This window comes from Triticum urartu, chromosome 1A (genome assembly GCF_056163025.1).
Source record: "Triticum urartu cultivar PI428250 chromosome 1A, HENAU_Tu73, whole genome shotgun sequence".
Taxonomy (NCBI): domain Eukaryota; kingdom Viridiplantae; phylum Streptophyta; class Magnoliopsida; order Poales; family Poaceae; genus Triticum; species Triticum urartu.
In genome coordinates, this window is record NC_141873.1 from 291,737,344 (window position 1) to 291,809,432 (window position 72,089).

The following is a 72,089-nucleotide window of genomic DNA, read 5'->3' on the forward strand; positions in this document are numbered from 1 at the left end:
ACCCATTTATGGCTTGTTAGTCCATTGGGTCGTTTCATCCTGTCATGTATTCTCGCCCATTAACGGCCCTTATGCTTGCTGACAGTATCACTACTCTAAATGATGTGAGGTATTTGCATTAGAAAGATAATTTGATGTATCTTCTGGTAATGTACCTCGATGGCCCCATCCATCCACCATATGGGTGTGGCACAATGAAACATCAAAGGTAAAAACTGATAGCATCAGCTTCACTTGAAACTTGTTTTCTCCAAACTTGTTCCTCCAAATTGGTTGCTTCAAGAGCTCATTGGTTATTGGATTTCTTCCAAGTGATACCTAAGTTCAACCAACAACAATGGAGATGAAAGTGCAGCCATGAGTTCAAGATTGTGGTATGAACTTAAGTTAGCGTTCACTTGGCCATGTGTTTGCTTGATTCGGCTTAGTAATTCTTTCCAATTAAATTGTGCACTTTTCTGAAGTGTCATGTATGATGTACCCATGTGCTCATCACCTTCTTCGGTACTCTATCGGAGGGGGATTCAATCACGGAGGGGGCTCTACATCATCCTTGTTGCCCTCCGATGATGCGTGAGTAGTTTACCACGGACCTAGGGGTCCATAGTTAGTAGCTAGATGGCTTCTTCTCTCCTTTTGATCTTCAATACAATGTTATCCTCGGTGTTCTTGGAGATCTATTCGATGTAATGAATTTTAGCGGTGTGTTTGTTGGGATCCGATGAATTGTGAGTTTATGATCAGATATATCCATGAATATTATTTGAGTTTTCTCTGAACTCTTTTATGCATGATTACTATGGCCTCGTATTTATTCTCTGATTTATTGGTTTGGTTTGGCCAACTAGATTGATATATCTTTGTTGGGGAACATAGCATTCAATTTCAAAAAAAAACCATGATCACACAAGATCTATCTAGGAGATGCATAGAGAGGGGGAGAGTGTGTCTACGTACCCTCGTAGACCGAAAGCGGAAGCGTTATGTTAACACGGTTGAAGTAGAGGGTCCAGGGAGAGTTTCATCAGCACGACGGCGTGGTGACGGTGATGGTGATGTGATCCGCGCAGGGCTTCACCTAAGCACTACGACGCTGTAACCGGAGGAGTAAACTGTGGAGGGGGGCACCACACACGGCTAAGAGAAATCTTGGTGTACCTTTGGGGTGCCCCCCGCCCCCGTATATAAAGGGGGGAGGAGGAGGCCGGCGGCCAGGAGGGGCGCGCCAAGGGGGAGTCCTACTTGGACTCCTAGTCCAAATAGGATTCCCCCCTTCTTCCTTTCTCCACCGGAGGGAACAGGAAGGAGAGGGAAAGGGAAGGGGGGATGCGCCCCTCCTCCTTGTCCTATTCGGACTCCCTAGGAGGGGGTGCGCGCCACCCCTCGCGGGATTCCCTCTCTCTCCCTTTAGGCCCATGCAGGCCCAACACTTCCCCGGGGGGTTCCGGTAACCCCTCGGTACTCCGGAAAAATACTTGAATCACTCAGAACCATTCCGATGCCCGAATACTACCTTCCAATATATGAATCTTTACCTCCCGACCATTTCGAGACTCCTTGTCATGTCCGTGATCTCATCCGGGACTCTAGATAAATCCAAGTCAGCTAATTTGGAATGCAAGGTATTTTGTTTGTTTGTGCATTTGGGAAAGCGAGACTGGTAACGGGCAATGATGGTTGATAGATGCTAAGGGGAAAAGAAATCAACAGGGAGGCAAGGTATTTTGTTTGTTTGTGCATTTGGGAAAGCGAGACTGATAACGGGCAATGATGGTTGATAGATGCTAAGGGGAAAATAAATCAACAGGGTTGTTTGTGCATTTGGGAAAGCGAGACTGGTAACGGGCAATGATGGTTGATAGATGCTAAGGGGAAAATAAATCACCTTGCATTCCAAATTAGCTGACTTGGATTTATCTAGATATGGATGTATCTAACACCAAAACATGTCTAGATATATCCGTATCTAGACAAATCTGTCAACTAATTTGGAATGGAGGGAGTATATAATAAGAGTGCCTAGAAAAAAATTCATATGGATTCAACCCTCTGAATTTTCAATGAAAATATTCTGGATCAAAGATACCCTAAGGTGGAATAGAAAGACTACCATGGCCACAATTATTATCAAAAGTGGTTGATGTTTGTTATGAACTATTTTAAATACAAATAATAGGAAATAGGCCAAACATTTACTAGACTCGGAGATGATGTGGCGTGCAATGGTGTCTGATTTCTTAAATGGCTCGGTAAAAAAACTCTCTGAAAGAGAAATAAGATTCAAAATAGATGTTTTATTGCAGATTATAATGTGTGTGTTGCACGTGCATGCTTACTAGTGCAATAAAACAACGATTACGATACTCAACATCCGAACAACATCCCCCCTCCCCCCCTCATCGTAACGGTTGATGTGTCTCGAAGTTGTGACTCGAGTGAAAACCGACAAGCTGTAGCCCTTTATGCTGTTGTCAAGATAGCTAGGAGCGGAGAGTGTTGTAGTCGTGGTGAGGTAGCCGTGCCAGGGATGACGTGGTCATGTTGAGTTAATCACCATGGAGCCGCGGGCGCAAGAAGGCACCGTGTTAGTCAGGGGCGCAGCGTTGCCCCGGGAAGAAGACAGTGTTGACGAGGCATCGCGCTGGGTTTGCCAAGCCCAGGGACACTCGTGAACGAAGGCACGCTTCGGTGTTGCCAGCACCGGACATGCGTAGACGAGGAAGAAATCAGTGTTAACGAGGCGTCCCACTAAGTTTGGCAAGCCTGGAGACACGTCATGTACCCCAGGCGCGCGTCGGTGTTGCCAGCACCGAACATGTGTAGACGGGGACCCGCACAAGTCGTACATCATGTTGTAGGGACTAGCAGAGGAGGACTCGACGACGGTTGCGACACCAATCGGTGTGGGGTAGAAGGTGTCGACATCGTCTGCGATTGTCGGAGTGGATGAAGTGATCGCGGAAGATGATGACGACGTTGGTGATGAGTTTGTGCCAGATGAAGACGAAGAGGTGGACAACAATGTGGTCGGCGAAATCAGAGGTAGCTCGCGGGAAGCCACGTCGGTCGCATGTAGGAGCGCGGCGGCGGTGCTCGAAATGGGCACGAGAAAAACACTTATGTGATAATACGTGTTGGTCATAGCATGTCATGTTTTCTGTCACGCATGTACATCCGTGACGATTTTATGACAGAATCAAGATAGTCATATATGTGTTGTCATAAAAGTGTTTCATAACAATACTCAATTTTATTGTCACCGAAGTGTTTCACTTTCCGTGATGATAAATCGCGCATCATGAAAGTGATTTCGTTAAGGGAAACCTACACGTGACAGCCACTTTAACTGGTCGTTGTTAAGCTATTGGGTGCTAGTATTGGATCTGATACCGTTAATAGCCCAGACCAATGATGATTGTCCACGTGTTAATTTCTCATTCGCCAACGGAATCACGCGTCAGCTCTACGTTGCGGCAGATGTCATCCATTCAATGGACGAGATGCACTTATGAAATGTCGACACGTGGCATGGCCCAGAAGCGGCCCATTTAGGTAAAAATAAGGCCGTCCCACTAGACTTGGTCAAAACTTAGCTGGTCGGCCTACTTGACTTGGTCAAAAGTTAGCGGGCCGATCCACTTGACTTGGTTAAAAGTTAGCGGGCCGGCCCATTTAAGACTATTGATGGCATGTTTGCATATAGCTCATTTATGGCCCGAGCATGCACGCCCCGTTATGGCATTTCGGAATTCAGCCTATTAGGGTCATGTGGGTCGTCCAATATGATTTCAGGTCATTGACACTTTTGCCCCATGTATGGTCATGATGTCTTTTGCCCCATACGAGGCCTTTCATAGCTTTTGACCCTTTAACGATACGTGTTGATCCTGGCCATGAAGAACAGTAGATGGCTTTGGACCCATTAGCGGCCCATGCTTGAGTTGAGCCTTTTTCAGCTTGTGTTGTCTTTTGGGACTCATAAAATCTTGGGCTCATTTCCGACCCTGTATTACTTTCGATCCGTTATCGGCATGTTCTGTTACTGGGCCAAATTGAGCCCGGGTTTCATTCGACCCATTTATGGCTTGTTAGTCCATTGGGTCGTTTCATCCTGTCATGTATTCTCGCCCATTAACGGCCCGTTATGCTTGCCGACAGTATCACTACTCTAAATGATGTGAGGTATTTGCATTAGATAGATAATTTGATGTATCTTGTGGTAATGTACCTCGATGGCCCCATCCATCCACCATATGGGTGTGGCACAATGAAACATCAAAGGTAAAAACTGATAGCATCAGCTTCACTTGAAACTTGTTTTCTCCAAACTTGTTCCTCCAAATTGGTTGCTTCCAGAGCTCATTGGTTGTTGGATTTCTTCCAAGTGATACCTAAGTTCAACCAACAACAATGGAGATGAAAGTGCAACCATGAGTTCAAGATTGTGGTATGAACTTAAGTTAGCGTTCACTTGGCCATGTGTTTGCTTGATTCGGCTTAGTAATTCTTTCCAATTAAATTGTGCACTTTTCTGAAATGTCATGTATGATGTACCCATGTGCTCATCACCTTATTCGGTACTCTATCGGAGGGGGATTCGATCACGGAGGGGGCTCTACATCATCCTTGTTGCCCTCCGATGATGCGTGAGTAGTTTACCATGGACCTAGGGGTCCATAGTTAGTAGCTAGATGGCTTCTTCTCTCCTTTTGATCTTCAATACAATGTTATCCTCGGTGTTCTTGGAGATCTATTCGATGTAATGAATTTTAGCGGTGTGTTTGTTGGGATCCGATGAATTGTGAGTTTATGATCAGATATATCCATGAATATTATTTGAGTTTTCTCTGAACTCTTTTATGCATGATTACTATGGCCTCATATTTATTCTCTAATTTATTGGTTTGGTTTGGCCAACTAGATTGATATATCTTTGTTGGGGAATGTAGCATTCAATTTAAAAAAAACCATGATCACACAAGATCTATCTAGGAGATGCATAGAGAGGGGGAGAGTGTGTCCATGTACCCTCGTAGACCGAAAGCGGAAGCATTATGTTAACGCGGTTGAAGTAGAGGGTCCAGGGAGAGTTTCATCAGCACGACGGCGTGGTGACGATGATGGTGATGTGATCCGCGCAGGGCTTCACCTAAGCACTACGACGCTATGACCGGAGGAGTAAACTGTGGAGGGGGGCACCGCACATGGCTAAGAGAAATCTTGGTGTACCTTTGGGGTGCCCCCGCCCCCGTATATAAAGGGGGGAGGAGGAGGCCGGCGGCCAGGAGGGGCGCGCCAAGGTGGGAGTCCTACTTGGACTCCTAGTCCAAATAGGATTCCCCCCTTCTTCCTTTCTCCACCGGGGGGAACAGGAAGGAGAGGGAAAGGGAAGGGGGGGACGCACCTCTCCTCCTTGTCCTATTCGGACTCCCTAGGAGGGGGTGCGCGCCACCCCTCGCGGGATTCCCTCTCTCTCCCTTTAGGCCCATGCAGGCCCAACACTTCCGCGGGGGGTTCCGGTAACCCCTCGGTACTCTGGAAAAATACTTTAATCACTCGGAACCATTCCGATGTCCGAATACTACCTTCCAATATATGAATCTTTACCTCCCGACCATTTCGAGACTCCTTGTCATGTCCGTGATCTCATCCGGGACTCTGAACAAACTTCGGTCACCAAAACACATAACTCATAATACAAATCGTCATTGAACGTTAAGCGTGCGGACCCTACGGGTTCGAGAACTATGTAGACATGACCGGGACACATCTCCGATCAATAACCAATAGCGGAACCTGGATGCTCATATTGGTTCCTACATATTCTACGAAGATCTTTATCAGTCAAACCACATAACAACATACGTCATTCCCTTTGTCATCGGTATGTTACTTGTCTGAGATTCGATTGTTGATATCCTCATACCTAGTTCAATCTCATTACCGGAAAGTCTCTTTACTCGTTCCGTAATGCATCATCCCGTAACTAACTCATTAGTCACATTGCTTGCAAGGCTTATAGTGATGTGCATTACCGAGAGGGCCCATAGACACCTCTCCGATACATGGAGTGGCAAATCATAATCTTGATCTATCCCAACTCAACAAACACGTTCGGAGACACCTATAGAGCATCTTTATAATCACCCAGTTATGTTGTGACGTTTGATAGCACACAAGGTGTTCCTCCGGTATTCGGGAGTTGCATAATGTCATAGTTAGAGGAATATGTATAAGTCATGAAGAAAGCAATAGCAATAAAACTAAACGATCATAATGCTAAGCTAACGGATGGGTCTTGTCGATCACATCATTCTGTAATGATGTGATCCCATTCATCAAATGACAACACATGTCTATGGTCAGGAAACTTAACCATCTTTGATTAACGAGCTAGTCAAGTAGAGGCATACTAGGGACACTTAGTTTTGTCTATGTATTCACACATGTACTAAGTTTCTGGTTAATACAATTCTAGCATGAATAATAAACATTTATCATGATATAAGTAAATATAAATAACAACTTTATTATTGCCTCTAGGGCATATTTCCTCCAATCTTGCCATGGGAAGAGGTGCTTTGTAATGGGTTTGATCTTGCGGTGCTCAATCGCAGTGACAGCAAGGGACATGACACGTATGTATCATTGCTATTAAGGGTAAAAAGATGGGGTTTAATCATACGTGAGTTTATCTTGTCTACATCATGTCATCTTGCGTAAGACGTTACTTTGTTCTTGCATGAACTTAATACACTAGATGCATGTTGGATAGCGGTCGATGTGTGGAGTAATAGTAGTAGATGCAGAATCGTTTCGGTCTATTTGTCTTGGATGTGATGCCTATATATGATCATTGCCTTGGATATCATCATAATTATTTGCTTTTCTATCAATTGCCCCACAGTAATTTGTTTACCCATCATATGCTATTTTCAAGAGAGAAGACTCTACTGAAAACTATGGCCAGGGGGTCTATCTTTTATCATATATTAAAACCAAAAATACCTTTCTACAATTTTCTTTTATTTACTTTATTTTGTATTTTTGTTCGATCTATCTATCAAAAACTATACCGTTTAATCTTGCTCGTAACTGTTGAGGGATTGATAACCCCTCTAACGTTGGGTTGCAAGTATTTGTTGCTTGTGTGCAGGTACTGTTTACTAGTCATTGCTTGGTTCTCCTACTGGATGGCTTCATAACTGAGGGAAATACTTATCTCTATTATACTGCATCATCCTCTCCTCTTCGAGGAAATCCCAGCGCAGCTCACAAGTAGCCGGAATAATTTCTAGCGTCGTTGTCATGGAGACATCATCAACAACTATCAAGTACCTACGCATAAACTTTCATCTCCTTGCATTCACATTATTTGCCATTTGCCTCTCGTTTTCATCCCACCTGAAGGAAATATGCCCTGGAGGCAATAATAAAGTTGTTATTTTATATTTCCTTATATCATGATAAATGTTTATTATTCATGCTAGAATTGTATTAACTGGAAACTTGATACATGTGTGGATACATAGACAAAACATCGTGTCCCTAGTAAGCCTCTACTAGACTAGCTCGTTAATCAAAGATGGTTAAGTTTCCTAACCATAGACATGTGTTGTCATTTGATGAACGTGATCACATTATTAGGAGAATGATGTGATGGAAAAGACCCATCTGTTAGCTTAGCATATTGATCGTTCAGTTTCATTGCTATTGCTTTCTTCATGGCATATACATATTCCTATGAGATTATGCAACTCCCAGACACCGGAGGAATGCCTTGTGTGCTATCAAACGTCACCACGTAACTGGGTGATTATAAAGATGCTCTACAGGTATCTCTGAACGTGTTTGTTTGGTTGGCATAGATCGAGATTAGGATTTGTCACTCCGAGTATCGGAGAGGTGTCTCTGGGCACATCATAAGAAGCCTTGCGAGCAAAGTGACCAATGAGTTAGTTGTGGGATTATGTATTATAGAACGAGTAAAGAGACTTGCCAATAATGAGATTGAACTAGGTATGAAGATACCGATGATCGGATCTCGGGCAAGTAACATACCGATGGACAAAGGGAATAACGTATGTTGTCATAACGGTTCGACCGATAAAGATCTTCGTAAAATATGTAGGAGCCAATATGAGTATCCAGGTTCCACTATTGGTTATTGACCGGAGAGGTGTCTCGGTCATGTCTACATAGTTCTCGAACCCGTAGGGTTCGCACGCTTAACATTCGATAACGATTTTGTATTATATGAGTTATGTGATTTGGTGACCGAATGTTGTTCGTAGTCCCGGGTGAGATCACGAACATGATGAGGAGTCTCAAAATGGTCGAGAGGTAAAGATTGATATATAGGACGATAGTATTCTGACACCGGAAGTGTTCCGGAGGGTACCGGGTACATATCGGGTCACCGGAAGGGGTTCCGGACACCCCCGGCAAAAGATATGGACCTACTGGGCCAAGAGGGGAAATGCAGCAGCCAGCAGGGGCTGCCGTGCCCCCCACATGGTCCACACCAGGGGAGAAAGAAAAGACGGGAAGAGAGAAGGAAGGGGAGAGATTCGGCCTCCCCCTTCCTTCCCTCCTCCCTCCTCCTTCCTTTCCCCTCTGGAAAACATAGTAAGGGGGTGAATTGGACAAGGCCCCCAAGTAGGATTCCTCCTACTTGGGGCACCCCAAGGCTGTACCCTCCCCCTCCCACCTATATATACGTGGGGAGGCGGCGCCTAGAACACACACCAACAATTGTTAGCCGTGTGCGGCGCCCCCCTCCACAGTTTACGCCTCCGGTCATATCTTCGTGGTGCTTAGGCGAAGCCCTACGCGGATCACTTCACCATCACCGTCACCACGCCGTCGTGCTGATGGAACTCATCTACTTCCTCGACACTTTGTTGGATCAAGAATTTGAGGGGCGTCATCGAGCTGAACATGTGCAGAACTCGGAGGTACCGTACATTCGGTACTTGATCGGTCGGAACGAGAAGAAGTTCGACTACATCAACCGCATTGTCAAACGCTCCCGCTTTCGGTCTACGAGGGTACATAGACACACTCTCCCCTCTCGTTGCTATGTATCTCCTAGATAGATCTTGTGTGAGCGTAGGATTTTTTTTGAAATTCCATGCTACGTTCCCCAATAGTGGTATCCGAGCCAGGTCTATGCGTAGATGATATGCATGAGTAGAACACAAAGAGTTGTGGGCGGTGATCGTCACACTACTTACCACCAATGTCTTATTTTGATTCGGCGGTATTGTTGGATGAAGCGGCCCAGACTAACCTTACATGACCACGTTCATGAGACCGGTTCCACTGACAGACATGCAACTAGTTTTGCATAAAGGTGGCTGGCGGGTGTCTGTTTCTCCTACTTTAGTTGAATTGAATTTGATTGCGGCCGGTCCTTGTTGAAGGTTAAAACAGAAAACTTGATAAATCACCGTTGTGGTTTTGATGCGTAGGTAAGAATGGTTCTTGCTAGAAGCCCGTAGCAGCCACGTAAAACTTGCAATAACAAAGTAGAGGATGTCTAACTTGTTTTTGTAGGGCATGTTGTGATGTGATATGGTCAAGACATGATGTGATATACATTATTGTGTGAGATGATCATGTTTTGTAAAAGTTACTGGCAACGACATGAGCCTTATGGTTGTCTCTTTATTGTATGAAGTGCAAACACCATGTAATTGCTTTACTTTATCACTATGCGTTAGCGATAGTTGTAGAAGCAATAGTTGGCGAGACGACCACGACACTATGATGGAGATCAAGGTGTCAAAGATAGTGACGATGGAGATCATAACGATGCTTTGGAGATGCAGATCAAAAGCACAAGATGATGATGGCCATATCATGTCACATATTTTGATTGCATGTGATGTTTATCTTTTATGCATCTTATTTTGCTTAGCACAGCGGTAGCATTATAAGATGATCCCTCGCTAAAATTCAAGGTATAAGTGTTCTCCCCGAGTATGCACCGTTGCGACAGTTCATCGTGTTGAGACACCACGTGATGATCGGGTGTGATAGACTCTGCGTTCACATACAACGGGTGCAAGATAGTTTTGCACATGCGGAATACTCGGGTTAAACTTGATGAGCCTGGCATGTACAGACATGGCCTCGGAACACTGGAGACCGAAAGGTCGAACATGAATCATATAGTAGATATGATCAACATAGAGATGTTCACCATTGATGACTACTCCATCTCACATGATGATCATACATGGTTTAGGCGATGTTTTATAGCAAAGTATTAAAAAACCAAAGTATAAAAAACTACAATAATATAGCATTGTTGGATTTCGGGTTCCGCAGACCCTTGAGAGGTTCGAACTCTGGGGTGCGTGCAAAGAATTCGTCCTCCCCAGTCTGCCTGCTCACTAATCTCACGGCTTAGCTCGACGAACTGAATGAACAAGAAACACAACATTTTACCTAGGTTCGGGCCACCTTGCGGTGTAAAACCCTACTCTTGCTTTGTGGTGGATTGGCCTCGAGGGGCTGAGGATGAACTAGTACAATGGAGAACAACCTCAGAAGGAGAGGTGTCCTTGAGCTCGATTAGCTGGTGGGTGTGTGGATGATCCAAATGATTCGTCCCCTCTATGGGGGTGGGTAGGTCCTATTTATAGTGGCCTTGGTCCTCTTCCCAAATGAAGGCGGGAAGGGACCCCACAACGGCCAAATTTGAAGGGAGACAACTAGTACATGCTATCCTGACAAAAGTAGTCTTCGCCTGCAAAAGCCTCTGGTCGTGACGTTGTGATGGGCTCGGCAATGACCTCCGTCCTGCCGTCCTGGCGGTCTTGGTCTTGTTGCACCGGAATGGAAACATTTGCTTGATTCCTTGGGACTTCGCGCCTGCGCTTGCCTTCTTAGCACCAAAGAGGAAACTGGTACACTACACCCGCTGGCGCCCGCCTGGCCTTAGTCGTCATGGCTCACATCATCTAAACCTCGCCAGGCGCACCTTGCATAGATATCTCTGCTCCTCGGGAGCCAGTCTGGGAAGGCCGACCCACGTGGAGGTCTCGGTGTCGTCCGCCTCGCGAGGCTTGGCCCCTCGCAAGGGTCTTGAGCTGTCGATGTTGAAGCTGGACCATACTAGGCCGTTGATGGAGCCACACCATGGGCCTGTAACGCCCGGATAATTATGCTATAGTAATCTCATGCTAATGATGCCATGTCACCGCGATTGTTATTGTTAACCTCACGATGGTTCAATCACGTTCGAATTCGAAATTCAAAATTAAGTCAAAATACAAAAGTAATAAAAGAAAAAGAGAGACAAAAAACAAAGAAAGCCCCTGCTCCCCTGGGCCTAGCCACCTGGGTCGCCCAGCTGGCCCAACCGCCCCCACTCCCCTCAATAACCCCTTCCCGATCCACACCGAACCCTAGCCCTATCCCCTCGTCCACCCCACAACCCCCCACGACCCCCTACTCTCTCCCTCGCTCCTTCCCCACTCCCTCGCCCTCCTCTGCCCCCCGATTGGATCAGGGGGGATCGAGCCGCGCCCCACCGCCTAGACGTCGCTGCCCCCTGGCGCCGCCCCAACGACCGCACCCATTCCCGGTGCCACCGTGCCGCCGCTGCGGCTCACGGCCTTGACACGCCAGCCTCGTCATCGTTGCCTCCCCGACCTCCTCCTTAACCGGCCCCCGAGCCTCGCCGGCGTACCCCTGCATCGGGGGTGAGCGCCTTCCCTCCTATCCTCTATGTCCGGTCGTAGGACGTCGTTCGTCGCGTTCCCTTGCTTGCTGACCGCACGCGCCCGCACCTGCAACCCCTCCATGGCCGTGCCCGGGGCCTACGCCATCGTCCTGGCTACTCCGGCCTCGCTCCCGCAACCCCCGCTGCCCGCACCATCGCACCCACTCCACGCCGCTACTCGCCGCTCGCGGCCACCGTCGCCGCTGTCGCGAAACCTCCGGCCTCTCCCCTCCCACTCGTTCGACCGACCGCGTGTGGCCTCTGTGCCCGCCGGCGCTCGCCGTGCACCTGTGCACGAGCACAGACGCGGCCACGGCTGGTGCCAATGACAGTCGTGGCCCAGCCCCTAAAAACGAAAATAAAGGGGTTTTAAAAAAGAATTAAAATTAATAATTAAAATTAATTAATTAACTTAACTAATCCTGTTAATTAACCTAATTAACTTATTAACTAATTAAACTGTTAATTAGTGTTAGTCAATGACAACCGAGACCCACGTGCTAGTTTGACCAGTCAAACAAACTGTTGACTAATGACATCATGCTGGTGTCATGCTGACACATTGATGGCTTTTATCTATTTAAATTAATTCTGTTAATTCTGAAAATCAATTAAAACATTGAAAATTAATAGAAAATAATCCGTTGCTCGGATGAAAAAGTTTTATACATGAAAGTTGCTCAGAACGACGAGACGAATCCGGGTACGCCCTCCGTTCGTCTGCCACACACCCCTAGCATAGCGAACACGCAACTTCCCTCCTCCGTTTCATCTGTCCGAAAAATGGCAAACTTTGGGAAAACTTTCCACGGATGTTTCCCCCTTCGCCGGTATCGTGTAACACTATGTTGGAACACCCCTAGCTCTGCTTGTATACTTGCCATGCATCGGTTTGCTCTGTATTTACTGTTTCTTCCCCCTCTTCTCTCCGGTAGACCTCGAGACCGCTGTTGATGTCACTGTGATCGGCTACATCGACGATGATCCTTCTTCCCCTCTCATTGGAGCTTCCAGGCAAGCCCCCCCTTTGATCATTCCGACATCGCCCTTTCCATTCTCTCATGCTTGCATTAGATTTTGCTACTGTAATTGATTGCTCCTATTCTGATGCATAGCCTGCTTTTGTACTTGCTGTTGTACCTTACCTGCTTATCCTAAACTTCTTAGTATAGGCTGGTTAGTGATCCCTTAGTGACCCCACCTTGTCCTTGTTTCCCCTGCTTCATCATCGACGACTCGATCAACGTGATCGATGACCAGAGCCCGACACCTCACATCACATCACACCCCTTTTTGTTGCTCGACTCTGTAGAGTTACCATCGAGTGCCGAGGGTGGAACCTCATACATCACTCTTGATGAGATCTCTGTAGTGTAGCTATTCGGTCGTGGTCAACGAGGGTGGTTCCCCCTTCACCATTCTCGATACGACTCTGTCGTGCAACCCCTCAAGTGTGAACCTCGAGGGTGGTTCCTCTTACGTTCACCTTGATGATTACATCGAGTGGAATCCTCCGAGGGTGGTTCCTCGGGTTTTCCCCTTGATGTTTGGACACACGGTTGCCTTGACTTTACTTGAGACGATTGTTGAAGTCGGGTCAACCCTGAGGGGTACCCGCGAGTTGATGTGAAAGTCGGGCGGGCCCGGAGAGCACCCACAAGTTAATTACGTGGCGTGGCCGGGCATTCTGGGCCCTTGCCGTAAGTCCACGAGACGGGGCAACGGGGTCACATCGATCGTGAGTCTCTGCTCGTCTCCGCAAGCTAATAATACACTATGGTTTGGGTATTTGTTCTGAGTTGGCCTTTGGCCTTTACCCACTAACCACCATGCGAGAATAGTTATGGGCCTCGGCGTCGCAGTATCAGCCGAAGCTTTGTGAGATGTTCAGTTCAGCATTGTGGGCCTGTCGGGCCAGTGCCATCCAGTATGAGGTGGTGCTCGTCCCGGCTCGTCGCACAACGACCCGGAGTGCAACAGACGATAGACCCAGACCCCGAAGTGCTTAGGATGTAGACCGGCGGGGACCTCTCTGCTGAGCCTAGGTAGGGCTACGACGTGTTGATCTTCCGAGGCCGGGCATTGACCCCAAAAAGTGTGTCCGGACATAGTAATCAAGCATGTTGTAAAACGTGGTGCACCCCTACAGGGAAGATTATCTATTAATAGTCATGTCCACGGTAACAGACGTTCAGACTTAGATCCTGATCTTTTACAACTAGAAATGGATACTTAAGACATGTGGCCCTGAGATTGCTTACTCGCAGGGAGTCGAGGAAGGATCTCTGGGCATTAATGCTACAACATGTTTGTTAAATATAAACTGCTACTATTTACTTTTCTACATGTTGCAAGATGCTTGGAGCTGCTTGAAGATGCTAGTCTTCGATAGGCTAGGCCTTCCCCTCTATTCTAGCATTCTGCAGTTCAGTCCACAAATACAAACCTTCCTTTGATACCAATGCATACTTAATATAGATCTGATGCTTGCGAGTACTTTAGATGAGTACTCACGGTTGCTTTGCTACCCCCTTTTCCCCCTTCTTTCTTATTTCCGGTTGTTGCAACCAGATGGTGGATCCCTGGAGCCAGATGCCACCGCCGACGGATAGTACTACATGGAGGCCGCTGAAGACCAGGAGTAGTTAGGAGGTCCCATGCAGGAGGCCTTGCCTCTTCGATCGTTGTTGCTTTTGTGCTGGCCTTCTTAAGGCAGTCTTGTTTAGCTTATGTCTATACTCAGATATTGTTGCTTCCGCTGACTCTTGTGTATCGAGCTTGTATTATTTTACTTGTGTCCAGAGTTGTGTTGTGATACCTTCCCGTGAGTCCCTGATCTTGATCGTACACATTTGCGTGTATGATTAGTGTACGGTCGAATCGGGGGCGTCATAGGGCCGCAGGCAGGCAAGTCTGGGTACCACCATTCCCAGAACGCCGACAGTAGCCCCCGGGCCCAAGGCGCTCGAACTTGGCTTTGAGGCGAAGCCAAAGGGCAAGTGCGGAGTGCCGTGGGCCCTAATCGCCCACGGCCTTGGTCGACGCGTGGTGATTGATAGGACGTGGGCGCCTCCACTTCCCCACGCTGCCTCGGCAACCGTTCGACTTGACGAGACCCTGCTGCATGCAGAGAGACCATTATTGCGTGCGATCGTGGAGGCCGGTGGCTGGCCTCCCTCCGGCTATAAATGAGGAGAGGGGCGGAGCCCCCCTTGCTCATCTCCGTCTTCTCGCCGCCTGCTTCTTCTTCTTCCTCCTCTCTACCTTGTCGTCTTGTTGTATCTCCCATGGTGGCGATGAGGAAGTTTTCCGCAGCCGATAAGGGGAAGGCCCCCAAGGAGGGACCCGGCTCGCCGCCGCCCAAGAGGGGGCGAGGTCGCCCCCACAAGCATGCTGTGACCCCTGCGGTGGCTCCTCGGGGGCGCGGGCGCACTCCTTCGGGGGCCGGCGTCGCCTTGGGCGGCCATGGACGTGCTTCTTCCCGCGGTGGAACCTGCCAAGGGCGAGGTAGCCCCTGTGACGAGGGAAGGTGTGCCATAGTCGCCCGGCCTCCTCGGCCGCGCTTCCACTCGGCGGAGGTGCTCCCGGAGTTCGTCGTGTGGTCAGAGAGGCCGGCTGGCACCTGGCTCCCGCTCCCCCGCTTCTTTGTGGGCGAGCTATCGGCCGTGGGGCTCGATGGCCTCTGGCTGCAGGCTGACGGCAGCAGCAAGGCTTCGTGGGTTGGGGTCGAGATCACCGCCAGAGGTAGCGTAACCTTGACCCGCGGTTGGCAGGCGTTCGTCCGTGCACGAGGCCTGAGCGGGAGGTGCTCCCTCCACTTCAGGTACGATGGCGTCGCGGCCTTTTATGTGTGGGTGTTCAGGATGGACGGCCGCCACGCGGGGTGCTGCCCCAAGGATGGTAGCAGCGATGACGAGCTTGGCCTTGGCGATGGCCATGACAACAATGAGGGCGATGTCGCCCTTGGTGACGGCCACGCCTCTCCCAGTGGCGGGGGCTCCTCCGACGACGAGACACCAGCAGCGGCGACTATGATCAGCCGCCCCGTCGCCGGGCTCGAATCGGGGAAGGCGACGGGTCGTCCCACTGCCGTGCTCCGGTGAAGCGGGAGGAGGGCTCTGGCTGAGCACGCGGCTGACGGAGCCTAGCTCAGGAGTTGCTACAGCCGCGTGGGCCACTTTTGTTTAACCTTTCCTTTTCCCTGCATTTTGAAAAAAAGTAGATGGCCCCGCTGGGGCGTGTAATGAATTGCGGTGTTTATGCCACTATGTTATGCTTGTTATCTTTATGTTATACCGTGTTTTGTGTGTTCCGAATAGACACGGTTTGGGTAACTTAGCTTGGCATGCTCGCGGTAGCTTAGTTTTCCGTCTCGTGAGGGCGCACCCTTTGGCATCTGGCGAAGATCCCTTCCTGACGACTCAGGAGCCATTGGCCTCAGGAACGTTGTAGAGCTGCAGAGATGTTAGAAAATCTGGCGGGGTGCCTTGTTCTTCCTTGCGCGAGCCCCCAGGAGCCCCCAGGCGTGAGTTAGCTGTGGCTTAGCGCATCGCATCATGCTACCCAAGGGACACGGACTTAGAGTGTGCTCACGCCCACAAGCTCATTTGAGAGCGCCTCACAAGGATCAAGGAAGCCGAAGCTTTGGAAGCCGAGGCTCTGGGGTGACAGGGCTTCAGTGAAGTATGTTTGCGGCACGGGTGAACCCAGCGCACACACACACCTGCCCAGCCCCTATGCGCGAGGCGCACGAGGAGGAGCGACGGGCAACTGCCGCTCCCTTGAGCCAAGACTGAAAGGCAAGAGAGGTAAAAGGGGAGAATCCAACTTGCCAAGAACACAGGCGAAAAAACGCGAGAACTCCAAATTCCATTAAGAAGTTGCAAACTAGCTATAGAAAGCAAGCAAATGAACAGCCGCATCCGGCACATAGTCTAGTCTTCTCACCAGCGCGAGGCTAAGTGCTGCCACTAGGACGTGGGAGGGAGCCCCCGAGGCCCGAGAGCGGCACTCCGGAGACTCCGGGGCGTGTACAACCCCACTCATTATTACATGAGAGTGTCACGAGTGGAGACCTTCACATGCACGGACCTTGCTCCATGGGTAGAACTTCCGGAGGTGCTAGATGTTCTAGGCGTTCTGGATGGGGATCCCATCCTGCGTCTCTAGGCGTGCGGCGCCAGGCCTGGAGACACGCGAGATCCTGAACGGGCCCTCCCACATGGGTGAAAGCTTATGCAACCCTGATACGTCTCCGTTGTATCTACTTTTCCAAACACTTTTGCCCTTGTTTTGGACACTAACTTGCATGATTTGAATGGAACTAACCCGGACTGACGCAGTTTTCAGTAGAATTACCATGGTGTTATTTATGTGCAGAAACAAACATTCTCGGAATGACCTAAAACTTCACGGAGCAACTTTTTGGAAAATATAAAAAATACCTGCAAAAGATGAAGGCCAGGGGGCCCACCACCTGTAGCGACCCGACCCGTATGGGTCACGTCTCTGTGCTTACGTGTCATCCCTGGATCGGTATGCTGACACACACAGTACTCGAAGGATTTATAACAGAGGTAAATCACATGTATAAAGTAACGTAAATACTATTACCTCAATCCATATAGCGGAAGCAACAAGGTTGTGGATTCCCATAAACACCAACGACAAAGTTGAGTGTAGAAACCGTAACCCTAATGTAACACTTACTCGTCGTAAGAAACCTGCAACATGAGACGTTGCAGCCCGAAACGGGTCAGTACATTGAATGTACTGGCAAATTCACACCATAGAGAAAATGATGAACAATGGCTATCACTATATGCATATATGGCTGGTGGAAAAGCTCTATGGTTATAAGGTTTTTGCGTAAAGCCAATTTTTCCCTACTACAAAGGAATAAATTTATTTAACTATCATGGTGGTTGTGAAACATTGAAAATGGTTGACAGCATTCTCAATCCCAATTAAAAATAATTAAAACCCAACAACATTAATTAGAAGTAACATGTTGAGATTCACAATGATATTCAAGTACTAGATACTCAAGTTGTCCATAACCGGGGACACGGCTAATCATGATTAGTTTGTACACTCTGCAGAGGTTTGCGCACTTTTCCCCACAAGACTCGATTGCCTCCGTTTGGTTTCTCGCACTACATGGTGTTTGAGAAGACGGATGATCGTGACACAGTCTTTCAGAAGCGCTAGCACCTTACATGTGGGGTAGACCGTACCACCTACAACCCCTACATCTGCTAGTCCACCCCGTAAGAGTTCGCACTACTTAGTCAACTATGCCAGAGCCCATAATGGCTTGTGGCTGCACACAGAAGTTTCTAGCATGAAAGATCTTATGATCCCTTTGAGCCTGGGTGGCGGTCCGAAAAAAACAGGCAAGTCCTGATAGACATCAGGTGCCTCAATCCACCCAGATGTGTGTTTAAGTTGCCACCTTAGATAAACCATTAAAATTATCAACTCACATCTGTCATGGATATCACTCACCCAATCCACGTCTACTAGCATAGCATGGCATAATAAGCAAACGTAGAAGTAGCTCCCAAGGGTTTGATAATAAACAGGTAATAGGTACTACCTCATCTACTTCCCATCCCACAATTTAATTAGATCCTAATCATGCAATGTGTGAGGATTGATCTAATGCAATAAAACTGGGTTGTAGAAAAGGTATGATCAAAGTGTGAACTTGCCTGCAATGTTGATGAAGATGATTCGCACTCAAAACTCGTGATAGATCTACTCGTCACACTCCGGTCAATCTATCGTAAGCAAACAATAGTAACCACACAATAAGTACTCATCTAATGCACAAGTAAAACTCAAACAAGAGAACGAACCAGATAGTTCAACTTAAGAACTCCGGTTACAAAGAAAGAACGAACCGAACAAAGAAACGGAAAACAAACGGCGGCAGAAAACAACTCGGTTCTAGCAAGTTAAAACTAGGTCAAATTTTACTGTAGCAAAAACTTGTTCAAGTTGATTAGACGGAACGGCGGTTTCGAGGCGAAACTCCAGGCGCTTGAATCACCTGATTCCGATAAACGGGCGAGAAGATAAACTAGAACCAAGATCGGATCTGAGATCGCGATCGCGGAATAAATCCGATGAGAAGAAAAAGAAGAACGGTTAAACAAACGGGCGTTCGTTAACCTAGAAGAATTGGTGATCACGTTCGTTGAAACGAACGGTCCGAAAGAAGAACGAAAACCGATCTAGAAAACCGGAACGGTTTGGCGAAGAATCGGAGAGAAAACGAATCGGTTGAGAAGAAAAGAATCGGAACGGTTTATAAGAAAACCGAACCGAGGGAAAGAAGAGACGCGGCGCGGTACCTCCGGCAAACGGCGGCGACGGCGGCGTTGGGCGGCGGCGGCGGTGCACAAGGCGGCGGCGGCGGTGACGCAGGGCGGTGGCGGCGGCGCGGCAAGGTGCGGCGGCGGCGGTGACGCAGGGCGGCGGCGGCGCGGCAAGGTGCGGCGGCGGCGGTGACGTAGGGCGGCGGTGGCGCGGCAAGGTGCGGCGGCGGCGGTGACGCAGGGCGGCGGCGGCGCGGCAAGGTGCGGTGGCGGCGGTGACGCAGGGCGGCGGCGGGTGAGGCGCGGCGCGGGTGAGAGGCGCGGGGTGGGGCGCGGCTTGGAGAGGAGAGAGGGGCTTGGAATTTTGTGTGGGAAGAGGGGGGGGTGTTGGGGTATTTATATTGGGGAGGGGTGAGAAGACTTGGGGTAGGGGACAAGAAATAAGAATAGGAGTAGGAAAGATCTAGAAAAAGAAACGGAATAAACGGAAGTAGGACAAAAGTCCTACTAGGACTTCCAAAAGACAACGGCGGCGGCTCCTGGAGCCTGGGCACGCGCGCGGCGCGGCGATGGCCTTGGCCTTGGCTGGCCGGCCGGCGGCTTGGGCCTTTGGCCCAAGGCGCTGAGTTTTTTTTCTTTTTTTTAAACGGTTCCGTGCTCGGAAAAACACAGAAAAACAAAGTCTACTGGACTCCAAAACTAATAAAGTAAATTTTCCTCGACTCCTAAAAATGAGCCGAACAAAATGAACTTTTCTCCGGGCCTAAAATAAAATTTTCAAAAACGCGCATTTTTCCCTATCCAAAGAAAAACAAACAAACACCGGAAACGAAATTTGATCTATTTATTAAATCTTCATTTTTCCTATATTTTGGGAAAGTCATATTATTCCCTCTCTTATATTTTTGATAACGGAAAAATTATTGAAGAGGAAATAAATAAATCAAATGATCCTTTCAAATTCGAGAAAACTCTCAAATATGAAAATAACGAAATCTCCAACTCTCTCCGAAGGTCCTTGAGTTGCGTGAAATTTCTAGGATCGACCAAAATGCAAGAAAATAGGATATGCATGATGATCTAATGTATTCCAATTTGAAAAATAAATTCAAAAGAATTTTGAATTTAATTCTTTGAAACTCCCAACTCATACTTCATATAATTTGAAGAAGTCATTTTATCTTCTCTCGTGAAAATCATTGAGTCGCAGAAAGTTTCAGAATTGGAATATTTTCAAATGAAATTCAAATATTTGCAACAACCCTTTTCATTTTTAAATGGAAGAAGTCATGTCATCTTCTCTCTAGGGTTTTGTGTTTGAAAATCATTTGAATTCATGGAGATCAGAAAACAAATATGAAAGTTTGGGAAAGTCCTTTTATCCCCTCTCATTTAACTTTCAAAAAGAATTCGAATTTCACTCAATTCACGCAATCAATCAAACAATCAATCAATCTATCTATGTGTTTATAACATTCCAAAATTTAGAATTTTGGGATGTTACAAACCTACCACCCTTAAAATGAATCTCGTCCTCGAGATTCGGAGAGGCTAGAAAGAAATAGGTTAGGGTTTGGGGGTCTTCTCAAAATCCATCGATCATCACACGGGGTCTGGGGTGCTACCACCCTTAGAAGCATGGTTACGGTTCCATCAAAACTCATACTTCATCCATATTGTTAACAGTGTCGGTCTTCTCAGATCCTCGAGAAAATTCCTTCTCTGAGTTCTTCCGGTAGTGGCATAACCTTTTCCTCAATTCTTCTGTCCTTTCATCTTGGTAAGGTTATTCCGCGACTGGGTATTCGTAGCTGACGGGTCTGGCGCCAAAACTAAACAACTATCGATATCTCATGGTGGTCAACAATTTATGGTTTCTCCTGCAGGAAAAGGGTTTGGGTTGATCCTCACCGTATAACCTACGGTTGGCAAAAAGCTGCCGTGTACAAGGGAAAAATTCTTATACCATTCTAAGGTTTAACAAGGTTTAATATCGTCGTCTCTCTACTATAGGCAAGTCACTCAGATTTACCATCCCATATAGCAAGGCGAATAATAAGAGTAAGTCGGTATGGTGATCAATCCATCCCGCACCCAAATCATTACCTTGTATACGGTTTAGCGAATCTCGCATTCTAACACTCGGTCATCCTCACCAGCATTGCAGAATTTCTCTTGTCGATGAACCAAGTTCGGAATAATCCATAGATTCTGCAAGCCAAACAACCATCTATCGTTCCTTCACAACTCTCAGGTTTTGCGTTACTCCTATAAGATCGTCTATCGATAAAGTCGTAACTTCCTCCAGGGTTTTTCCTTCAGCAAGAATGTGCTTGCTTCTTCGCAGGTCCTGGGCCTGTGGGTTATGGCCCATCTCATCACTTGTAGTCCTTGAACTTATCATCGGGCAACCGATCATTATTCCAACTTCCAACTTCCTAGTATTCTTAAATCCATCCAATTGTATCATCTTCCTTCCTTCTATTGGCACCAACATTAGGACATGATTACTCTAACTCATCATGGAGTTTCCATTGATCCATATTTCCGACATCATACCTCCTTTATATCCAATAGTAATTTATTTCTTCATCCTCGGGGTATCCCTCATACCGAGATAAAAACTTATACTTATGGAGTCCATATTCCACATCATTATCCTTTCCAGGGTCAAGCGTCCTTACAGGGGAATATTGGCCATCTCTGCATGGCACTTCTTCAACTGGGAAACGTGAAACACATCTTGAACTCCTAACAGTCCTTCGGGTGACTCCAACTTGTAGGCCACTTCTCTCATACGCTCCAAAACTCGGTATGGTCCTACAAATCTCGGGGCTATCTTTACCTTAACTCCAAATCGTTTAACTCCTCGCAGAGGAAACACATGAAGACATGCTTTGTCTCCAATATCATAGACTACCTCCTTGAGTTTGTGAGTCTACATAACTCTTCTGCCTAGACTGAGCTACCTTCAGTCTATCTCGAATCAACTTAACATTCTCTTCTGACTCCTTTGATCACCTTTGGTCCAAACAACTGTCGGTCTCCAACTTCATCCCACATACTCTTGGGGTATCACACATATCGAGACAAAACTCGTATTCATTTTGTCTGAAATCCACTCAGTGGAGTATCCTTATCTTTTCCAGGGGTTAACGGTTCTTACAGGGTACTACCACCCTTAAAAAAGCTCCAATATTTTTATAGACCATATTTCTCATATCCTTAAAAATGGTCAACATCTTTCCTCATGGAGTAACAGCTCATAAAATCCATATCAGTACCAACGATGCTACTTTATTCATTCTCAAATGTTTACAATCTCTCGCTTCTCCATTACATGTCTCAACTCAACACCTTAATATAAAAGAAAATGTTCTCACTTCTACTACTCCATTTCTTTTGTTGTAAACTCAACTATCTAGCGCAAGTTTCCTTCTCCTTGGGGCATTCTCTGGCAAAGTGCCCTGCTCCATTACAACTAAAACATATTACTTCTGACAAGTATCGAGGTTTCCTTTTTGGGCAACTGTTGAGGTAGTGCCCTGACTCCTTGCACCTGTAACAGGTGATATGACTCAGGTCCTTCCTGGAATCCAATCGGTTTCTCTTCCTGGACTTTTCCATTCCAATCAGGGCTTCTATTTCCTGTGGGTCATACTCTACTTCCTCAGTCGGGAATTCTACTAGATTCCCATTCATACAATTCTGGGAGATGTGTCCTTCTTCTCCACATGAATATCAAGACTTGGTGCAGGGTTTACTTAGTTCTTCTTTGGGTGTGTCCTCCACCTCTTTCTTCATCACAGGTTCTTCTAAACTTTCCATAAGAGCTCCTTTCATTGCTTCTTCCTTCTGCTGGATGGTTCTTTGTACCAAGGGGTAACTGTGACACTGAGCAGGATAGTGGGTAGTCCCTTCACACAAGAAACAAGTAATTTGCCTAGTTGGGCATTCTTCAACGGGGTGACTTCCTTCACAGTTAGGGCATTCATCCTTGTGTTCTTTATGGTTGTGCCCTATTTCTCCACAAAGTTTGCATGCATAAGTTTTCTTCATATCCTTTCCATAAGGCTTCAACTTCTGGGACACAAACCAAGACTTTAGCAAAGTCAACTTAAATTCTTTCCAAGTGGTTACTCCTTGCCATCCATTGATGGTTTGGTACATCCTCCACCAAGTAGCAGCACCTCTTTCAAAGCATTGAAGAGCATGCTGGGCCATATCCTTTCCGACTATAGGGTTGTTCTCCATATGATCCTCCATGTTCTGAATCCATCGGTCTGTCTCCAATTGACTCATCGGTCCAGAAAATACAAGCTCATCTCCATTCATCCTCTATTGGGTCCATGGGTTTGGGGTGAGATAAGAGAGATGGGGAGGGATGCACACAATACAAACAACAGTTTTGAAAAGACAGATTTTTGTTGTGGCTGTCGAAAAAACAACAAACAAATGACTGCTCACAAGCATCGCATCTAACGTAGGTATAAAATAGGGGTTTGGTCTGCTAAGGTCATCGTCGCCAAACTCTTCAAGTCTATCTTCGGTGGCTTCTTCCTGATCATGCTTGTCTTTCTCAAGTTCTTTTGCCAGCTCATCTTTGCTGTAACAAAGTCTCTCGTGACGTCCTTTAATATTCTGGAGTTGCGTTCCAAACTTCTGGTTTCAACATCCTTGGCATGATCCGTGGTCATACTGTCCTTCAGTTCCTGACAAATCTCTGGTATCTCGAGGTTGTAGCTCCTCCAGCTTGGCTACTTTCGCGTCTAAGTTCTTCACGAAATTCTCCTTGTCAAAATACGGCTTCGTGTAGCTCCATCTTAACTTCTTGATGTAACACTCCAGATCCTGGTGATACACCGGCTAAGGTTAGAACTTCCTCTTGCTGATAGGTGCTCCATCAGCCTTCTACCATTTAATCCTTCCATGCATATGCATGCTTAGCTCAGCTCGGTGACCACAGTATCAATGGTGATGACATCACGGATAACCGGGTTTCTGCCCTTGTCATTGTCATGAGCTATCTTCCATAGTTGATATCCCCTGCCTTAGGATTTTCTTTGAGTTCTCGTACTCCTTGTTTCAGTCTTTCTCCGATACACCTTGATCTCGGGTATTGACAACTTCCATAGTCTGCCAAGTTCCATAAGGGTAGCATCCCTAGGTCATACAAATCTGGGGATTCTTCAGAGCCTTCAAATTCTACTTGTCTTCGGTCTTCAACCGTTGTAGTTTCCATTATCATAATGTATGGTAAAATCCTCTTCATTCCGAATGGTCTCGGTTGTCCGATATCTTGTACATCTTGGAGTGGTCTCATCAGTCAAATCTTCGTGTGGTCAAAAGGGGAGAGGGGTATGGTCTCACTAAAGGGTATTTTGAATAAGCTCAGAAGAGAAGAGAGGTAAAAGATCTTTTTGAAAGGAAAAGTTGTAGAGAAAAATCTTTGCTATGGGCTTGCCAGTTTTTAGGGTCACGTCCTACAGTCAACATGTGCTCTGATACCATCTTGTAGCGACCCGACCCATATGGGTCAAGTCTCTGTGCTTACGTGTCATCCCTGGATCAGTATGCTGACACACACAGTACTCGAAGGATTTATAACAGAGGTAAATCACATGTATAAAGTAACATAAATACTATTACCTCAATCCATATAGCGGAAGCAACAAGGTTGTGGATTCCCATAAACACCAACGGCAAAGTTGAGTGTAGAAACCGTAACCCTAACCTAACACTTACTCGTCGTAAGAAACCTGCAACATGAGACGTTGCAGCCCGAAACGGGTCAGTACATTGAATGTACTGGCAAATTCACACCATATAGAAAATGATGAACAATGGCTATCACTATATGCATATATGGCTGGTGGAAAAGCTCTATGGTTATAAGGTTTTTGCGTAAAGCCAATTTTTCCCTACTACAAAGGAATAAATTTATTTAACTATCATGGTGGTTGTGAAACATTGAGAATGGTTGACAGCATTCTCAATCCCAATTAAAAATAATTAAAACCCAACAACATTAATTAGAAGTAACATGTTGAGATTCACAATGATATTCAAGTACTAGATACTCAAGTTGTCCATAACCGGGGACACGACTAATCATGATTAGTTTGTACACTCTGCAGAGGTTTGCGCACTTTTCCCCACAAGACTCGATCGCCTACGTTTGGTTTCTCGCACTACATGGTGTTTGAGAAGATGGATGATCGTGACACAGTCTTTCAGAAGCGCTAGCACCTTACATGTGGGGTAGACCGTACCACCTACAACCCCTACATCTGCTAGTCCACCCCGTAAGAGTTCGCACTACTTAGTCAACTATGCCAGAGCCCATAATGGCTTGTGGCTGCACACAGAAGTTTCTAGCATGAAAGATCTTATGATCCCTTTGAGCCTGGGTGGCGGTCCGAAAAAAACAGGCAAGTCCTGATAGACATCAGGTGCCTCAATCCACCCAGATGTGTGTTTAAGTTGCCACCTTAGATAAACCATTAAAATTATCAACTCACATCTGTCATGGATATCACTCACCCAATCCACGTCTACTAGCATAGCATGGCATAATAAGCAAACGTAGAAGTAGCTCCCAAGGGTTTGATAATAAACAGGTAATAGGTACTACCTCATCTACTTCCCATCCCATAGTTTAATTAGATCCTAATCATGCAATGTGTGAGGATTGATCTAATGCAATAAAACTGGGTTGTAGAAAAGGTATGATCAAAGTGTGAACTTGCCTGCAATGTTGATGAAGATGATTCGCACTCAAAACTCGTGATAGATCTACTCGTCACACTCCGGTCAATCTATCATAAGCAAACAATAGTAACCACACAATAAGTACTCATCTAATGCACAAGTAAAACTCGAACAAGAGAACGAACCAGATAGTTCAACTTAAAAACTCCGGTTACAAAGAAAGAACGAACCGAACAAAGAAACGGAAAACAAACGGCGGCAGAAAACAACTCGGTTCTAGCAAGTTGAAACTAGGTCAAATTTTACTGTAGCAAAAACTTGTTCAAGTTGATTAGACGGAACGGCTGTTTCGAGGCGAAACTCCAGGCGCTTGAATCACCTGATTCCGATAAACGGGCGAGAAGATAAACTAGAACCAAGATCGGATCTGAGATCGCGATCGCGGAACAAAACCAACGAGAAGAAAAAGAAGAATGGTTAAACGAACGGGCGTTCATTAACCTAGAAGAATTGGTGATCACGTTCGTTGAAACGAACGGTCCGAAAGAAGAACGAAAACCGATCTAGAAAACCGGAACGGTTTGGCGAAGAATCGGAGAGAAAACGAATCGGTAGAGAAGAAAAGAATCGGAATGGTTTATAAGAAAACCGAACCGAGGGAAAGAAGAGACGCGGCGCGGTACCTCCGGCGAACGGCGGCGACGGCGGCGTTGGGCGGCGGCGGCGGTGACGCAGGGCGGCGGCGGGTGAGGCGCGGCGCGGGTGAGAGGCGCGGGGTGGGGCGCGGCTTGGAGAGGAGAGAGGGGCTTGGAATTTTGTCTGGGGAGAGGAGGGGTGTTGGGGTATTTATATTGGGGAGGGGTGAGGAGACTTGGGGTAGGGAACAAGAAATAAGAATAGGAGTAGGAAAGATCTAGAAAAAGAAACGGAATAAACGGAAGTAGGACAAAAGTCCTACTAGGACTTCCAAAAGACAACGGCGGCGGCTCCTGGAGCCTGGGCACGCGCGCGGCGCGGCGATGGCCTTGGCCTTGGCTGGCCGGCCGGCGGCTTGGCCCTTTGGCCCAAGGCGCTGAGTTTTTTGTTTAAATGGTTCCGCGCTCGGAAAAACACAAAAAAACAAAATCTACTGGACTCCAAAACTAATAAAGTAAATTTTCCCCGACTCCTAAAAATGAGCCGAACAAAATGAACTTTTCTCCGGGCCTAAAATAAAATTTTCAAAAACGCGCATTTTTCCCTATCCAAAGAAAAACAAACAAACACCGGAAACGAAATTTGATCTATTTATTAAATCTTTATTTTTCCTATATTTTGGAAAAGTCATATTATTCCCTCTCTTATATTTTTGATAACAGAAAAATTATTGAAGAGGAAATAAATAAATCAAATGATCCTTTCAAATTCGAGAAAACTCTCAAATATGAAAATAACGAAATCTCCAACTCTCTCCGAAGGTCCTTGAGTTGCGTGAAATTTCTAGGATCGACCAAAATGCAAGAAAATAGGATATGCATGATGATCTAATGTATTCCAATTTGAAAAATAAATTCAAAAGAACTTTGAATTTAATTCTTTGAAACTCCCAACTCATATTTCATATAATTTGAAGAAGTCATTTTATCTTCTCTCGTGAAAATCATTGAGTCGCATAAAGTTTCAGAATTGGAATATTTTCAAATGAAATTCAAATATTTTCAACAACCCTTTTCATTTTTAAATGGAAGAAGTCATGTCATCTTCTCTCTAGGGTTTTGTGTTTGAAAAGCATTTGAATTCATGGAGATCAGAAAACAAATATGAAAGTTTGGGAAAGTCCTTTTATTCCCTCTCATTTAACTTTCAAAAAGAATTCGAATTTCACTCAATTCACGCAATCAATCAAACAATCAATCAATCTATCTTTGTGTTTATAACATTCCAAAATTTAGAATTTTGGGATGTTACACCACCTCTCCACAAGGGTGGGGGGCGCGCCTGCCACCTAGGGCATGCCCCCTACCTCATGGGCCCCCTGATGCCTCTCCGACTCCAACTCCAACTCCATATAATGTGTTTCGGGGAGAAAAAACCAGAGAGAAGAATTCATCACGTTTTACGATACGGAGCCGCCGCCAAGCCCTAAAACCTCTTGGGAGGGCTGATCTAGAGTCCGTTCGGGGCCCCGGAGAGGGGAATCCGTCACCATCGTCATCATCAAAACCATCCTCCATCACCAATTTCATGATGCTCACCGCCGTGCATCAGTAATTCCATCGTAGGCTTGCTGGACGGTGATGGGTTGGATGGGATCTATCATGTAATCGAGTTAGTTTTGTTAGGGTTTGATCCCTAGTATCCACTATGTTCTGAGATTGATGTTGCTATGACTTTGCTATGCTTAATGCTTGTCACTAGGGCCCGAGTGCCATGATTTCAGATATGAACCTATTATGTTTTCATCAATATATGAGTGTTCTTGATCCTATCTTGCAAGTCTATAGTCACCTATTATGTGTTATGATTCATTAATCCTGAAGTGACAATATTTGGGATACTTACTGGTGATGACCGTAGTTTGAGGAGTTCATGTATTCACGTGTTAATGCTTTGTTCCGGTACTCTATTAAAAGGAGGCCTTAATATCCCTTAGTTTCCGTAAGGACCCCGCTGCCACGGGAGGGTAGGATAAAAGATGTCATGCAAGTTCTTTTCCATAAGCACGTATGACTATATTCGGAATACATGCCTACATTACATTGATGAACTGGAGCTAGTTCTGTGTCACCCTAGGTTATGACTGTTACATGATGAACCGCATCCGGCATAATTCTCCATCATGGATCCATTGCCTACGAGCTTTCCATATATTGTTCTTCGCTTATTTACTTTTCCGTTGCTATAGCTATCATCACTACAAAATACCAAAAACATTACTTTTACTACTGTTACCTTTTGCTATCGTTACCACTACTATCATATTACTTTGCTATTAAATACGTTGCTGCAGATACTAAGTTTCCAGGTGTGGTTGAATTGACAACTCAGCTGCTAATACTTGAGAATATTCTTTGGCTCCCCTTGTGTCGAATCAATAAATTTTGATTGAATACTTTACCCTCGAAAACTGTTGCGATCCCCTATACTTGTGGGTTATCAAACCCCTCCCTGGAGAGCACCCGCCTCAGGATGAGATCATCTACCTTGAGCGTCCTGGACCGGATGTTACGGCAGTGGTACCGCCGCGGCGCCTGCTTGTACGTTGCTGCTCAGAGCATGACTTGACGGTGATGTTCCTCCCCCAGCACGAGGTCCACCCCCTGCGAGGCGTCCTGGCGTGCCTCGTCGAATGCCAGACCCGCGTGAAGCGATTCCTAACCGCGTGAGCGAGAACCACTTTTGCTCCGTAGACGAGGAAGAATGGAGTCTCGCCTGTCGGATTGGTCGAGGTGGTGCGGATGGACCATAGCACTGACTGGAGCTCATCCAACCAGCCGTAGACCTCGAGATTTTTCCTGAAGGTTCTTGCCTTGAGGCCTCTCAGGACTTCCGCATTTGCGTGTTCGGCCTGGCCGTTTCTCCTGGGGGTGTGCCACTGAGGTGTAGCATATCTGCGTTCCAAGGTTAGCGCAATATGTTTTAAAAAGGTTACTAGTGAACTGCGAGCCGTTGTCGGTGATGATGTGATTCGGGACCCCGAACCGGCTCACGAGGCCCTTGGTGAACTTGACTGCCGAGCCGGCTGGGATAGTGCGGACAGCCTCCACCTCCGCCCACTTGGTGAATTTGTCGATGGCGACATAGAGGTAGTGGTAGCCCCCGGGCGCCCGGGGGAACGACCCCAAGATGTCCAGCCCCCAGACTGCAAACGACCATGAGAGTGGGATGGTCTGGAGGCCCTGAGCGGGCTGGTGGATCCGCTTCACATGGAATTGGCATGCTTCACAAGATCTCACCAGCTCGGCGGCATCATTGAGCGCTGTGGGCCAGTAGAACCCGCTGCGGAATGCCTTGCCCACGAGGGTGCGTGATGACGAGTGATGCCCGCAGTCCCCGCCGTGTATGTCGGCTAACATCTCATGTCCCTGCTCCCTGGAGACGCATCGTAAAGAAACATCATTTGGCCGCTTCCTATAGAGCTCACCGTCCCGGATGCAGTAGGCACTGGCCTGTCGAGCCACACGCTGCGCGTCCTCCTCCTTCTCCGGCAGGGTCCCCTGAAACAGGTACTGTCGATGTCAAAACCCGCGGATCTCGGGTAGGGGGTCCCAAACTGTGCGTCTAGGATCGATGGTAACAGGAGACAAGGGACACGATGTTTACCTAGGTTCGGGCCCTCTCTATGGAGGTAATACCCTACTTCCTGCTTGATTGATCTTGATGAATATGAGTATTACAAGAGTTGATCTACCACGACATCGTAATGACTAAACCCTAGAAGTCTAGCCTATGCATATGGTAATGAGTATATGTGGTGTCCTTTCCGGACTACCCCCTTCGGTTTATATAGACACCAAGGGGATCTAGGGTTTACATGGAGTCGGTTACATAAGAAGGAGTCTTCGATCACTAAGCTTGCGTTCCACGCCAAGTAGAGTCCAATCCAGACACGGTGCAGTCTTCGGCCTTCATGTCTTCACAGCCCATCAGTCCGGCCCATCGATAACAGGCCGGACGACCAAGGACCCCTTAGTCTAGGACTCCCTCGGTAGCCCCTGAACCTGGCTTTCAAATGACGAGGAGTACGACACGCTGATTGTCTTCGGCATTGTAAGGCAGGTTCCCCTTTCTCCGAACTCCAAGATAGTCTTCGGATGCAATGATAGTATCCTGACCTGTTACGTACACCATACACAACCGCAGAGAGAATATAATATTTGCACAAATCTAATATGTTGACAGCTTTTTTCCAACATGACATCACGTCTGTCCGGTTATAATTTCAAACCATTTTCTTCTGCCATCCCACACATCAAGACGCGGTTGCTATTGGCACGTCTTGTCGAAATAGAGATCGTGCCCCCTTATTGTGGGATTCTCATCAATGCGGGCATGGGTAACTCAACCGTGTCGTTTATACAGTCCTAGGGAACAGGCGAATCCTAAGGCGAGTCGGGAGGCGTTTAATATTTGCTGCCTTTATAAGGGGATAAGGATTGCCCCTTCCTCTCCTCGTGCTCTCTCTGTCTCCGCCTTTCCGATCTCAAGCTCCAACGCCCAAGTTCTCATCTCCTCTCCACTCAAGCAACCATGTCTGGATCTGGTGGTCAGGGCAAGTGGATGGTCTCCTCCGTCAAGGAGGAGGACATTACTAAGCTCCGGGCGGCCGGATATTTGGCGAAGGAGATCGCCCATCGTCTGCCAGCCGAGGGACAAGTCATCCCCACGCCGGAGCCCACAGAGAGGGTAGTATTCATCCCCCATTTCCTCCGCGGGCTAGGGTTTCCACTCCACCCTTTCGTCCGCGGGCTGATGTACTACTACGGGATAGATTTCCATGATCTGTCCCCGAATTCTTTCCTCAACATCTTGGCATTTATCGTCGTGTGTGAGGCCTTCCTGCGCATCCATCCCCACTTCGGGTTGTGGCTCAAAGTCTTCAATGTGAAGCCGAAGGTGGTGGATGGCCAGCACGCGGAGTGCGGAGGGGCCATGGTGAGCAAGCGATCCAACGTCTCCTGGACCAAAGGCACCTTTGTGGAGACAATAAAGGAATGGCAGAAGCAATGGTTCTACATCTTAGAACCTCGCGGCGCCACTTGGGCCGCAGCTGCCGAATTCCGCTCCAGTGCTCCCATGCAACTCACCTCCTGGGTCGAGAAGAGTCCGGACTAGTGTTCACCTGACGAGCTGATAGCGCTGCAGACGCGCATTCAAAGCATGGTGACCAAGGACGTCAAGCTCGTTGACGTTATCCAGGTGATGCTAATCCGCCGGATTCTTCCGTGCCAGCGCTGAAGCCGCCCTTTATGGGAGTTTAATTCGAAGAAGCACCAGACCCCGAAAAGGCTCTTCGACACTTCTCATGAAGGGGCCTGGAAGTTGCTCTTTAAGGGCAACGAGAAGCCACCGTCCACGGACTCAGACCGTGGTCACAATTGTAACCGCCCCGCCAACGAGGTATGTTACTTTTGACATATTCCCAACTTAAATGTTTTGAGGATGATGTCCGAGATCTTAGTATTGCTCTCTCAGGACTGGGTGGAGAGGGCAAAGTGGATCCAGTGTCCGGCTCCGTTGCCCGAAGAACCAGTCATCCCGCGCTTAGCGAGGATGCTGGTACCGGCGCCATATACGGCACTAGAGAAGAAGGCTAAGAAGAAAGCCAAGGGGGCCAAGAGTGGCCCCCGTCGCAAGGGCACTTCGGACGCGGCGTCCGAAGACGACGAGGCCCATTCCTCTGTCCCTGAGGACAACGACGAGGAAGAGGAGGAGGAAAACAACCCTCCTACCGAGGAGAAGAAGAAGAGGGTGGCCTCGACACATCTAGAGGCGCAAAGCGCCCAAAAAGGGTAAGGGTGCCCCAGCGGTTGACACCGCGTGGGACGTCGACAGTAGTCCGGAATTTCGCCCCCGTACTAGGCCCCAGGCCGCATCGTAAGTGACATGGCTTATTTATGCGCACATCCAACCCTTTCTTTTTATTATTCTAACATGGTTAATCCACACTATTGCAGTCCGACCCGTGACCTTATCCAGCGATCCTCATCTGGAGGTTCGTTGGCTCCATCGGAGATGGCGAGCATGTCGCCACTGCCTGCTTACTCCCCCGGGGTCAGGGACGACACCGAAGTGTTATACCCGAGGACCGCTCCGAAGGGAGGATCCCAGGACGTTGTTCGGGAGGCGCCACAAGGTGGGACCTCCACTGTCGGACGCATGGGAGAGTCAATCCCCATGGAGACTGGCGAAGAGGGCCGTATCCAGTTCGGCCCTCAGCCGAATAAGATTCCGGAGACCCATGTGGCTCTGGAATCGGGTGAGCAGCCCCCTTTGAAGGAGGGGGGAGGGTGCTTCACTTCCACCGTGGCTCCTGTCCATCCAGGAGCGCCAGATGACCTGATGGGGGCGCTACGAAGTGCCTCCATCGTGGACGAGCACCGTATCCTCATGGGTGCGGTGATCGAGAAGGTTCAGTCCGCCAAGAGCGGACTGAATGAAGCCTGCAGCAGCCTGTTAACAGGTTTCGAGGTAAGAAAAGAGAAAAACCCGTATAGTCCGTAGCCCCTGAGACGCCGTCCGGTGTTCGGCGAGGAGAACCGGACAGGGGATCGATCCTTTATTATAAGAGGCTGACTGAATATGTATCAATAAGCAGGCATCCTTGTTGGCCACGACCTCGCATGCCGTCGAGGTCTCCGAGCTGAAGCGGAGGCTGGAGCGGACCGAGAACGAGCTCGGCGAGGTTAAGGTTCGGCTCCAGGAGAAGCAAGCTGAGGAATAACTTGCTATATGTTCGGGAAAGGATAAGCGATGTATATTGACAACGGTATTGTGATATGTGCAGAAGTTGCGACCGAGGAGCAAGCTGTCCAGCAGCAAGCCGCCCATAAGAAGCTAAAGGCCCAGGTAAAAGAAGTCCACTAGGAGCTCCAGGATGCGGTGAAAAAATGCGAGGCCTTGGGGCGTGATGCGTCGGTTTGAGGGACCGAACTCGCCAAGGCTCGGCAGAGCATGGAGACCGCACGGAATGAGGCCCAGGCCGCTCGCCAGGAGATCCAGGAGGCCAAGAAGATCACAGCGGGTAAGGCATTTAAGATGCAAAGCAAGTATGCGGAGAAGCAGTACCTTTTACTAACCCGGGTTCGGAGTTCCCCGGGGGCTTTTGCGGATTTTCCATGCAGTGTATCAGACGCTGTGGAGTTCTATCGAGCCGAAGGAGGGGGTTCTTCGGAGAGGTTCTTCTAGTCGCAGTATGCGGCACTAGAGCATCCCGTGTCCTTCACCGACCAGCTGAAACAGCTGGTGGAGCTGCATAGGGTGGCCGAACTAGCCATTAAGGATGTGATAATCCGGTTGTGGCCAGCCGAAGCTATGCCTAGTAGCTACTTCGGACTCATGAGGCGGATGGTGAACGCCTGCCCTCGGCTGGAAGTTATCAAGCGCTCCGTCTGTGTTGAAGGTGCCCGTATGGACTTCGCTCGCTGCAAGATGTGGTGGGCGAAGATGAACGCTGTTGAAGTCGCCAGCGGGCTGTCGGAGGGCAAGGAGCACCGCACACCCGAGCGATATTTCGAGGATGTTGTAGAAGGGTCTCGACTTGTAGCGGCGCAATGTTCGCCGGACATTGTATTTGAATAAATGTATTCATGTTGCCTTTGTCTTGTATTATGGGAACAGAGCCAGTTTTTGTAAAGTATTTTTATTATGCTTTGAAATGTTTCCTCGTGTGCGGCCGTGTTGTGTGTAATCTGAGGGTTGGCCAGTCGTCGGCTTCTGCCCTCACGTAGATAGTACGGAGGTGTTCGGGATGGAATCTAAACAATCTTGATCCAATTACATGGTCCTTGAAGGAGTTGTTTAGCGCAATGAACAAGGCAATCAGACTTTATGGCTTTAACGCCCTCACTTAGCCATAGGAGTTTTATAATAAAGCATGGGCGCAGCCCCTGGTTTAATCCAGAGTATTGTCAGCATATGATCGGGAAGTGCCGATCTCTCGCGTAACGCGGAAAAAATCTCCAACGATTTGTAACCCTCGAGTAGCTGACCGGCTCTCGCCATATCATGACAGTCAGTTTTCGGCTTTCTCTACTGAGGTGATTGTCTAGTCAAAGCCAGGGCACAATCGCAGTAGTTCTCCCTTTACTACCCTAGCCGATGGAGCAGAACGTAGGGTAGCAAGCACAGGAGCCGGGCAACCCAACTATTGACCAAAGACATGATTCGGAGCCAATGCATATAATGCTAAATTCGGGGTGCCGAACATATATAAGAAGTGTTCGGACTCTGCTGCCGTATTGTGGGGCGACAGGTAGCCCCTGGCGAATATTAAACGTAAAAGAGTGTCGATGCAGCAAATAAGCAAATCGAAATAAAGACGAAGTAAGAAGAAAAAACCACAGGAACTGGGCCATGAACCATTTTTATTATAACTGGATGGGTACGTCAAGGCGTATCTTGTACAGATGATGCGAGAAGTATCCGGCCATTTAACATGCCGGCATCAATAGGGTGCAGCGTGCGGCCCCTGAGAAATAAGTAAGAATACCGTCAAGAAGAATGTATAAAGGTTACCCTACACACCTGTGTTGCTTGCCTCCGTTGTATTTCAGTCCTTCTAAAGGACTTGACATCAGGCCCGCGGAAAAAGGTGCCTAAAACAAGAAGAAGAAGTAAAAGTATGTATGTACGGGATTGGTCCGGCCGAACTGTAGACCCCGGGTTATCTCGTGCCTCCGTCGATATCCATGGAATTTTGAGTGCGTAATTGTGTACGCGTGGTACGAATGCCACTACCTCATTGGGGTTGGGACGGAGGACGAATTGCTAGTCGAGCTCTTGACGAGCTGCGCTGTCCTATTGCAGTGTAGTCCGGACCCTCTTGATGGTGTCCCGGGGCTCGACAGCTGGATTATAATGCTGCTTGAGAAGGCCGCTCTGTGCTTCAGCTACTAGGGCGGCGGTCTGCTCCTCTATTCGGAGGGAGCGTTTTGTATTGCCATTGACTGTTATGACGCCGCGTGGACCGGGCATCTTGAGCTTGAGATAAGCATAGTGTGGCACTGCGTTGAATCTAGCAAACGCGGTTCATCCGAGCAGTGCGTGGTAGCCACTGCAGAAGGGGACAATATCGAAGATTAACTCTTCGCTTCAAAAGTTGTCCGGAGAACCAAAGACCACCTCCAGCGTGATTGAGCCCGTGCAGCGGGCCTCTACACCTGGTATGACTCCTTTAAAGGTAGTCTTTGTGGGTTTGATTCGTGAGGGATTAATGCCCATCTTCCGTACTTTATCCTGGTACAGCAGGTTGAGGTTGCTTCCACCATCCATCAGGACTCTTGTTAGGTGGAATTCATCAATGATTGGGTCAAGAACCAGTGCGACCGAACCTCCATGGCTGATACTGGTCGGATGATCTCGTCGATCGAAGGTGATCGGAAATGACGACCATGGGTTGAACTTTGCGGCAACTGGCTCTACCGCGTAGACGTCCCTAAGTGCTTGTTTGCGCTCCTTTCTAGGGATGTGCGTGGCGTATATCATGTTCACCATTTTGACTTGGGGGGGGGGGTTCTTCTGTCCCCCGATGTTCGTCTGCCGGGGCTCTTCATCCTCGTCCTCACTTTGTGATCCCTTTTCTTTGTTTTCGGCATTTAACTTGCCAGCCTGCTTGAAGACCCAACAATCCCTGTTGGTATGATTGGCTTGCTTATCTGGGGTGCCGTGAATTTGGCACGGACGGTCGAGTATGCGGTCCAGGCTGGAAGGTCGTTTGTTGTTTCTTTTATAGGGTTTCTTCCGTTGGCTGGACTTGGAGCCACTGAATCCGGCGTTGACTGTGGTGTCCTTGGTGTTTTCGCCATTGCTTCTGCGTTTGTGTCTATTGCGCCGGAGCTTGCCGGTGCTGTTCTTGGCTTCTGTAGGGCCTGCCTCGCTGGCTGTGTTTTTGCTACGAGCCAGCCAGCTGTCCTCGCCTGCGCAAAAGCGGGTCATGAGTGCCGTAAGGGCTGCCATTGACTTTGGCTTTTCTTGTCCGAGATGGCGTGCTAGCCATTCATCACGGATGCTGTGTTTGAAGGCTGCTAGGGCCTCGGCGTCCGGATAGTCGATGATCTGGTTCTTTTTGGTTAGGAACCTAGTCCAGAATTTTCTGGCCGATTCTCCGGGTTGTTGAACTAAGTGTCTTAGGTCATCGGCATCTGGCGGCCGGACATATGTTCCTTGGAAGTTGTCGAGGAAAGCCTCTTCCAAGTCCTCCCAGCTGTCGATTGAGTTCTCAGGCAGGCTATTTAACCAGTGCCGAGCTGGTCCTTTGAGTTTTAATGGGAGGTATTTGATGGCGTGGAGGTCGTCTCCTCGGGCCATGTGGATGTGGAGAATGAAATCCTCGATCTATACCGCAGGATCGGTTGTGCCGTCGTATGATTTGATATTGACGGGCTTGAACCCCTCGGGGAATTCATGATCCAGTACTTCATCTATGAAGCAGAGCGGGTGTGCGACACCTCTATATCGGGCCGCATCGTGGCAGAGCTTTGAAGGACTCTGTCTGCGGCATTCGGCTCGAGCGTGGTTAGGTTTGTCACGTCCGAATAAGTAGCCGTCGTCGTGCCTCGAGGCACGTCCTCGTGATCAGTAGATCGATCTTGTGTGTCTTGCTCTACTATCCAGGGTCTGTCAGATGTCGTACGTATGACTCCGAACTCTTCCGTCCTTATTTTGATGGGGTGGTGGGCGGTCTGCTGTTCGGCCTAAGTTGCCGCTTTATCTCGACCGTGAGGTGGCCGTTCCGCTGCCCTGTCCCGACCATGTGGTGGTCGATCCGCATTACGCGAGGGAGATATATGCTTCGGCGCCTCCTCATCAAATTGAGGTAGCAATCTGTGTTTCGGGTAGCTCTTGGCTGGGCGATTGAGGCCGTATTCCTCGGCTGTCAGGACATCAGTCCATCTGTCGATGAGCAGGTCTTGTTCAGCTTGAAGCTGCTGTTGTTTCTTTTTCAGGCTCCTTGCAGTGGCTATGAGCTGAAGCTTGAAGCGCTCCTGCTCGAGAGGGTCATCAGGCACGATGAAGTCTTCGTTGCCAAGGTTTGTCTCCTCCTCGGAGGGCGGACGGTAACTATCATCCTCCGGGTCATCTTCTATGGCCTGTTCGTCAGGGTTGTCTTGCCTGCTGTTGTGTTCCTGTTCGGATGTAGCCCCGGCGGGGTCTTCACTATTTTTGGCGTTGCCCGGAGTACTATTTTCTCCGGTGCCAGTGTTGCCGTCCTTTGAGCAGCGGGGCTTGGGGCGGTGTTTGGGCTGCCGGCGCTTGGACTGTGTCTCGGAGGTTTTGTTCGCATCCGGCTCTTCTTTGTCGTCGCCAGATCCTTTAGGTGTATCAACCATGTACACGTCGTATGAGGAGGTGGCCGTCCAACGTCCAGTAAATGGCGGGTCTTGGCCTTGCTCCTTGTCGGCATCGTCGTCCATACAGTCGATGTCTTCGGAGCCATAGTCGAGCACGTCGGTTAAATCATCGACGGTGGCTATGAAGTGGGTGGCGGGTGGGAAGCGAAATTCCTCATCATCCGTCTCTAGCTCGAACCGGACATAGTTCGGCTATGAGTCCTTTTCCAAGGACAATTTCTTTAAAGATTTTAGCATGTCTCCCAAAGGCGAGTGCTGGACCACGTTAGCGGCGCTGAATTCGAAGATCGATAACCGATCTAGTTCGGTGTCCGCGGGTGTACACAGTCCGAAACTTATAGCCGGAGACGAGTCCGAAGTTCCGTTAAAGTGAATATCGCAGGGCGTAGAGTCCATGTGCGGCTCCAACGCCGCGGACTCTGAGGCCTCGGATGGCTCGATCTGCTTTGGCTCTAAGGTCGTTGCAGCTGCAGGAACCATCTCCTGGGTGTGATCCGATGACAGATTTAAGTCACGTTCATCGGGATAAGGGGGAGCTATCGCCGCGGGCTCAAGTCCCTCGAAGATCAAGTCTCCACGGATATCTGCGGCGTAGTTTAAGCTTCCGAATCCGACCTGATGGCCAGGGGCGTAGCTGTCGATCTACTCCAGATGGCCAAGCGAGTTGGCCCGCAGTACGAAGCCGCCAAATACAAGGATATGTCCGGGGAGGAAGATTCCTCCTCGGGCAGTGTCGTTATTGACGATTAAGGGGGGCCATCGAACCTTTTGTCGACGACACAGTGGAACTCTCAATGAAAGCACCAATGTCGGTGTCAAAACCGGCGGGTCTCGGGTAGGGGGTCCCGAACTGTGCGTCTAGGATCGATGGTAACAGGAGGCAGGGGACACGATGTTTACCCAGGTTCGGGCCCTCTCTATGGAGGTAATACCTACTTCCTTCTTGATCGATCTTGATGAATATGAGTATTACAAGAGTTGATCTACCACAAGATCGTAATGACTAAACCCTAGAACTCTAGCCTATGCATATGGTAATGAGTATATGTGGTGTCCTTTCCGGACTATCCCCTTCGGTTTATATAGACACCGAGGGGATCTAGGGTTTACATGGAGTCGGTTACATAAGAAGGAATCTTCGGTCGCCAAGCTTGCCTTCCATGCTAAGTAGAGTCCAATCCGGACACGGTGCAGTCTTCGGTCTTCATGTCTTCACAGCTCATCAGTCCAGCCCATGGATAACAGGCCGGACGCCCGAGGACCCCTTAGTCCAGGACTCCCTCAGGTACGCCTTGAACTCTTCGGTCCAGCACCCCTCCTGAGGCTCGAGCTCAAGGAGTAGGCGTGCTCCCGAGGTCGGGCCGCAAGCGGGGGCTCCCGAGAGGGGTGCCGGTGGGAGCTCCTCCTGAGGCGGTTTTGGTTCCGCGGTAGGAGGGGCCGCTGATGGTTTGAAGAGCAGCTCCTCGAAGACGCTAGGCTCCTAGGGCAAGTGAGGGAGTCCCGGATTAGGGGGTCCTTAGATGGTCGGGCTATGCGACATGGGCCGGACTGGTGGGCCATGAAGATAGAAGATAGAAGGCCTTCCCCCGTGTCCGGGTGTGACTCTCCTTAGCGTGGATGGCAAGCTTGGCGTTGGGATGTGAAGATTCCTTTCTCTGTAAACCGACTCTGTACAACCCTAGGCTCCTCCAGTAACTATATAAACTGGAGGGTTTAGTCCACAGGGGCAATCGTAATCATATAGGCTAGATATCTAGGGTTTAGCCATTACGATCTCGAGGTAGATCAATCTTGTAACCCCTATACTCATCAAAGTCAATCAAGTAGGAAGTAGGGTATTACCTCCATCAAGAGGGCCTGAACCTGGGTAAACAACACGTCTCCTGCCTCCTGTTACCTTCAATCCTCAGACGCATAGTTCGGAATCCCCCACCTGAGATCGGCCGGTTTTGACACCGACATTGGTGCTTTCATTGGGAGTTCCTTTGTGTTGTCAATAGAAGGATCGATGGCTCGCCTTGTCGTCAATGACGAAATCACCTCTAGAAGGGCCCTAGCTCCTAGGAAGATCCTCCAGCTCGGCAGTTTCACTATGGGTGCCCGCACGGGCATTAAGCACAAGGCGGTCTCTCAGATCACCAAAAACCATCTCCGCATCGTCCCCGAAAATGTCGATAGGATGGATCCGACAGATATCTCGTCTTTAAATGAACTGCTAGATCGCACCGCCGCCCTAGGGGTCGCGACAGACTATGATCTGAGTGGGCTTAAACCTAATTAGAGGGAAATCAGATCCCCACCTGTCACCCACATGGTGAAAATTGTGGAAGAGCAAGTTGAGGATACATCTCCTCCTATGCTAAGAACAAACTATGTTCGGATCTCCGAGCCCTGCGATCCGGATACCCATCTTCGGGAAGAGATCTTTCATCCTCCGAACATAGAGCCGGGTGTTGAGCCTAAAAGTATGGCACCACGGCTCAGAGCAACTGGTTTACCCTGCATTGCCAGCCCAGAGATCAAGTCTTCTGGCAATACACAACAACATGGTACAGAAACAACCGCTTTATTGATGCTAGCGGATTACATAAGTCTGATATTACATCGAGATACGAGGCCAAGCGGCACACTCGGTGCGGCTGAATAGTATGTACATTATTTAATGAACATGACGAGGGCCTCTATTCACACGAGCGGCAGCGGAAGAACGACGAAATGGGAACTCCATAGCACATGAACACCGATGTGGACACGGCCTAGACGTGAGATGCGCTCCGATGCGAACCGACTTGCCTGAAAGCTGGCATGACACGCCAGGTTAGTACATTGAATGTACTTGCAAGCTCACAACAAACATAAGCACGATGACAAACAATATCATGACAATTAATCAGGTTAATGCCATACAAGAAATACTAGTAATGTGGTGAAATCAACATGTGCACCGAGTCTCGCGGACTCGCTTACCAAACGAGTTACCTCGTAACCAAACGGTGACCATACCTGGGTCACAACTGAAACCAATCACTCATGATGCAACTCATGAGTTCATGAATCATCACGAAACCAGTGCCAACAACAATTATTTAGGGTGCAAGATTAAAGATAAAAGTTTATCCATGGTGTGACTTACTTCCGAGCTGTGCCCATAACCGAGGACGCGTCTATCGATAGATTAAATACACTCTGCAGAGGTAGCGCACTTTACCCACACCACGGAACCCATGGCCTCGCACTCCCATTCGGGTGGACCAACGACGTTCCGACGAAACCCTCTCCTTGTCATGACACTCTCCCAGCCACTCCGACCAACTCCCTCTCAGGGCTAGGTCTTGGGTGGCCCCGTGCCTACCAAAGGCACCAACGGCCACCGTCGTGGCAAAAATGGTCCCAAACGGGGACAAGGTACCATAAAAACAAAACGAGCACACAAGGTTATGTCTGCTTATAGGGCCAGGGTATGCATGCCCATAACCTTCCCTCGCGGGAGGTGATACATCTCCGTCGTATCTACTTTTCCAAACACTTTTGCCCTTGTTTTGGACTCTAACTTGCATGATTTGAATGCAACTAACCCGGACTGACGCTGTCTTTAGCAGAATTGCCATGGTATTATTTATGTGCAGAAACAAAAGTTCTCGGAATGACCTGAAACTCCGCGGAGCGTCTTTTTGGAAATAATAAAAAATACTGGCAAAAGATCAACACCAGGGGCCCACACCCTAGCCACGAGGGTGGGGGGCGCGCCCCTACCTCGTGCCCCCTGGAGCTCCTCCGACCTCAACTCCAACTCTATATATTCACTTTCGGGGAGAAAAAATAGAGGAGAAGGATTCATCGCGTTTTACGATACGGAGCCGCCGCTAAGCCCAAAAACCTCTTGGGAGGGCTGATCCGGAGTCCGTTCGGGGCTCCAGAGAGGGGAATCCATCGCCATCGTCATCATCAACCATCCTCCATCACCAATTTCATGATGCTCACCGCCGTGCGTGAGTAATTCCATCATAGGCTTGCTAGACGGTGATGGGCTGGATGAGATTTATCATGTAATCGAGTTAGTTTTGTTAGGGTTTGATCCCTAGTATCCACTATGTTCTGAGATTGATGTTGCTATGACTTTGCTATGCTTAATGCTTGTCACTAGGGCCCGAGTGCCATGATTTCAGATCTGAACCTATTATGTTTTCATGAATATATGCGAGTTCTCGATCCTATATTGCAAGCCTATAGTCACCTACTATGTGTTATGATCCGGCAACCCCGAAGTGACAATAATCGGGACCACTCCCGGTGATGACCGTAGTTTGAGGAGTTCATGTATTCACTATGTGTTAATGCTTTGGTCTGGTACTCTATTAAAAGGAGGCCTTAATATCCCTTAGTTTCCGCTAGGACCCCGCTGCCACGGGAGGGTAGGACAAAAGATGTCATGCAAGTTCTTTCCCATAAGCACGTATGACTATATTCGGAATACATGCCTACATTACATTGATGAATTGGAGCTAGTTCTGTGTCACCCTAGGTTATGACTGTTACACGATGAACCGCATCCAGCATAATTCTCTATCACCGATCCTACGAGCTTTCCATATATTGTTCTTTGCTTATTTACTTTTTCGTTGCTATTGTTACACTACAAAATACCAAAAACATTACTTTTGTTATGATTACCTTTTGCTACCGTTACCACTACTATCATATTACTTTGCTACTAAATACTTTGCAGCCGATATTAAGTTTCCAGGTGTGGTTGAATTGACAACTTAGCTGCTAATACTTGAGAATATTCTTCGGCTCCCCTTGTGTCGAATCAATAAATTTGGGTTGAATACTCTACCCTCAAAAACTGTTGCGATCCCCTATACTTGTGGGTTATCAAGACTATTTTCTGGCGTCGTTGCCGGGGAGCATAGCTCTATTCTTTGAGTCACTTGGGATTTATATCTGCTTATCATTATGAAGAACTTGAAAGATCCAAGAACCAAGATTTATCCCTCAACTACGAGGGGAGGTAAGGAACTGCCATCTAGCTCTGCACTTGATTCACCTTCTGTTTTGAGTAAGCTTGCGACACCTAAACATGCTTCTGCTATTCATTCTGATATGTCGCATGTTATTGATGATGCCATTTTTGCTATGCATGATACTTATGATGAAACTACTTCTATGCTTGATACTACTATGCCACTTGGTGAATTTCTTGATGAACAACTTGCTAGGGTTAGAGAGAATGAAATTATTGAAACTGATAATATTGATGAAAGTGATGATGAATACTCTCCCCCTAATAAATATGAATTGCCTGTTGTTCCTGAGGGTTATGTTATGGATGAAGAAGCTACTAGAGCTATTTTAGCTTGCAATGATAGATATGATCTAAAGAGGTTATTAGCTAAATGGAAGCAGCAGTCCCTTAATGCTAGAATGAAACCTGACCCTGCTTTTGCTGCTTCACCTATCTATGTCACTGATAAGGATTATGAATTCTCTGTTGATCCTGATATAATTACTTTGGTTGAATCTGATCCTTTTTATGGCTTTGGATCTGAAACTGTTGTGGCACATCTTACTAAATTAAATGATATAGCCATCCTGTTCACTAACGATGAGAGAACTCGCTACTTTTATATCCTCAAAATATTTCCGTTCTCATTAAATGGTGATGCTAAGATATGGTTTAATTCTCTTGATCCTGGTTGTGTGTGTAGTCCCAGGATATGATTTATTACTTCGCTGCTAAATATTTCCCTGCTCATAAGAAACAAGCTGCCTTAAGGGATATATATAATTTTGTGCAAATTGAAGAAGAGAGTCTCCCACAAGCTTGGGGGAGGCTTCTCCAATTACTTAATGCTTTGCCTGATCATCCTCTTAAGAAAAATGAAATACTTGATATCTTTTATAATGGACTAACCGATGCTTCCAGAGATTACCTGGATAGTTGTGCTGGTTCTGTTTTCAGGGAAAGAACACCGGATGAAGCTGAAATTCTATTAAACAATATGTTGACAAATGAAAATAGTTGGATACTTCCTGAGCCAACTCCTGAGCCTATTCCTAAACCAACTCCGAAGAAAACAGGTGTTCTATTTCTCAGTCCTGAAGATATGCAAGAGGCAAAGAAATCCATGAAAGAAAAGGGTATTAAAGCTGAAGATGTTAAGAATTTACCTCCTATTGAAGAAATACATGGTCTTAATTTACCGCCTGTCGAAGAAATGCATAATTTTAATTCATCTCCTATTGAAGAAATACATGGTCTTGATAACCCGACACAGGTAGTAAAGGTAAATTCTCTCTATAGATATGATAAAGTTGAAATCCCATTTACTAAGTTTGCTAGCCCATGCTTAAATGAGTTTGATAAATTTATGGTTAAGCAAGAAGACTTCAATGCTTATTTTGGTAGAGAATTAAAGCGCAGTGCTGATATGCTTGAACACTTGGGTGATTATATGGCTAATGTCAAAGGTGAACTTAAACTTATTAGTAAACATGCTTCTATGGTTACCACTCAAGTAGAACAAGTACTTAAAGCTCAAAATGATTTGCTCAATGAATTGAATAGTAAGAATAATGATTTTGCTGTTAGAGTGGCTACTAGAACTGGTAAAATGACTCAGGAACCTTTGTATCCTGAAGGCCACCCTAAGAGAATTGAGCAAGATTCTCAGAGAAATAATATAGATGCACCTAGTCCTTCTAAAAGGAAGAAAAAGAAGAATGATAGGACTTTGCATGCTTCTAGTGAACCTATTGCTGAAACACCTGAGAATCCAAATGATATTTCTATTTCTCATGCTGAAACACAATCTGGTAATGAACATGAAACTAGTGATAATGTTAATGATAATGTTCATGTTGATGCTCAACCTAGCAATGATAATGATATATAAATTGAACCTGTTGTTGATCTTGATAACCCACAATCAAAGAATCAACGTTATGATAAGAGAGACTTTATTGCTAGGAAACATGGTAAAGAAAGAGAACCATGGGTTCAGAAATCCATGCCTTTTCCCCCCAAACCATCCAAGAAAAAGGATGATGAGGATTTTGAGCGCTTTGTTGAAATGATTAGACCTATCTTTTTGCGTATGCGTTTGACTGATATGCTTAAAACGAATCCTTATGCTAAGTACATGAAAGATATTGTTACTAATAAAAGAAAGATACCAAAAGTTGTAATTTCCACCATGCTTGCTAATTACAATTTTAAAGGTGGAATACCAAAGAAACATGGAGATCCAGGAGTACCCACTATACCATGCTCCATTAAAAGAAACTATGTTAAAACTGCTTTATGTGATCTTGGAGCCGGTGTTAGTGTTATGCATGTCTCTTTATATCGTAGACTTGATTTGAATAAGTTGACACCTACTGAAATATCTTTGCAAATGGCTGATAAATCAACTGCTATACCTGTCGGTATTTGTGAGGATGTGCCTGTTGTGGTTGCAAATGTTACTATTTTAACGGACTTTGTTATTCTTGATATTCCCGAGGACGATAGTATGTCTATTATTCTTGGAAGACCCTTTTTGAATACTGCAGGGGCTGTTATTGATTGCAACAAAGGCAATGTCACTTTTCATCTTAATGGTAATGAGCACACGATACACTTTCCGAGGAAACAACCTCAAGTCCACAGTATCAATTCTATTGGAAAAATTCCATCGATTATTTTTGGAGGTTTTGAATTTCCTCTTCCTACTGTCAAGAAGAAATATGATATTTTTATTGTTGGGGATGTGCATATCCCCGTTGAGGTAACCTAGTGTTATTTGAAAATTCTCCGGTTCCATGTTATTCGGAATGAGTTTGTTAACAAGACTTGATCAACCTTGTTAATGGATTCCTTTTGATGATCATGAGATGGATGAATTTAGAAAACACAACTCTCTGTACCCTCCTTATACTTTTTGTTATTTATATTAAATAAAATAAAAATAGTATTTTCTGTCTGTTATCTGAATTATCCGTGCAATATAAAAATACCCCGAAAATAAAAGTTCTCCAAATGCCCTGAAATTTAAATATGATTTTTCTGGAATATTTGAGAATATTTGGCACTGAGAACACAGCAGGGGGGCATCCACCTGGCCACAAGGGTGGAGGGCGCGCCCCCTGCCTCGTGGGCCCACGGTGGCCCTCCTCCACTTATTCCTGCACCCACACACTCCTTCTTCCTCCCACAAACACCATTATCCAGCTCAAGCACAAGTTCTAGCTCATTTTACTGCGATTTTCGATCTCCTTTCTCAAAGCACCTCTCACAAAACTGCTCTGGGGGATTGTTCCTTGGTATGTGACTCCTCCATTGGTCCAATTAGTTTTTGTTCTAGTGCTTTATTCATTGCATATTTTTGCTGCTTAGGTGACCCTGTTCTTGAGCTTGCATGTCAAATTTATATGGTTCCAAGTAGTTTTGATGCATGATATAGGCTCTAGGCACTTGTAGGAGTAGTTGCTATCAATTTTGTTGAGTTTGGTTCACTTTTATTTTGAAGTTACTAAAAATTTCAGAATTTTTCAGAAAATAATGAAGAGATTTTTTAGGGGCTCATCGAGCCGAAGCTTGAAGGAAAAGCAAAAGGAAGAAGCAAAGAAGCCCAAATATAATCTGCCTCGCATCGCGGAGGTTCGGCCGTGTGAATGGCCTTGTGATGATTTCTTGAGAGCAGCCGGGATTTATGATGATTTCTATGAATTGGCCGAGAATGCAGGACTCACCGCCTTCCTCCACAACCAGCGCGAACAGTATCTCTTACTCACCAATATCTTTGTGCAAAACTTTCATTTCCATGCTAGGAGCTCACCACCTATGGTGGAGTTTTATTTATATGATGAGCATAAGGAGATGTCACTTCATGATTTTTGTCGGGTTTGTTTGATCCCTTTCGAGGGCATCATAGAAGAACCACATTGCGGCGATGTGGATGGGTTTATTGACACCATCACTATAGGGGAAACGAGGAAGGTTTCCGATGCACGAACTACTAGCATACACTTTCCTGTTCTATGTTACTTTGCTATATTTGCTAGTAGATGCTTGATTGGGTGCGAAAACTGTGGAAACCTGAGTGCCCCTGATATTGTTATTTTGTGCCATGCCTTATTTCATGATGATACATTCAACATGGGTGCTATTATTGCAAAGCGGTTAAATCTTAACCGTACTAAGGGCCCCGTCTTTGGAGGCATCTTCGCCTCGCGCCTAGCTGCACATTTTAACATGCCTATTAGGCATTATGAGAAGGAAGAAAAATTGCTGCCTCTTGTTTATTTAGATTATAAGAGTATGGTAGCACATGATTTTATTATTAAGAATAGGGGAAATGAGCTCAAATATAAATTGTTCTTTGATAAACATCATCCTGAGACTATTACCCTGCCTGCTCCTTCCTTGTTTGATTTATCTGCAGGCAAGTACCTTGTTCCGTTGGAGGCTATTCACGCCTACCGGAACCCTACATCAGCCACAGAGCCAGAGTCGGAACCACAAGTTGATCCTCCACGACAGTCTAATTACCAGTGGGATCCGGAGATGATTGCCAACCAGTGGCAATCAGAGTCTTCTTCTTCGCAGTATGACCCCAACTATTACTATGGATATCCGCCAGGCCAACCATGGCCATCGACCAACTTAGGCCAAAAGCCTAAGCTTGGGGGAGTACGTATTTCTCACCGACATTACATTTATGTTCACACACTCATTGCTAGATGTCGGTGCTCATACTTTTTCGTTGTATCATCCATACTAGTTTATTTTCTCTTTTTATGCTTTCTTCTTGTGTGTTTGATAAACCTTAAGAAAAACCAAAAAACTTAGCTGTAGCTTTTAATTAGTTTACCTTCCATGCTTGTAGTAGTAATTAAAAAGAAAACCCAAAAAGATTTCCTGTTCTTCTTTTGCTTGTTGGGAGCTTACCCGTGTAAATAGTTTTATTTCTTTTCTTTTCTTTGGGGGTCGATAGGAGAAGACCGTAACTAAATTGTTGAAGTGGCTCTTATATGCATTATTGTTGATCTGACAAAAGAGCCCATATTGCCTTGTCTTCTCCTGTTTATTGAATGCTTGCAGATTCCAGCTTAGTCCAACACATGTGCACTATTATTATTATCCACATCGTTCGGTCGTGCAAGTGAAAGGCAATTATGACGATATATGATGGACTGACTGAGATGAGAAAAGCTGGTATGAACTCGACCTATTTTTTTGTAAATATGATTAGTTCCTCTTTCCTAATTCAGCCTATTATGAATAAACATGTTTGCAATGACAACTAGAGACCATAGTTTCTTGTGCCATGCTTAATTAGCTAGGAGCTTATAATGGTTTACCTTGCGTGCCAACATGCTATTAAAATGGTTGTGATGTGGTATGATAGGGTGGTATCCTCTTTTGAACGATTCGAGTGGCTTGACTTGGCACATGTTCACGCAGGTAGTTGAAACAAAATCAACATAGCCTCTATGATATTTATGTTCATGGTGCATTATATCCTACTCATGCTTGCATTCGGTGTTGATTAATTTTAATGCATGTTCATGACTGTTGTCGCTCTCTAGCTGGTCGTTTCCCAGCCTTTTTCTAGCCTTCACCTGTACTAAGTGGGAATACTGCTTGTGCATCCAATCCCATAAACCCCAAAGTTATGCCATATGAGTCCACCATACCTACCTATATACGGTATCTAGCTGCCGTTCCAAGTAAATTTGCATGTGCCAAACTCTAAACCTTCAAATAAATATCCTGTTTTGTATGCTCGAATAGCTCATGTATCAACTAGGGCTGTCCGTATCTTCCATGTTAAGCGGGTTATTCTCAAGAGGAGTGGACTCCGCTCATCACTCACCAGAAAATGGCTGGTCACCGGGATGCCCAGTCCCATGCTTTATGCAAACCAAATCAAAATAATTGCAAACAAAACTCCCCCTGGGACTCTTGTTAGTTGGAGGCACTCGTTGTTTCGAGCAAGCCATGGATTGATGCTTGTTGGTGGAGGGGGAGTATAAACTTTACCATTTTGTTTGGGAACCGCCTATAATGTGTGTAGCATGGAAGATATCGCCATTTCTTGGTTGTTATGTTGACAATGAAAGTATACCGCTCAAAATATTATTCACCTCTATTTCAAAACCGAGCTCTGGCACCTCTACAAATCCCTGCTCCCTCTGCGAAGGGCCTATCTATTTAATTTTATGTTGAGTCATCATCCTCTTATTAAAAAGCACTAGTTGGAGAGCACCACTGTCATTTGCATTCATTACTGTTAGTTTACATTGAGTATGACTTGACTGGATCTCTTTTACCATGAATTACAATGTCTAGTCAGTCCTTGATCTTTAAAGGTGCTCTGCATTTATGTTTTGCGGTCTCAGAAAGGGCTAGTGAGATACCATCCTATTATATCATATTATGATTGTTTTGAGAAAGTGTTGTCATCCGAGATTTATTATTATTGCTCGCTAGTTGATTATGCCATTGATATGAGTAAACGTGAGACCTAAGCGTTATTGTGAATATGGTTAGTTTATAATCTTTGCTGAAAACTTGAATGCTGGCTTTACATATTTACAACAACAAGAGCAAACCGAGTTTGTAAAAGTTTTTCTTTATCACATTTAATTTTATCAACTGAATTGCTTGAGGACAAGCAAAGGTTTAAGCTTGAGGGAGTTGATACGTCTCCATCGTATCTACTTTTCCAAACACTTTTGCCCTTGTTTTGGACTCTAACTTGCATGATTTGAATGGAACTAACCCGGACTAACACTGTTTTCAGCAGAATTGCCATGGTGTTATTTACGTGCAAAAACAAAAGTTCTCGGAATGACCTGAAACTCTATGGAGTGTCTTTTTGGAAATAATAAAAAATACTGGCAAAAGATCAAGACCAGGGGCCCACACCCTAGCCACGAGGGTGGGGGCGCGCCTGCCCCCCTGGGCGCGCCCCCTACCTCATGGGCCCCTTGGAGCTCCTTCGACCTCAACTCCAACTCTATATATTCACTTTCAGGGAGAAAAAATAGAGGAGAAGGATTCATCGCGTTTTACGATACGGAGCCGCCACCAAGCCCTAAAACCTCTCGGGAGGGCTGATCTGGAGTCCGTTCGGGGCTCCGAAGAGGGGAATCCGTCGCCATCGTCATCATCAACCATTCTCCATCACCAATTTCATGATGCTCACCGCCGTGCGTGAGTAATTCCATCGTAGGCTTGCTGGACGGTGATGGGTTGGATGAGATTTATCATGTAATTGAGTTAGTTTTGTTAGGGTTTGATCCCTAGTATCCACTATGTTCTGAGACTGATGTTGCTATGGCTTTGCTATGCTTAATGCTTGTCACTAGGGCCCGAGTGCCATGATTTCAGATCTGAACCTATTATGTTTTCATGAATATATGTGAGTTCTTGATCCTATCTTGCAAGTCTATAGTCACCTATGTGTTATGATCCGGCAACCCCAAAGTGACAATAATCGGGACCACTCCCGGTGATGACCGTAGTTTGAGGAGTTGAAGTACTCACTATGTGTTAATGCTTTGGTCTGGTAGTCTATTAAAAGGAGGCCTTAATATCCCTTAGTTTCCGCTAGGACCCCGCCGCCATGGGAGGGTAGGACAAAAGATGTCATGCAAGTTCTTTTCCATAAGCACGTATGACTATATTCGGAATACATGCCTACATTACATTGATGAATTGGAGCTAGTTTTGTGCCACCCTAGGTTATGACTGTTACGTGATGAACCGCATCCGGCATAATTCTCTATCACCGATCCATTGCCTATGAGCTTTCCATATATTGTTCTTCGCTTATTTACTTTTCCGTTGCTATTATTACAATCACTACAAAATACCAAAAACATTACTTTTGTTATGATTACCTTTTGCTACCGTTACCATTACTATCATATTACTTTGCTACTAAATACTTTGCAGCCGATATTAAGTTTCCAGGTGTGGTTGAATTGACAACTCAGCTGCTAATACTTGAGAATATTCTTTGGCCCCCCTTGTGTTGAATCAATAAATTTGGGTTGAATACTCTACCCTCGAAAACTATTGCGATCCCCTATACTTGTGGGTTATCAGGAGGCACCGGTGAGAGGCACAACAAAGGACTGAATCAAGACCCCCCATAAGGTAAATGTGGTCGCACTAAGTAAAACCCGATTCAGTGGCACCATGATGGGATCAACATCATATTCAAGTTGGACTTAATCAGATTTAATTTTGCAATAAAAACTTTATATAAAAACCCATACTATGCCATGGTCATACAACTAATCGACATGCAAAGCTAGCAATTCATAGATACGGATCAACATAATTATCTTGCACTACTCAGGATAAAAAAACTTTACTGGTTCTACCTCATTTTTAATATCATGCAATATTTTGATTAACTCATAATTCATATCAATATATCACTTAATAAAAGAACCATCATTATTTATCATAGCAATATAACTAAAGCAAAAATTTATCCTACTTGACCAATCTAGTCCATGCATTCAACCAGAGAGTTAAACAAGCATTTGCAAGCATGATAAAGTAACTAGCACTCAACACAATTTATTTAACAAATTTTAAATGCAAATAAGAACTAATATTAAAGTAGAAAATCATAGATATTGAGATAACACCATCCAAATGCTGGTGTGGCTTGCCATAGTACAGAGGAGGATCACACTCCTCCTGGTTGGCTTCAAGACAAGTCTCTCCTTCTGAAAATATTTCAAAACCACAAAAACAAATATCAAAAACCTCTCTGAATAGCACCAGAAATTCTAGAAAACAAGGAAAAATCCACATTTTGGTGTGCTTCTAGAGTTTTCTGAAATAAAGACAATGCAAAAAGAATCAACTCATTTGGACTTATAGGCTAGCAGTTGTGGCTCGTCAAAGTTTTAGTCAAAATCTGATTAAATTTGAATAATTCAGAAAATCCTGGGGGTGACGTCGAAGGCGTAAAAGGGAGTACGCCTTCACTCATACCACTTCGGGTGCGAGTGGTGAGGCTGACGCTGGGCCCCGCCCGTCAGGAGAGAGAGTGAGAGAGAGATCAAAGAACGACAGTGCTTCGCCGGAGCTTACGCTGACGAGGAGTGGGTTTGGGGCTAAACCAGATGGATAGAAACGAAGAGGGGTTCACGACACACCTGCCCATACCCGTGGCTTGCCGTGGGATGGCCGAAGCTGCTCGCAGTCAAGCTCACAAGCGACGGTGGCGGACGGGACTTGCCGGAGAGGAAGAAGGCGACGACGAGAGGCGGCTCCGAGGGCTCAACAGTGTCTAGGCGGCACCAGAGGACCCCTAATGTCACGCCCAAGAGGTTGGTCGAGCCGAGGGGCACTGGAGCGAGGTGGCTGGGCTGCAGAGATTGCTGGAGTATTCTGGTCGGGGTCAATGGCCAGAGGCCTGCCCGACCGGGCTACGGTGTTCCTATGTGGTCGTGGCGGTGGTGAGGAGTGGTGTGCGGCTTGGAAGAGGAGAGGGGCTCTATATATAGCCAGAGCGAGAGGGGGCAACGTGGCACTGCCGGAGTGCTTTGGAAGCCGGCAAACAACGATGAAAGGCGCGCCAGTGCGAGGGGGCAAGGTTTCAGTGTCAAGGCGGAGGCTGTCCATGCTCGCGGACGAGCACAAGGAGCAGTGGAGAAGAAGACAAGGGCATGAGCGCACTATGGCGTTTGGCCGTGACGTGCCCGTACTCGCTGCGGCGTCTCCAGCGTCGGCGAGCGCCAGGGAGGGGTCATGGATGATGGGTCGAGGCTGGTGGCACGGTGCGGCAGTCGTCGACGAGCTCTGGCTCGAGCACGCGCTGAACAGAAGCGTTGGCGCTACCCAGAGCGCGTCGAACGCGTGCCAAACACCGTGTACTCATGCGGTCACCGCCCTAGCATGGTCAAAACGGCACCCACACGCGGCCAAACCATGTCCGGGCTAAAGTCCACACAGTGTTTAGTCTAGAGGAGCTGAGGACACATCACCAGGCCGAGCAGATTTGACGCAACCAACTTGGCAAGTTTCTGACCAGGAACTTGGTCGCCAAGTTTGGCTAGCTTCTATATGGCCATTAGGGCTTATCTCCCGGGGTTAAGGGTTTCTTAGGAGGGTAATTAGGCTCAAGAAAACTTAGGGCCAAAGGATGAAGGAAAATGTACTTGTTGTACAAACTGAAATTTTGGGCCAGAAGAGAAATTATTTTCTATAGCAAAAATATTACAAAAATTCATGCAATATTTTTGCTTGGGAAGGTGTGCCAAGGTCCAAAGAATATTCAGGAATTATTTCAGATTTTTGGGATCAATAAAAATGAGGGTTGCTTTGGAGAACTAGTTTTTGAAAAGAGTTTCAGAGAGGAAAATGAATATTTTTCTTTTATGAAAAATATTCATTTGATTATTTTGGGGGTTTATCAGAGAAATAAGGTTGAATGAGAATTATATAGGTCACTTGGGTGAAAGTCAAGGGCATGCCCAAGTGACAAGTCCATTTGAATTGATTCCAAAAATCCAAGTAAAGGCAAAGGCAAAAACCAAGTCCGGAAAAAGAGAGAAGGCAAAATCCAGGCTGTCACAAACCTCCCTCGCTTAGGATGAATCTCGTCCTCGAGATTTGGTTGCTTGGGAAAACTATTCTGGGTATGCACTCCTTAAAAATTCCTCAGTTTTCCAGGTTGCTTCCTCCTCGGTGTGATGTTCCCACTGAACCTTGTAAAACCTTATTTCTTTGCTGCGAGTGACTCTATCTGTCTCATCCAATATTCTGATTGGCTTTCCCTCATATGTCAAATCCTTAGCCAATTCCATCTCTGCCATATCAGTCCTTTTATCCGGTGGCGAGATGCATCTCCTTAGCTTCAAGATATGAAACACATTGTGTACTTCTAATAGTTCGGATGGCAATTCCAACTGATAGGCAACTGTTCTGACTCTGGCCATGACTGAAACGAACCGATGTATCTGGGTGCCAATTTTCCACGGGTCTGAAACCTCTTGACTCCTTTCATAGGGGTGACTTGGAGATATACGTGTTCTCCGGGTTCGAAGCTGATCTAGTGGTGTTTGGCGTCATAATAACTCTTCTGCCGTGATTTGGCCAGCCGCAGTCTGTCTCGGATTTCCTTGACTTGCTTCTCGGCTTCGAGCATTAAATCAGTCCTAAAAATATGGCTGTCTCCGGTTTGAGACTAGTTTAGTGGAGTGCAGCATTTACGACCATACAAAGCTTCACAGGGTTAACTCTTTAAGCTGGTCTGGAAACTGTTGTTTTAGGAAAACTCGGCGTAGGGCAGACAGTCTTCCCACTTGGGTCCTTGGGCCAATGCACATGCCCTGAGCATATCTTCGAGTATTTGGTTTACTCTCTCAGTCTGTCCATCTGTCTTGGGATGATAAGCCGTGCTGTACCTCAGAGCAGTCCCCAAGTCTTGATGTAGTCGAGACCAAAATGCTGAAGTGAAGAGAGATCCTCTGTCTGAAGTGATAGTCTTGGGTACTCCATGCAGACTGACGATTCAGGACACATACAATTGTGCAAGCTGATCGACACGGTAGGTGGTCCGGATGGGAAGGAAATGTGACGGTAAATATCTGGCACTTCTTTCCAATCAGATAGTGTCTCCAAATCTTCAAAGCGTGCACCACCGCGGCCAATTCCAAATCACGAGTGGGGTAATTTCCTTCGTGTGGCCGTAGTTTTCTGGATGCATAAGCCACAACCTTGCCATCTTGCATGAGTACACATCCAAGACCTTTTCTGGAGGCGTCACAGTAGACATCAAAACTGTGATAGATGTTTGGAACAGTTAATACTGGTGCTGACGTCAGCCTGATTTTTAGCTCATTAAAACTCCGTTCGCAGTCCACAGTCCATTCAAACTTCTTATCCTTCTTTAGGAGCTCGGTCATTGGCTTGACAATCTTGGAGAATCCTTCAATAAAGCGACAATAATATCTGGCTAGTCCAAGGAAACTCTGGATTTCTGAGACTGTCATGGGTGCGGACCAATCAAGTACATCTTTCACCTTGCTTGGATCCACGGATATTCCTTCTGCTGTGAGGACATGCCCGAGAAATACAACTTGCTGGAGCCAAAACTCACATTTGCTGAACTTGGCATAAAGCTGATGGTTGTGAAGCCTTTGCAAAACTGCTCGGAGGTGGTCCTTGTGTTCGTCTTTGCTTTTTGAGTAAATGAGGATGTCATCAATGAACCACCACAAATTTGTCCAAGAAATCCATAAACACCTTGTTCATCATATGCATGAAGAAGGCCGGGGCGTTGGTGAGGCCGAAGGACATAACAGTATATTCATAAAGACCGTATCGAGTGGTGAACGTGGTCTTGGGAATATCCTCCTTCTTTATTTTGAGCTGATGATATCCGGTCCTCAAATCAATTTTGGAGAATACCTTGGCCCCACTGAGTTGATCAAAAAAATTGTCAATCCTTGGTAGTGGATACTTGTTTTTGATGGTGACATTATTCATCTGTTGGTAGTCTATGCACATTCGTAGACTGCCATCCTTTTTGTCCACGAATATCGCTAGTGATCCCCATGGTGAAGAGCTTGGGCGGATGTATCCTTTCTGCAGCATCTCGTCCAGCTGTTTATTTAATTCCACCAATTCTGAGGAAGGTATCCGATAGTATTTCTTGTGTATCGGTGCGGTTCTAGGCACCAAGTCAATTGCAAACTCCAGTTCTTTGTCTGGCGGCATGCCTGGTAATTCTTTAGGAAATACATCTGGATACTCACTGACCACTGGGATTAGTTCCACCTCTTCTGCCACGACGGTGAAAATCATATCCTTCTTGGGTATGCTTTTGCGGGCATAAAAACTCATGGTGCGACCTTCCATATTTGTCATGGTGACTTCTCTGGTCGCACAGTTGATGCATACTTGGTATTGGGTCAACCAATTCATGCCCTGAATAATATCCAATTTGCTAGAATCGATGATTATCAGAGATGTTGGAAACTTGACGCCCTTGATGTCAATTTCCAAATTGCGGCAGACCAGATGGCCTCTAAGCAGGGATCCCGGGGATTGTACCAGCATGTGTTTTCCCAAAATCGAGCAAGGAAATTTGTTTTGGGCAGCAAAACTCCGTGAAATAAAAGAGTGGGAAGCCCCAGAGTCAAATAAAATTACGGCGGGTATGTTATTAACAAGGAACATACCAATGACGACTTCCCGGTTCTCTTGGGCTTCGTCTGCGGAGATATGATGGATTTGCCCTTGGATGGTACTTGGGGCGGAATACGGCCGCATGTAGTTGACTTGCGAATGGAATGGAGCTGTGTTTTTGTTGTTCTTGGGGCACTATCTGGCGTAATGTCTTGTTTGCCCAGAGCTGAAATAGGAATTGTTGCACTGACAATCTTCGCGCACCGGGCTGGTCATGATATTCTTGACTTGGGTGGTGGTCCTGTTGACATTTAGCTGCCAATTGGGTTTGTACTCAACCTGAGTCTGTTGCCAAGTACGAGCCTTCTACACTGGCTGCATATCCTTTTTCGGCTCGAATTTGCGCTTGTTGTCATTAATAGCTGGCTTGTTGTCGTGTAGGAGCTTGTGTCCCCTTTCTGTGATGAGGGCCTTGTTCACCAGAGTTAGGAAGTCCGAAAAATCAAACATGCTGAGCGTGCACCGGAGATGCTGATTCAGTCCTCCAAGAAATCTGTCGACCTTCCGTTCTTCTGTGGCCACATCGTAGAGAGAATAGTGGGTCAAATGGTTGAATTTATTCAGGTACTCGCTGATTGTCATGCTGCCTTGAGTGAGGGCGAGGAATTCGCGCTGCTTGATTTTTATAATCCCGGTGGGAATATGATACTTGCGGAAATGATCCTTGAATTTAGTCCAAGTAATTTCCTCGTCCGCGGGCCATATGGACTTAGCATTATCCCATCATATAGTGGCAACTCCTTCGAGATAATGCGTTGCGAAGGGAACCTTGTCTCCCTCTTCAGTGCGAGCAATCTCTAGTTTCCTCTCAATAGTCGTTAACCAATCATTGGCGTCCAATGGATCAATAACTTGGCTGAAGCTGGGAGGCTTGGTTCGCTGAAAATCTGACAGCTTGGAGTGATGACCATTCCGATTTCCATTCTGCCCAACCATAACTTGCACACTTTTCAATATTTCCAGCAGATCGTTGCTCCTTCTTTCTTCAAACATTCACAGGATTTGCTCAGTGGAAGGCGGATGTGGCGGTGGAGACAGAGGTGGCTGGTATGGCTCGGGGGAATGTCCTGCCGGTCTTGCGGAGCGACGGACAGGGACATCCTCACAAGCTTGGCTGTTGCTGCCTCCCCACATCATCCTATTATTTATTTTCCCAATAAATAGCAACCGCGATGAGAAAAATCCAACATGGGAGGAAAGCCATTGACAAATCTCGGAAGAAAACAGCGAAAGAAAACCAAAGTGAATAAAAGGTTCCAACATAATTATACATAGACTCAACATGAAAGTAAACATCACAACGGGTCTACTACCCTAATACATGAAACTAAGCATCATGACACGTGCGATTACATCCATACATCATACTCATGACGAAAGCGATACTCTAACGGTCTACTGCTCGGACGGTGCTCCTGCAGGCTCCTCTCCCGAGTCGGACCCAGATCCTGAACTGATAGTAGAGACCTCCGGGTTTAGAGAGACGTGCTGGCGCTGCCTCGAGGGCTCTCCCTCAGGGGCAGGCGCGGGATGGGAGCTAAGCGTAGGAGCTGCAGGAGTAGAGACAAGGGATGCCCACACAATAGGAGCGCTGTGAGGGGTCACTACCAGAGGGTTAACGGTACCCTACGAGGTGAGGAACGGAAACTGGAGGAGCGAAACCGATAGTAGGAAGAGGGTTCCTCGTACGAGCAGTGCTACCTCTTGAGCACTGCATTGGTTTTCCCTTGAAGAGGAAAGGGTGATGCAGCAAAGTAGCGTAAGTATTTCCCTCAGTTTTTGAGAACCAATGTATCAATCCAGTAGGAGACTACACGCAAGTCCCTCGTACCTACACAAACAAATAAGAACCTCACAACCAACGCGATAAAGGGGTTGTCAATCCCTTCACGGTCACTTACGAGAGTGAGATCTGATAGAGATAATAATAATAAGATAAACTTTTTTGGCATTTTTATGATATAGATAGGAAAATAAAGATTGCAAAATAAAATAGATTGGAAACTTATATGATAAAAGATAGACTCGGGGGCCATAGGTTTCACTAGTGGCTTCTCTCAAGATAGCATAAGTATTACGGTGGGTGAACAAATTACTGTCGAGCAATTGATAGAAAAGTGCATAATTATGAGAATATCTAGGCATGATCATGTATATAGGCATCACGTCCGCGACAAGTAGACCGAAATGATTCTGCATCTACTACTATTACTCCACACATCGACCGCTATCCAGCATGCATCTAGAGTATTAAGTTCATAAGAACAGAGTAACACATTAGGCAAGATGACATGATGTAGAGGGATAAACTCAAGCAATATGATATAAACCCCATCTTTTTATCCTTGATGGCAACAATACAATACGTGCCTTCTGCCCCTGTTGTCACTGGGAAAGGACACCGCAAGATTGAACCCAAAGCTAAGCACTTCTCCCATTGCAAGAAAGATCAATCTAGTAGGCCAAACCAAACTGATAATTCGAAGGGACTTGCAAAGATAACCAATCATACATAGAAGATTTCAGAGAAGAATCAAATATTGTTCATAGATAAATTTGATCATAAACCCATGATTCATCGGATCTCGACAAACACACCGCAAAAAAGAGTTACATCGAATAGATCTCCAAGAAGATCGAGGAGAACATTGTATTGAGATCCAAAGAGAGAGAAGAAGCCATCTAGCTAATAACTATGGACCCGAAGGTCTGAAGTAAACTACTCACACATCATCAGAGAGGCTATGGTGTTGATGTAGAAGCCCTCCGTGATCGATTCCCCCTCCGACGGAGCTCCGGAAAAGGCCCCAAGATGGGATCTCTTGGGTACAGAAGGTTGCGGCGGTGGAAATAGGGTTTCGTGGTGCTCCTGGATGTTTTCGGGGTATATGAATATATATAGGAGGAAGAAGTAGGTCGGTGGAGCCACGAGGGGCCCACGAGGGTGGGGGCGCGCCTAGGGGGTAGGCGCGCCTCCATGCCTCGTGGCCACCTCGTTGATTTCTTGACGTCCACTCCAAGTCCCCTAGATCACGTTTGTTCCAAAAATAACTCTCTCGAAGGTTTCATTCCGTTTGGATTCCCTTTGATAATCCTTTTCTGCGAAACACTGAAATAGGCAAAAAAACAGCAATTTGCACTGGGCCTTGGGTTAGTAGGTTAGTCCCAAAAATAATATAAAAGTGTATAAATAAGCCCATTAACATCCAAAACAGATAATATAATAGCATGGTACAATCAAAAATTATAGATACGTTGGAGACGTATCAAGCATCCCCAAGCTTAATTCCTGCTCGTCCTCGAGTAGGTAAATGATAAAAACAGAATTTTTGATGTGGAATGCTACCTAGCATAATTCTCAATGTAATTTTCTTTATTGTGGCATGAATGTTCAGATCCGAAAGATTCAAGACAAAAGTTTAATATTGACATAAAAATAATAATACTTCAAGCATACTAACTAAGCAATCATGTCTTCTCAAAATAACATGGCAAAAGAAAGTTCATCCCTAGAAAATCATATAGTTTGGTCATGCTCCATTTTCGTCACACAAGAATGCTCTCATCTTGCACAACCCTGATGACAGGCCAAGCAATTGTTTCATACTTTAGTAATCTCAAACTTTTTTCAACTTTCACGCAATACATTAGCGTGAGCCATGGATATAGCACTATGGGTGGAATAGAATAATGATAGGGGGTTATGTGGAGAAGACAAAAAAGGAGAAAGTCTCACATCGACGAGGCTAATCAACGGGCTAGGGAGATGCCCATCAATTGATGTCAATGTAAGGAGTAGGGATTGCCATGCAACGGATGCACTAGAGCTATAAATGTATGAAAGCTCAACAAAAGAAACTAAGTGGGTGTGCATCCAACTTGCTTGCTCACGAAGACCTAGGGCATTTGAGGAAGCCCATTGTTGGAATATACAAGCCAAGTTCTATAATGAAAAATTCCCACTAGTATATGAAAGTGACAAAACAAGAGACTCTCTATCATAAAGTTCATGGTGCTACTTTGAAGCACAAGTGTGGAAAAAGAGGATAGTAGCATTGTCCCTTTTTATTTCTTTTCTTTTTTTTTCCTTTTTTGGGACTTTCTTTTTTTGCCTTTCTTTCTTTCTTTCTTTTTTATTTGGTACAACGCTCTATTAATGATGATCATCACACTTCTATTTATTTACAACTCAATGATTACAACTCGATACTAGAACAAAATATGACTCTATATGAATGCCTCCGGCGGTGTACCGGGAAGGGCAATGAATCAAGAGTGCATGTATGATAAATTATGCATGGTGGCTTTGCCACAAATATGATGTCAACTACATGATCATGCAAAGCAATATGACAATGATTAAGCGTGTCATAAATGAAATTATGGAAAGTTGCATGGCAATATATCTCGGAATGGCTATGGAAATGCCATAATAGGTAGGTATGGTGGCTGTTTTGAGGAAGATATAAGAAGGTTTATGTGTGATAGAGCGTATCATATCACGGGGTTTGGATGCACCGGCGAAGTTTGCACCAACTCTCAAGGTGAGAAAGGGCAATGCACGGTCCGAAGAGGCTAGCAATGATGGAAGGTGAGAGTGCGTATAATCCATGGACTCAACATTAGTCATAAATAACTCACATACTTATTGCAAAAATCTACAAGTCATCAAAAACCAAGCACTACACGCATGCTCCTAGGGCGATAGATTGGTAGGAAAAGACCATCGCTCGTCCCCGACCGCCATTCATAAGGAAGACAATCAAAGAACACCTCATGTTTCAAATTTGTTACACAACGGTTACCATACGTGCATGCTACGGGACTTGCAATCTTAAACACAAGTATTTCTCAAATTCACAATTACTCAACTAGCACACTCTAATATCACCACCTTTATATCTCAAAACAATTATCAAGTATCAAACTTCTCATAGTATTCAATGCACTTTCTATGATAGTTTTTATTATACCCATCTTGGATGCCTATCATATTAGGACTAGTTTCATTACCAAAGAAAATTACCATGCTGTTCTAAGGGACTCTCAAAATGATATAAGTGAAGCATGAGAGATCAATAATTTCTATAAAATAAAATCACCACCGTGCTCTAAAGATATAAGTGAAGCACTAGAGCAAAATTATCTAGCTCAAAAGATATAAGTGAAGCACATAGAGTATTATAATAAATTTCGATTCATGTGTGTCTCTCCCAAAAGGTGTGTATAGCAAGGATGATTGTGGTAAACTAAAAAGCAAAGACTCAAATCATACAAGACGCTCCAAGCAAAACTCATATCATGTGGTGAATAAAAATATAGCCTCAAGTAAAGTTACCGATAGAAGAAGACGAAAGAGGGGATGCCTTCTGGGGCATCCCCAAGCTCAGGCTCTTACCACTCCTTGTTCCATAATCCATCAAATCTTTACCCAAAACTTGAAAACTTCACAACACAAAACTTAAACAGAAAATCTCATGAGCTCCGTTAGTATAAGAAAACAAACCACCACTTAAGGTACTGTAATGAACTCATTCTTTATTTATATTGGTGTTAAACCTACTGTATTCCAACTTCTCTATGGTTCATAACCTCCGATACTAGCCATAAATTCATCAAAATAAGCAAACAATATGCGAAAAACAGAATCTGTGAAAAACAGAACAGTCTGTAGTAATCTGTAGGTTTTGAATACTTATGTAACCCCAAAAATTCTAAAATAAATTTCTGGAAGTGAGGTATTTATTTATTAATGATATGCAAAAATAATCAACCTAATCGCACTCTCCGGTAAAAAATGGCAGCAAATCTCGTGAGCGCTAAAGTTTCTGTTTTTTGCAGCAAGATCGCAAAGACTTTCCCCAAGTCTTCCCAAAGGTTCTACTTGGCACAAACACTAATTAAAAGCATAAAACCACATATAAATAGAGGATAGATGAATTATTTATTGAATAACAGCAAGGAAAAATATTGGGTTGTCTCCAACAAGCGCTTTTCTTTAAAGCCTTATAGCTAGGCATAAGATTTCAACGATGCTCACTTGAAAGACAAGAATTGAAGCACAAAGAGAGCATCATAAAATACGTGACAAACACATCTAAGTCTAACGTACTTCCTATGCATAGTTATATTATAGGCAAACAAATTATCAAGGCAGGCAAAAACTAGCATATGCAAGGAAGCGGAAAGAAACAATAGCAATCTCAACATAACGAGAGGTAATTTAGTAACATGAAAATTTCTACCACCATATTTTCCTCTCTCATAATAATTACATGTAGGATCATAAGAAAATTCAACAAAATAGTTGTCACATAAAATATTTTCAAGACGATCCACATGCATGCAAAGTTGACACTCTTCCAAAATAGTGGGATTAACATTAACTAAAGTCATGACCTCTCCAAACCCACTTTTATCAAAAATTTCATAAGATTAAACATTCTCCAAATATGTGGGATCTAAAGTTGACACTCTTCCAAACCCACTTTGAATAATATTGCAAACACTATTATCAATCTCATATTCATCATGGGGCTTAAATAAATTTTCAAGATCATAAGAAGAATCACCCTAATCATGATCATTGCAACAAGTAGTAGACATAGCAAAACTAGCATCCCCGAGCTTAGGGTTTTGCATATATTAGCACAATTGACATTAATAGAATTTATACTATCATCATTGCAATCATGCTTTCTATTCAAATATCCATCGTGAATCACTCCAGAAAGTACTTCATCACAATTTTCAGATTCATGAATTTCAAGCAAAACTTCATAAAGATAATCTAGTGCACAAAACTCACTAGCAATTGGTTCATCATAATTGGATCTCTTAAAAAGATTAGCAAGCGGATGAGGATCCATAGATCTTAGGTTCTCTGTTTAGCAATAAATAAACAATTATTCCAACCAAACGAGCAAACGAGCCAAGTAAGACATCAAAGCAAATGGAAAGACGAACAGAAGAAGGGCGAATAAAACGACAAGGGTGAAGTGGGGGAGAGGAAAACAAGAGTCAAATGGCAAAGAATGTAATGTGAGGGATAAGAGTTTGTGATGGGTACTTGGTATGTCTTGACTTGCTCATAGATCTCCCCGGCAACGGCGCCAGAAATCCTTCTTTCTACCTCTTGAGCACTGCGTTGGTTATCCCTTGAAGAGGAAAGGGTGATGCATCAAAGTAGCGTAAGTATTTCCCTCAATTTGTGAGAACCAAGGTATCAATCCAGTAGGAGACCACACGCAAGTCCCTCGTACCTACACAATCGCAACCAACACGATAAAGCGGTTGTCAATCCCTTCACGGTCACTTACGAGAGTGAGATCTGATGGAGATAACAATAATAAGATAAATATTTTTTGGTATTTTTATGATATAGATAGGAAAATAAAGATTGCAAAATAAAATAGATTGGAAACTTATATGATAAAAGATATACCCGGGGCCATAGGTTTCACTAGTCACTTCTCTCAAGATAGCATAAGTATTACGGTGGCTGAACAAATTACTGTCGAGCAATTGATAGAAAAGTGCATAATTATGAGAATATCTAGGCATGATCATGTATATAGGCATCACGTCCGCGACAAGTAGACCGAAATGATTCTGCATCTACTACTATTACTCCACACATCGACCGCTATCCAGCATGCATCTAGAGTATTAAGTTCATAAGAACAGAGTAACACATTAGGCAAGATGACATGATGTAGAGGGATAAACTCAAGCAATATGATATAAACCCCATCTTTTTATCCTTGATGGCAACAATACAATACGTGCCTTCTGCCCCTGTTGTCACTGGGAAAGGACACCGCAAGATTGAACCCAAAGCTAAGCACTTCTCCCATTGCAAGAAAGATCAATCTAGTAGGCCAAACCAAACTGATAATTCGAAGGGACTTGCAAAGATAACCAATCATACATAAAAGATTTTAGAGAAGAATCAAATATTGTTCATAGATAAATTTGATCATAAACCCACGATTCATCGGATCTCGACAAACACACCGCAAAAAAGAGTTACATCGAATAGATCTCCAAGAAGATCGAGGAGAACATTGTATTGAGATCCAAAGAGAGAGAGAGAAGAAGCCATCTAGCTAATAACTATGGACCCGAAGGTCTGAAGTAAACTACTCACACATCATCAGAGAGGCTATGGTGTTGATGTAGAAGCCCTCCGTGATCGATTCCCCCTCCGACGGAGCTCTGGAAAAGGCCCCAAGATGGGATCTCTTGGGTACAGAAGGTTTCAGCGGTGGAAATAGGGTTTCGTGGTGCTCCTGGATGTTTTCGGGGTATATGAATATATACAGGAGGAAGAAGTAGGTCGGTGGAGCCACGAGGGGCCCAAGAGGGTGGGGGGCGCGCCAAGGGGGTAGGCGCGCCTCCCTGCCTCGTGGCCACCTCATTGATTTCTTGACGTCCACTCCAAGTCCCCTGGATCACGTTTGTTCCAAAAATAACTCTCTCGAAGGTTTCATTCCATTTGGATTCCGTTTGATATTCCTTTTCTGCGAAACACTGAAATAGGCAAAAAAACAACAATTTGCACTGGGCCTTGGGTTAGTAGGCTAGTCCCAAAAATAATATAGACATGTATAAATAAGCCCATTAACATCCAAAACAGATAATATAATAGCATGGAACAATAAAAAAATTATAGATACGTTGGAGACGTATCAAGCAGCGGCGAGAGCTGTCCGGGGGCGGGTTAGCTCCCGAGCTAACTCGTAGTTTAGGAGATAGCTGGCAGTGATATAATGGGAAAGGTGGCTAGTGGGACGATCGCATGCCGTATTAATCAAAGGAAAGCGAATACGCCCATTCTCGTCCAGAGATGGGTAGTAGAAGAGACCTGGGTGGGTGTGCATGCGAACCCTCGTTGTAGCGCAAGTCTACAAGAGCCTCGACAGTAGCAAACTGGACCGCTTGAAATGGCGTAGAAGCGAGACCACCCTTAGTAGAACGAGTGTAAGTGCCGGAAGGGGAACTATGGTGTAGAGTGACCTCAGCATAATACTCATACAGTGCACCAGCCAGATGCTCCCGATACACCCGATACTCTGGATCAACACCCTCTGGGTAGAGTCGTCGCCGCACGTTCTGAAGCAGGTGCGGCGATGTGTATGGAGCTGGCTCAGGATGGTACAAGATTGGTACAGGAGCAATCTACACTCACAAACCATACGGTTAGTAATAACAACAGATAAACATGCATGCAATGCAGCAACCAATTTCTATGACTACCGGCACTCAGACGAAACTATCTACCGTTCCACTAACGCACTAACGGTCTAGCATGTCCTACAATCAGCGCGACTCTGATACCAAGCGTTGTGGAACCCCGACCCAGAGCAACTGGTTTACCCTGCATTGCCAGCCCAGAGATCAAGTCTTCTGGCAATACACAACAACATGGCACAGAAACAACCGCTTTATTTATGCTAGCGGATTACATAAGTCTGATATTACATCGAGATACGAGGCCAAGCGGCACACTCGGTGCGGCTGAACAGTATGTACATTATTTAATGAACATGACGAGGGCCTCGATTCACACAAACTATGCGGCAGTGGAAGAACGACGAAGTGGGAACTCCATAGCACAGGGACACCGATGTGGACACAGCCTAGACGCGAGATGCGCTCCAATGTGAACCGACTTGCCTGAAAGTTGGCATGACATGCCAGGTCAGTACATTGAATGTACTTGCAAGCTCACAACAAACATAAGCACGATGACAAACAATATCATGACAATTAATCAGGTTAATGCCATACAAGCAATACTAGTAATGCGGTGAAATCAACATGTGCACCGAGTCTCGCGGACTCGCTTACCAGACGAGTTACCTTGTAACCAAATGGTGACCATACCTGGGTCACAACTGAAACCAATTACTCATGATGCAACTCATGAGTTCATGAATCATCACGAAACCAGTGCTGAGGGAGTCCTGGATTAGGGGGTGTCCGGATGGCCGGACTATACCTTCAGCCAGACTCCTGGACTATGAAGATACAAGATTGAAGACTTCATCCCGTGTCCGGAAGGGACTTTCCTTGGCGTGGAAGGCAAGCTTGGCGATACAGATATGTAGATCTCCTACCTTTGTAACCGACTTTGTGTAACCCTAACCCTCTCCGGTGTCTATATAAACCGGAGGGTTTTAGTCGGTAGGACAACATAGAGAACAACAATCATAGCATAGGCTAGCTTCTAGGGTTTAGCCTCTCCGATCTCGTGGTAGATCTACTCTTGTACTACCCATATCATCAATATTAATCAAGCAGGACGTAGGGTTTTACCTCCATCAAGAGGGCCCGAACCTGGGTAAAACTTCATGTACCTTGTCTCCTGTTACCATCTGGCCTAGACGCACAGTTCGGGACCCCCTACCCGAGATCCGCCGGTTTTGACACCGACATTGGTGCTTTCATTGAGAGTTCCTCTGTGTCGTCGCCGTCAGGCTTGATGGCTCCTACGATCATAAATAGCGATGCAGTCTAGGGTGAGACCTTCCTCCCCGGACAGATCTTCGTCTTTGGCGGCTTCGCACTGCGGGCCAATTCACTTGGCCATCTGGAGCAGATCGAAAGCGATGCCCCTGGCCGTCAGGTCAGATTTGGAAGTTTACACTACACGGTTGACATCCGCGGGGACTTGATCTTCGACGGATTCGAGCCACTGCCGAGCGCGCCGCACTGTCACGACGAGCATGATCTAGCTCTGCCGCCGAACAGTGCCCTGGAGGCCGCACCCGCATCGGCTTCGACCCTTAATTCGGAGCCAACTGCGCTGATCAAGGATAGGTGGTTGGACGCCGCCTCGGGGGTTGCGATCCCAATGGCGATCGAGCCAAACACCAGCCCCGCACTCCGCGAGACTCGTGACTCCAAGGAGCCGGACTCCTCTCCGGACTCCGAACCCTCCACGCCCCTGCCAATCGAATCCGATTGGGCGCCGATCATGAAGTTTATTGTCACGGACATCTTTCAGCACTCGCCTTTCGGCGATATTTTGAAGACACTAAAGTCTCTCTCTTTATCAGGAGAGTCCTGGCCGGACTACGGTCAGCAAGGTTGGGATACGGACGATGAAGAAATTCAAAGCCCACCCACCACCCACTTTGTAGCCACTATCGATGATTTAACCAACATGCTCGACTTCAACTCCGAAGATATCGACGGTATGGACACCGATGCAGGAGACGATGAAGAACCAGCGCCTATTGGGCCCTGGAAAGCCACCTCGTCGTATGACATATACATGGTGGACACCCCAAAAGAAGGAGATGGCGATGGAACAGCGGAGGATGACCCCTCCAAGAAACAACCTAAGCGCCAGCGTCAGCGGCGCCGCTCAAAATCCCGCCAAAGCAAACACGGCGATTCCGGCACGGGAGATAATAATACTCCGGAGAGTGCCGAAGAAAACCCCCTCCAGCAAGATTCATCACAGGAGGATGGAGAAGCCAGCCCTCATGAGAGAGCGGCAGACAGAGAGGTCGAGGACGATAATTATACGCCTCCCTTCCAAGACGAGGCAAGCCTTGACGACGACGAATTCGTCGTGCCAGAGGATCCCATCGAGCAAGAGCATTTTCAACGCAGGCTTATGGCCACGGCAAGAAGCCTCAAGAAAAAACAGCAACAACTTAGAGCTGATCAAGATTTGCTAGTCGACAGATGGACTGAAGTCCTTGCGGTCGAAGAGCATAAACTCGAACGCCCCTCCAAGAGCTACCCAAAGCGCAGGTTGCTACCCCGATTAGAGGAGGAAGCACTTAAACCTACATCACCAGCACTTGATACGGCTGACCGGCCACCTCGTGTCCGTGACAGAGAGGCCTCCCGGCCCTCCACTCAAGCCACACCCCGTACCAAGGCACGGGAAAATGCGCCAGACCTGTGAGATATGTTGGAGGACAAGGCAAGGCAAACAAGATCGATCTACGGATCACGTGGGCACCCCACGACTCGAGACGGTAACCGTCACGCTGGACACAAATCCGGTAGGGCCGAACACAGTAGACAAAGCTCATTGGAGCTACGTCGTGATATAGCCCAGTACAGAGGCGCCGCACACCCACTATGCTTCACAGACGAAGTAATGGATCATCAAATCCCCGAGGGTTTCAAACCCGTAAACATCGAATCATATGATGGCACAATAGATCCTGCGGTATGGATCAAGGATTATCTCCTTCATATCCACATGGCCCGCGGCGATGATCTCCACACCATCAAATACCTCCCGCTCAAGCTTAAAGGACGAGCTCGGCATTGGCTTAACAGCTTGCCAGCAGGATCAATCAGTTGTTGGGAGGACCTGGAAGCCGCATTTCTCGACAATTTCCAGGGCACTTATGTGCGACCACCAGACGCCGATGACCTAAGCCACGTAATTCGGCAGCCAGATGAATTCGCCAGGCAATTCTGGACATGGTTCCTAACAAAGAAAAATCAAATAGTCGACTATCCGGATGCAGAGGCCCTAGCAGCCTTCAAGCACAATATCCGTGACGAGTGGCTTGCTCGGCACCTTGGACAGGAAAAGCCGAAATCTATGGCAGCAATCACGACACTCATGACCTGCTTTTACGCGGGAGAAGACAGCTGGCTTGCTCGTAGCAACAATATGACCAAGAACCCTGGTAATTTGGATACCAGGGACAGTAGTGGCAGGTCGCGTCACAACAAGCAGAAGCGCCGCATTAACGGCGACAATGCTAAGGATACAGCAGTTAATGCCGGATTCAGAGGCTATAAATCCGGTCAGGGGAAAAAGCCATTCAAAAGAAATCCTAGGGGGCCGTCCAGTTTGGACCGAATACTCGACCGCTTGTGCCAGATACATGGTGTTGGGGAACGTAGTAATTTCAAAAAAATTCCTATGCACACACAAGATCATGGTGATGAATAGCAACGAGAGGGTAGAGTATGATCTACGTACCCTTGTAGACCGACAGCGGAAGCGTTATGACAACGCGGTTGATGTAGTCGTACGTCTTCACGGCCCAACCGATCAAGCACCGAAACTACGGCACCTTCGAGTTCTAGCACACGTTCAGCTCGATGACGATCCCCGGACTCCGATCCAGCAAAGTGTCGGGGAAGAGTTTCGTCAGCATGACGGCATGGTGACGATCTTGATGTTCAACTGTCGCAGGGCTTCGCCTAAGCACCACTACAATATTATGGAGGACTATGGTGGAAGGGGGCACCGCACACAGCTAAGAGAACGATCTCAGAGATCAACTTGTGTGTCTAGGGGTGCCCCCTGCCCCCGTATATAAAGGAGCCAAGGGGGGGGGTGCGGCCGGCCCTAGGAGGAGGCGCGCAGGAGGAGTCCTACTCCTACCGGGAGTAGGACTCTCCTCCCTTTCCCTAGTTGGATTAGGACTTGGGGGGAAGGAGGAGAGGGAAGAAAGGAAAGGGGGGGGGGCGCCCTCCCCCTCCTTGTCCAATTCAGACTTGGGGGGGGGGGGGGAGGGGCGCGCGGCAGCCCCTAGGCCTCCTCTCCTCTTTCTCCACTAGGCCCATTAGGTTACCGGGGGGTTCCGGTAACCTCCCGGTACTCCGGTAAAATGCCGATTTCACCCGGAACACTTCCGATGTCCAAATATAGGCTTCCAATATATCAATATTTATGTCTCGACCATTTCGAGACTCCTCGTCATGTCCGTGATCACATCCGGGACTCCGAACTAACTTCGGTACATCAAAAATCATAAACTCATAATATAACTGTCATCGAAACCTTAAGCGTGCGGACCCTACGGGTTCGAGAACAATGTAGACATGACCGAGACATGTCTCCGGTCAATAACCAATAGCGGAACCTGGATGCTCATATTGGCTCCCACATATTCTACAAAGATCTTTATCGGTCAGACCGCATAACAACATACTTTGTTCCCTTTGTCATCGGTATGTTACTTGCCCGAGATTCGATCGTCGGTATCTCAATACCTAGTTCAATCTCGTTACCGGCAAGTCTCTTTACTCGTTTCGTAATACATCATCTCGCAACTAACTCATTAGTTGCAGTGCTTGCAAGGCTTATGTGATGTGCATTACCGAGAGGGCCCAGAGATACCTCTCCGACAATCGGAGTGACAAATCCTAATCTCGAAATACGCCAACCCAACATTTACCTTTGGAGACACCTGTAGAGCTCCTTTATAATCACCCAGTTATGTTGTGACGTTTGGTAGCACACAAAGTGTTCCTCCGGCAAACGGGAGTTGCATAATCTCATAGTCATAGGAACATGTATAAGTCATGAAGAAAGCAATAGCAACATACTAAACGATCGGGTGCTAAGCTAATGGAATGGGTCATGTCAATCACATCATTCTCCTAATAATGTGATCCCGTTAATCAAATGACAACACATGTCTATGGTTAGGAAACATAACCATCTTTGATTAACGAGCTAGTCAAGTAGAGGCATACTAGTGACTTTTAGTTTGTCTATGTATTCACACAAGTATTATGTTTCCGAATAATACAGTTCTAGCATGAATAATAAACATTTATCATGATATAAGGAAATAAAATAATAACATTATTATTGCCTCTAGGGCATATTTCCTTCAGTCTCCCACTTGCACTAGAGTCAATAATCTAGATTACACAGTAATGATTCTAACACCCATGGAGCTTTGGTGCTGATCATGTTTTGCTCGTGGAAGAGGCTTAGTCAATCGGTCTGCAACATTCAGATCCGTATGTATCTTGCAAATCTCTATGTCTCCCACCTGGACTAGATCCCGGATGGAATTGAAGCGTCTCTTGATGTTCTTGGTTCTCTTGTGAAATCTGGATTCCTTTGCCAAGGCAATTGCACCATTATTGTCACAAAAGATTTTCATTGGACCCGATGCACTAGGTATGACACCTAGATCGGATATGAACTCCTTCATCCAGACTCCTTCATTTGCTGCTTCCGAAGCAGCTATGTACTCTGCTTCACATGTAGATCCCGCCACAACGCTTTGTTTAGAACTGCACCAACTGACAGCTCGACCATTTAATGTAAACACATATCCGGTTTGCGATTTAGAATTGTCCGGATCAGTGTCAAAGCTTGCATCAATGTAACCATTTACGATGAGTTCTTTGTCACCTCCATATACGAGAAACATATCCTTAGTCCTTTTCAGGTATTTCAGGATGTTCTTGACCGCTGTCCAGTGATCCACTCCTGGATTACTTTGGTACCTCCCTGCTAGACTTATAGCAAGACACACATCAAGTCTGGTACACAACATTGCATACATGATAGAGCCTATGGCTGAAGCATAGGGAACATCTTTCATTTTCTCTCTATCTTCTGCAGTGGTCGGGCATTGAGTCTTACTCAATTTCACACCTTGTAACACAGGCAAGAATCCTTTCTTTGCTTGATCCATTTTGAACTTCTTCAAAACTTTGTCAAGGTATGTGCTTTGTGAAAGTCCAATTAAGTGTCTTGATCTATCTCTATAGATCTTAATGCCCAATATGTAAGCAGCTTCACCGAGGTCTTTCATTGAAAAACTTTTATTCAAGTATCCCTTTATGCTATCCAGAAATTCTATATCATTTCCGATTAGTAATATGTCATCTACATATAATATCAGAAATGCTACAGAGCTCCCACTCACTTTCTTGTAAATATAGGCTTCTCCAAAAGTCTGTACAAAACCAAATGCTTTGATCACACTATCAAAGCGTTTATTCCAACTCCGAGAGGCTTGCACCAGTCCATAAATGGATTGCTGGAGCTTGCACACTTTGTTAGTTCCCTTTGGATCGACAAAACCTTCCGTCTGCATCATATACAACTCTTCTTCCAGAAATCCATTCAGGAATGCAGTTTTTACATCCATCTACCAAATTTCATAATTATAAAATGCGGCAATTGCTAACATGATTCGGACAGACTTAAGCATCGCTACATGTGAGAAAGTCTCATCGTAGTCAATCCCTTGAACTTGTCGAAAACCTTTTGCGACAAGTCGAGCTTTGTAGACAGTAACATTGCCGTCAGCGTCAGTCTTCTT

The 72,089-nt window shown here is 46.1% G+C and overlaps 1 pseudogene; it reads right to left on the reverse strand.

Moving 5' to 3' along the window:
- Window positions 1-34,854: 34,854 nt before the first annotated feature.
- On the reverse strand, window positions 34,855-55,704 carry LOC147990912 (uncharacterized; annotated as a pseudogene).
- Between the last annotated feature and the right edge of the window lie 16,385 nt (window positions 55,705-72,089).